General features: G+C 42.3%; 1 protein-coding gene and 1 long non-coding RNA gene across 2 annotated transcripts; one reads left to right on the forward strand and one right to left on the reverse strand.

Moving 5' to 3' along the window:
* Positions 1–229: 229 nt before the first annotated feature.
* Positions 230–28,772, reverse strand: LOC127581390 (uncharacterized). The gene is made up of 4 exons (XR_007957950.1): positions 28,180–28,772; positions 27,874–27,975; positions 18,793–18,861; positions 230–12,020 (listed from the first exon to the last, which is right to left on the reverse strand). It is a non-coding gene; the product is annotated as an uncharacterized LOC127581390 (long non-coding RNA).
* Positions 28,773–28,920: 148 nt separating this feature from the next.
* Positions 28,921–51,755, forward strand: LOC127581389 (claudin-4-like). Its single transcript, XM_052035770.1, has 2 exons — positions 28,921–29,481; positions 50,387–51,755. The coding sequence occupies exons 1-2, from the start codon at positions 28,991–28,993 to the stop codon at positions 51,018–51,020; spliced, it is 1,125 nt and encodes a 374-aa protein (XP_051891730.1). The 5' UTR covers positions 28,921–28,990; the 3' UTR covers positions 51,021–51,755.
* Positions 51,756–72,089: the final 20,334 nt, after the last annotated feature.

A 72,089-nucleotide genomic window follows, 5' to 3' on the forward strand; every position in this document is an offset into this window, starting at 1 on the left:
TCCCTGCTCTAGATTCCCTCCCTCCCTGTCCCCAGATTTCCTGCTGATAAAAATGTTTATTACAATAAGTACTGGTTGGAAAACCGCAGGCTCCACCATCAGGACCCAGCTTTTATAAACTGAGTGTAAGGTAAGTGATGGTCAGCATATCACATGGACTTTGACCAGAGATTTCCCCACCCAACTGTCCCTTCCCCACCCCACCTGTCCTTCCCCTGTCACTCCCACACCCAAATTTGGAAAGACTGAAGAAATCTTCAATGCATTTTGAAGACTCCCTTCCACATCTTAACAAATTCATCCACTGTTGATACTTCCCCGGATTCAGTGACAAAGGGCACTACCACAAGTGTCTTTACACTATCCTATATTCTTTCCTGCGATAGTAAATTACAGGACAACTGCATAGCAGTCATAATTACCTATTCTGATTGCTATGTGAATGCTTTCTCAATCTGTTCAAAGCCTATTGCTTCTAAATATGGCGATGCTAGGCATTGTTCAGGTTTGTTTCACAATCAAGCTAAATATTCTACATGCTTGCATGATTAAATTACACAATATCTCTTAAAGCATACCAGATTTTCTGAACTTGTTTTAGTGAAAGTCCTGATAATTTTATTCTCCATAAAGATCAAACTGCCCATACAGAAAGAAAAATGGCCATTTTAGTAATAGCTACTTTTATGACGTCCACTGATCCTAAAGTGCTTCATGGACTATTTTTGCTGTGTCACCACCATTGCCACCTTTGAAGGAGGAGTGCAGGTGAGACTTAAAATGATCGGTTACATGAAGGACTTGAAGGAGCAGCTTGTTTTTCTTTGCACCTGTGCATACATGTACTTGTGCATATGACAATACACTCGACTGACTTTTTCCCTGGATGAAGGAAGGTTAAGCAGAGGTTTGATAGGGCTGTTCAAAATCCTGAATGTTTCTGATTAATTACTGAGAGACAAGCAAGTCATTAACAGAGTACTGATTAAAGGTGTTAACAAAAGAACCAGAACAATGAGGAAAAATTAATTTCTGCTATGTAATAATTAGAATTCACTGCCTAAAATCTGCTTCAAGCTTCCAAATTTCAGTAAACCGCCTCTCCTTCTGCTTTCTGATTTCCCTTTCTCTTTTATTGATTGCAATGGTAACCACAACACAAAGAAGTACTTTGTTATATCTCCATTTTGTTTTCCGTAAAGTGCTTTCGAATCATAAACAGGGCTGTTAATAGAATGAGAATAATTTCTTTCTCCATATTGGATAAGTAATTGAAGAGGAAAACATTTTGCTGCATTTGGGAAAGAGCAGGGAGTGGGTGGAATTGAGTAACTTTTTCAGAGTGCAAGTGCAGCCACAATAGGCTGATTAACACTGGGGGAAAACGTCCTGTTTTTCTTTGCTTACTGCCTTGGGGTCTTTGAAATAGAGAGAGGGTGTGGACAGTTTTGAATGTACTTTTGATTGCAGTGCTCCCTCAAACAATACTTGTACCAAAGTCCCAATTGATATTAAATGCTCAGTCTTGAGTGAAGTTTGAGGCAATTCTGATTTGGAGACAAGAATGATACCTGTCAACCAAGGAACAACAGTCACATATCAAACTAGCAGTTACAGTCTGTATTTTAGCTCTGAGCTGGTGCACTCCTAAAGATGCTAATTTTGGACCACAGTTCTGTGTGTAACTGTCAGCCACCATTATCTTTCCAAAGAGCGCATTCTCATGCCATAACATGAGGGGATGGGGGGGAGGGAGAGGGAACGACTAATAAATAACAGCAAGCTGTTCCATTGTGAAGGCGTCATGTCAACTTCATGCCCATCTTGCCTCCACATCCATTTTTTAAACAACTTCACACTGGAATTATTGAAACATGGAGACACAAGAGACTGCAGATGCTGAAATCTGAAGCAAAAGAAAAAATCAAACTGCAGGAAGAACTCAGCAGGTCAAGCAGCATCTGTGGAGACAAAGGGATGGTTGATGTTTTGGGTCGATACCTTGCATCAGGACTGCCCATTTAATTGGAACAGGCTTCCCCGGCAACTCAGCAAGATGATCGCACAAATAACAGAGGTACACAAGCAGGGAGGTCTCAGGTTTGGATCCCTGTCTCTTCTGAGTTAGATCATCTCAGCTGGCGCAAGATTATGGGTTGTTCAACTGTGCCAATACTCAAAAGAGAAATCAAATCTCAGTTCCTGGTTTCAATCCTATGATTTTTGTAGAAATATCAGTAGGACATGGTACTACAAGGTGAGGGTTATCAAAACGCATCAAGGAATCAATGCCTGTAGGAGAAGAATAAAGACAGCAACACTTTTGCATATTTATAAGTGGTCCAGATGCACCCACCACTCTCTGTGTAAAATAATTACCTCAAACATCCCCCCCCACCGATACCTTCCTCCAATCACCTTAAAATTATGCCCCCTCGTGTGAGCCATTTTCGCCCTGAGAAAAAGTCTCTGACTGTCCACTCAGTCTAAGCCTCTTGTCATCTTGTACACCTCCATCAAGTCACCTCTCATCCTCCTTCTCTCCAAAGAGAAAAGCCCTAGCTCACTCAACCTATCCTCATAAGACATGCTCTCCAATCCAGGCAGCATCCTGGTAAGTCACCTCTGCACCCTCTCTAAAGCTTCTACATCCTTCCTATAATGGGGTGACCAGAACAGAACACAATACTCTAAGTGTGGTCTAACCAGAGTTTTATAGAGCTGCAACATTACCTTTCAGCTCTTAAATTCAATACCTCAAGGATCAAATACCAATTCCTGGTATGCACATAATGTACTTTGACAGGCAGTCTGGCAGTACCACAGATACAGCCATTCTCAATTAGCGCACAAGAAAATGAGTGCCTTGGTCAAAATCTAGATATTCAATGTTAAGGGTAGAGGCTCATAAAATGCCCAATAAAAGGATTAGGTACTTCTCAAGCTTGTATTAAGCATAACTCCTAGCAATATAGGAGGCTAAAGACAGAGATCAGAGTGGGAGTGGAATGGGGAAGTAAAGTGGCATATAATAGGGAATACAGGGTTGGATTTTTAATACAATAGATATGGCTTGAAACGTAATTGATCTCCTTAACATAGATGAGACCACTTCATGAACAGTGAAGGCACCTGCCATTTCAGCTGCAATAAGTGTTTGGGTCCTTGGCAATGTGAAAGGAGGAACTGAAGGAGCAGTCATTGCCACCCCTGGATCTGCAATGGAACAGTGATGGGGAAGATTTGAAGTTCTTCCTTTATACATGTTGATGCTTGCAAATGTAGAAGACCCACATGTTTAGTGTCAATGGTAAGATAGTGAACTGAAATTGTGTCAAAAGGCAAGGAGATAGCAAGATTGTGGGAAAGAACAGATTTGATTTTCACTGCTGACTTAATTTTAGCTGTGTTGCCAAGGGAAGAGAATGTGCATTGATTTAGGCAAGCAAAAACTTGTCCTACATTTATTGGGGCTTCTTGTGCATGACAGTGCATTTCAGTGCATGTTAAAATCTAGATGAACAAAACAAAAACATGCCATGAGAGATTTGGTCTTCTTTGTACAGTGGAGTACAGCTTTCTCTTCTTTCACTGTGGATGTTATGGCTGATTTTTTAATGCCGTTGTGTCCCTTGGGTTGCCAACTCAGCTTGGATACATTCCTGTAGATTTCATCACAAACTTCTGTCCTCAAAACCAACCACCATACTCCTAACATTGGCCCCCTGATTTGTCCATGTTGATGATGTAAAACTTTCCAGTGGGAATTTTAATTTGGTCAGTCTCATCACCTAACTAGATGATTCTTCATTATCAGTTAACAGCCTACTTTGACCCGAAACATTAACTGTTTCTCTTTCCACAGATGCTGCCTGACCTGCTGAATTTTTCCAGCATTTTCTGTTTTTATTCGGCACATTATTTCCTTGTGCAAGGGTAGGGATGGCAAGGATATTATTTCCACGTGCAGGGGTGGATTTGACAAATGTTATACTTTGTAAGAATTAGTTTCTCTTTGAATTTGCAGGATTTGCAGGGGTTACATTACAGTTACAGTCTAGCTACATTCCTATTGGGAAGAAGGTCAGGAATTAAAGTCAGGGTTTCCTGCATGATCAAGGAGAGGGTAGGAGATGCTGAAAAAGAACATATAACAGATGCCAGATTGGTAACACAAGTGGGAATTGAGCTGATTACAGAAAATTCACAGGGAGAGTTAAAAAAAGACAAATATGGAAATGAGAGAAATTGGTGTCAAACTTAGAATGAAAACCAAAAATATTCTTTAGGCATGTGAACAGAAAGAGAGGTGGGATGCATGAGAGGAAGTGTAGCAATAGCATTGATGGGAATACTTTGAAAGCTGAAAGACTCTAAAAGGAGACTTTTGGCCAATAGAGTCACACAACACAGAAACAGACCCTTCAGTCCAACTCGTCTAGGCTGGCCACCAAATAGCTATCTATCCTAATCCCTTACCACAATTTGGTCCATAGCCTACTATGCCTATGTTGCAAGGAAATATGAAAAAATCTTATCATGGGGCATATGGCATGGGTGGGGTACTAAATGAATGCTTTACTTCAGTCTTTGCCAAGAAAGAAGATACTGTTATTCAGTAAGAGAAGATGTAGTTAATATTCTGAATGGGCTAAAATGAACAAAGTGGAAGCACTTGAAAGGTTAGCTGTATTTAAAGTAGATAAATTACCTGGTCCAGATGGGATGCCTCCATGTTTGTTTGGGTCATAAAGGAGGAAATTACAGAGGATCTGGCCATAATCTTCCAAACATCAATAGATTCAGGGTTAATGCCCGAGGACTGGAAAATTGCAAATGTTACACTTTTGTTCAAGAAAGGGTGTAGGAATAAGCCCAATAACAACAGACCCATCAGTTTAACCTCAGTTGTGAGAAAAGTTCCAGAAAGAATAATCAGGGACAGAACCAACATCACTTGCACATGGGCATTGAATAGAGAAATCCAGCAAGGCAAAGTGTGTCTAACCAATTTTTAAAGTGTTTTTTTTGATGAAGCAACAGAGATGGTTGTTGAAGGGAATGTGGTTGTTGTGGTATAAATAGTCCTCCAAAAAGTGTTTGATAGTGTGCCATTTAATAGGCTTGTCATCAAGATTGGAGTTCACACAATAAACTTGGCTCTAGCAGCATAGATAGAAAAATGGGTAAGTAATAGGAAACAGCAGGTTGTTCTGTAAACTGAGGATTAGTCTGCGGTAGAGTTTCCCAGGGGTTGTTTCCAGGACCACTCCTTTTCTTAAGGTATGCCAATGGCTTGCACTTGGATGCACAGAGTGCAGTTTTCAGATTTGCAGATGATGCTAAAAGGTAGTGAACTGTGAGGAGGACAGTAATTAACTTTATAGAGTTATAGGCAGACTGATTGAAGAGTGGATTGAAGGCAGATGAAATTTGGTGCTGAGAAGGGTAGACTATTATGTTTATGGAGAAAGAGGCAATGCTATATAAACCAGCAAGCACTTCTATAAGGGTACAAGAACAGAGAACCTGGGTGCATAGCTTGTTGAACATGGCAGGGCAGACTGAGAAAGTGGTTAGAATAGCATATGTGATTCTAGGCTTTATAAATAGAAGCTTAGAGTACAAGAACAATGAGGGGGTTTTATAAAACACTTGTCTGGCCACACCTGGAATATTGTTTCCAATTCTGATCACTGGAATTTATGAAGGATCTGAAGGCTTTGAAGAAGGTGTACAATGGTTTAGCAAAATGATTCCAGGGATGAGGGACTTTAGTTATATGGACAGACTAGACAAGTAGGGTTGTTTTCCTGTGAGCATAGGAGATTGCAAGGTATGATAAAGGTAGTTAAAACCATAAAGGGGGATGGAAATTGTTCACATTGGCTGAAGGATTGAACTAGGGGTCAAAGAGTGAAGGTGACTGGAAAAACCTAAACAAGGGTTAGGAAAAGTATTCCCATTCAAAGGGAATCTAGGTAAGTATCAGAATTTACAGACCTGTGAGGAGGGGTGAGATAGTGGGACTAGCTGGATTGCTCTTACAGATCTGGTGTCGATTGGCCTCTTTCCATGCCGTAGGCATTCTGTAATCCGTCTGTAATATTTGCAAACATGAGCAGCCAAGAAGGGATAGTGCAGTGTGCAGTGTTTAACAGGGTGTTAACTATTTCTATTCTGTATGCAACCTGTTGACAGGCTAATGAACAGAACTGAATATACAAGCATCACATATGAAATGCTGGAGGAACTCAGCAGGTCAGGCAGCATCTATGGAGGGAAATGAACAGTCGACATTTTGGGCTGAGACGCTTCATCAGGACTGGAAAGGAAGAAGGCAGAAGCCAGAATAAAAGTGTGGGGGGGGGGGGTGGAGGAAAGAGGGGCACAAGCTGGTGGGTGATAGGTCAATACTGGTGAGAGGGGAAAGATAGGTAGGTGGGGGAAGGGGGAAGTGGGAATGATGTGAGAAGCTGGGAGGTGATAGGTGGAGGAGGATAGGAGAGGAAAGTGGACCATGGAATAAAGGGAAGAAGGTGGGGAACCAGACGGAGAAAGCAGGAAATTAAACTAATCCCTTCTGCCTGCACATGATCCATATCCTCCATTTCCAGCATACTGTATTCATGTGACTATCTAAAACCCACTTGAATGCCACTAGTGATACCTTCTTCCACTACCACCCTGGCAGTGTGTTCCAGGCACCTATCACTCTGTGTAAAGAAAACTTGCCCCTCACATCCCCTTTGAACTTTCCCCTCCTCACCTTAAAGCTATGTCCTTTAGTTTCTACCCTGGGGAAAAGATTCTGGCTATCCTATCTGTGCCACTCAATTTTATGAACTTTGATCTGGTCTCCCCTCAGCCTCCAAAGCTCCAGAGAAAACAAGACAAATTTGTCTGACTTCTCCTTATTATCTCATACCCTCTAATCCAGGCAGTATCCTGGTAAACTTCTTCTGCACCCTCTCCAAAGAAGAATACATTTCTTTTTCTGACTATTTCTTCTTCTCTCTCTTAACTTGCACTAATGTTATGTTTATTTAATTGTGTAAGTTATGAATGATTCATGTAAGTTTAAGTGTCTGTTAACTTATGTTTGTTGTGTTCGTAATGTACCGTGCTGCTGCTGCAAAAATACTAATTTTCATGGCATTTATACCCTGTGTAATGCACGCCTATGACATTAAACTTTAACTTGAAGACTCCACATCTTTCCTGTAATGGGGTGACCACAACTGCATGCAATACTCCAAGTGAGGCCTAACCAAAGTTTTATACAACTGCATCATGACTTCCTTACTCTAATACTCTACGTCCCTAGCAATGAAGGCAAGCTTGCCATACACCTTTAAGTTCTAAAATTTTTTTTTTAAATTTTTATTTACAGCGTGGCAACAGGCCCTTTCGGCCCAACGAGTCTGTGCCGCCCATTTTTTAAACCCACAAATTAACCTACTCGTACGTCTTTCAAATGTGGGAGGAAACCGGAGCACCCGGAGGAAACCCACGCAGACACGGGAGAACGTACAAACTCCTTACAGACAGCTTTCTTTACCACAATCTACTTGCGCCGCTACTTTCAGGGAGTCATGGACTTGGACCACAAGATCTGGCTGTACATCAATGCTGTTAAGAATTCTGCCATTAATTGTATATTTTCTCCTTACATTTGACCTCCCAAAGTGCAACACCTCACACTTATCCAGACTAAACTCTATCTGCCATTTCTCTGTCCATACCTGTAACTGATCTATATTCTGCTGTATCCTTTGATGACCTTCTTCACTGTCCACAACTCCACCAATTCTTGTGTTGTCTGAAAACTTACTACCCAACCCATCTACATTTTCATCTAAGTCATTATATATATAAAAAATTCATCTAAGTCATATATATCACGAACAACAGAGGCCCCAGCACCGATCCTTGTGGAACACCACTGGTCACTGACCTCCAGCCAGAGTAACACTCTTCCACCAGTACCCTCTCTTCTATGAGCAGGCTAATTCGGAATCCAAACTACCAATTTCACCATGGATCCTATACATCTTAATTTTCCTGATCAACGTACCATGACGAGCCTTGTTAAATACCTTCCTAAAGTCCACATAGACTGACCTACCCTCAATCACCTTGGTCACCTCCCTAAAAAACTCAGTCAAGTTTGCAAGACATGCCCTGCCCATGGATATTTATGCATGCAATTCCACAGGTATTTACTTCTCCCATCAGAAAGAGTTCTTTACCATCTCAATAAAGGTAACTTACATCATGCCTTTATAATGATAATAAAAAGTCACTGGAACAAAATCTAACACTGACTCATACAAAATATTAGGGCAGATGACCAAAAGTCTGGTCATAGAGATAGATTTTAAGGAGTAACTTAAAGATTTAGCAGGGAATTCCAGAGTTTAGTGGCAGCTAAAGGTATGGCCACGTATTAATCTCGTTAAATGTGATATGATCCAGAGAATTCCTCATCCTCTCCATCACCAATCCCCTAAAATCCTCCACACTTGAAGTACACAGTCCAGCTGATTTTCTCTGCAATGGTCAGAGAAAATGGAGTCCTTTGGCATAGATGGTCTGCAAGACTTGAATGGCATGGTGCCTTGAACAAAACTGGCCCATCTTTTCAGGTGCTGTGCTAATCAAATTTTACCTATTTGGACCAGAGGCATTGCCTAATGAGGTCCTGATCTTAGCTGAGGTGATGTTGGAGTCCTATAATAGAAACAGAAAATGCTGGAAAAACTCAGCAAGTCAGGAAGCATCTTGGAAAGATAAAGAGTTAATGTTTCAAGTTGAAGACCCTTCCTTGCCTCCATCTGTATCGATGATCAGGCTCAATGCCAACCTGAGCGCAGTAAGTGGGTTTCCTGAGTTTGGTGGTTTCCTCCCACATCTCAAAGATGCACTTGTAGATTAATTGACTACTGTAAATTCTGTTTAGTATAAATTCATGGCAAAATTAATCAAAGGGGAGTTGATGGCATATGAGAGACATAAATTGCAGGGATATAGAGAATAAGGAGAGGGGAATGGGATTAATGGTGCAGACCCAATGGACAAATGGCCTCCTTCTATGGTGCTATACATAAGGAGCTTGATGCATGCAAATTGCCTGTCCTTTTTTTTACCCCCATATCAGTGACTGTACTTCAAAATTGTGAAGTGCTTTGTGACATTCTGAGGTTATAGAAGGTTCTTTATTAGAACATTCTCTCATTCCTTCTCCAATCATCCTTCAACTGATCCATTTACTTCTGTTGGAAACCCCATGTGGGGAGAACAAGATATGGCCTGGATCGGCTGAATTGTTTCAAGTGCAAAATTTTAGTTCAGTGCTCCACGCAAATTAAAATCTGACACTGAGAATAGAGATGTGTGGGCAGGAAATTAAAGGATGGGTTGTGGTCACCCCATTACAGGATGGATGTGGAGTCTTCAAGTTAAAGTTTAATATCATGGGCATGCATTACACAGGGTATAAATGCCATGAAAGTTAGTATTTTTGCAGCAGCAGCACAGCACATTACGACCACAACACGTTAATAGAAACTTAAACTCACATAAATTATTCATAACTTACACAATTAAATGAACAAAATAAACATAACATTAGTGCAAGTTGAGAGAGAGAAAAAGAAATAGTCTGAAAAAGATAGGTTTAAGGGCTCATGTTTCAATAACAGACATGTTGTTAAGAATCCAGAACTAACCTGGAGACACGAGGGACTGCAGATGCTTGAAATCTAGAACAACACACAAAGGAGCTGGAGGAACTCAGTGGGTCAGGCAACATTTATGGACACTTCAGGTCAAGATCCTTCATCAGGACTGGAAAGAAAGAGGGAGATAGCCAGTATAAAAGGGTGGGGGGAGGGGTTGGAGCAAGAGCTGGTGGGTGATAGGTAGATCCGATGATGGGGGGGGGGGGTGATAGGCAGATGGGGGAGGGGAAAGTGGGAATGATGTAAGAAGCTGGGAGGTGATGGGTGGGAGTGACAAAAGGCTGAAGATGACATCTGAGAGGACAGTGGAGCATGGAATAAAGGGAAGGAGGTGGGGAGGGGAACCAGTGGGAGGAGTGTCAGTGATGGGTGGATGGAGAGGGGAAGGAGGGTGATGGGGGCCAGTTGGATCAGGAAGGGGAGAAAAAAAGGGGAAGGGACAGAGGGGAGTGGTTACTGGAAGTTAGAGAATTTGATGTTCATGCCGTCAGGTTAAGAGAGCTAACCTGTTCCCATTGTACTTCAGCTTAGAGTCCACAATTTAAGGAGACATTTGGTAGGGATTTTATTAATTATTATAGCAGCAAATCACTGGGTTAATTGCTGAGTTAATATATCAGTGAAAATCTCTGAAGTATAAAGGATGGAAATGAAATCCTATCGCCATCTGATCATAAAACCATTGTACTCTGGAATAGCTTTCTCAGGAAACTCTTAAACTGGACACTTCCACAGACTGGATCAGGGAAGTGTGAAAGGCAGGCATCATTTTCATGCATACAGTTCATGTCGTGGAATTATGGACCCTTGTTCTGTGAGTTCATTTTCAAACTGGTTCTCCCATCTTAAAAACAAAACAGGAGACCCAAATTTATGTTGAGTCACTGTGACCTCCTCTGTGTTCTAATCCCATTCTCCAGTTCTCAGGCAGTTGAGAATAAGTCTGTGATTTGAGTTTCCCTTGGTGTTTTATTGTTTGCTTCTCTCTTGTTTGGTAATGACTCACTCTTGGGTGTGCTGCTTCAGAGAAGCCAATAAATAACAATTTAGCAATGAGGTTGGAAACTGATGAAACCGAAAGACTGACAGAACTGGTCCGTCTGCATCAATGATCAGGCTCTCAGTGCCAAGCTGGATGCAACAAGCAACGAGGACATTTAGCACAAATGCAAATGTTGCAGAGTACTGGAAAGGATCAGAAGGTCAGTTAAAAACTCATGGAAAGATAAATCAATAACTTCATCAAAATGGAAAAAATAGAGATAAACAGGTTTTAAGGTGCAGAGAATGGAGTTACCTAAACATCACTTCTTGCCATACATGTCAATATTAAAGTATATTTAAAAATACTGGTCATGAACATACATCACTGAGAAAGATAAATAAGTAAATGAGTCCAACTTCTGTGTGCAGGAATGAAGCCAGAAAGATATGCACGGTAGGGGATGAGGGATTCACTACCTCCATAGGGTCTTTTGCACATTAATATCCCATATTTTGAATGCCTGTACTTGTGCCAATATCTATTTTCCCATTGTCTCAGTGACTGCCACTCTAAAATGGCTGTCAGTCAAACAATGCTGCAGCTTTAAAATTCAAAATCCTCATGGTCTAATCCTTCACAATTTTTGTAACCTCCTCCATCACCCCAAATCTCTATAACTTGACCACCCTTCATTTTTGGTTGATTGCTTCTCACGAGTTTGATTTAGCCACTACTGGTGATTATACCTTCAGCTGTATATTAAAAAAGCATTATAGTATGACAAGACACTGATGCTTTGTATTTATGTCAACATGAAACACTCAGCACAGAGCTGAGCTAACTCAATTTGTATCGCTTTACATAAGAGTTTACATATGCCTGATGATCTCTAGGGTTGGGAAGGTTGGGGTTAAAATGGAGGATCACCAAATGCCACCACATACAGAGATTCTTTCTGTCCCCAGTGTCATGTTGGGCCTCACCTTTCTTGGCAAGTTATGTTCCATTTAGTTGAACACTGCCATACTTCCTATCCTTCATAGAAAATTTGTGCACAAGAAAATCTTTGACCAGAAATCAATCAGCAGTAGTCTGCACAGAATGTCCTTGCGAGCTTCTGGAAAAGGAAATGGAAGATCCTCTCAGTGGTTTCCTGAGCAGACAGCCTCATCACCAGAACTTCAGAAGAGTTCCAAGACCTTGCTTAACTGGTGGTGAGAAGCATTCCCACAGTGGACACTGAGCACTGGGCCTTGTAGAATAACCTCCCATGATTATTGCTAGCGGAACGTCTGGGGGAAAAAACAATGATGCCATGTTAGTCTGAATTAAATATTATAAAGGAAATATAATGAGTTGCCAGGTTCAGAGAATGACAACAAAGGAATGTCCAGAATTGTATAATTGGTATAATTGTAGACTTAATGAATCAAGTATATTTTGGGGGGTTGGGGGGGAAGCAGGAATCCTTCCCACCTCTGGTGACTGTGTGTTTTCAACCAGTAGCTTTCAAGTTTAAAAGTCAAACCACCAAAGTATTAAAGAAACTCACTGATCCATTGGCTGAGGAAGGAAGGGAAGATTAGAGAGGTAACTTTGTCTCTTTGTGGAAATTCTGAAACTTACTTGTGCAATTAATCTAATCACTAGTTAACTCCAGCGAGACTGCAATGCAAATCTGGCACTGTTGGCCAATCTGTAGACACCCATTCAGCTAGATGAGAGACAACAAACATCTGAATCTTGAGCAAGAAACTACCCCACCCAACCACAGTGCCTTATTTGTGAAATTTTCATAGTTTGGCAGTGAGAACTCTACAGCCATGTAGATACCTGAGGTTTATGATTCAGGCACACAGGCAGTCCCACACAAATGAGCTTCACATCTGGAATCATCAATATGAAGCAACAATAATAAACCTGGCTCTTATGTACATATACATGAACTAGATCAGTAAAAGAACAAGTGACAATGGAATTCCTGAATTCATAAGAAGCTGCAACTTCTGGAATCTGGAGCAAAAAACAAATTGCTGGAGGAACTCAGCAGATCAAGTAACATCTGTGGATGCAAAGGGATAGTCAATGTTCTGGGTTGAGAGCATGCATCAAGACTGAAATGTTAACTATCCTTTTGCCTCCACGGTTGCTGCTTGACCTGCTGAGTTCCTCCAGCACGTCGTATTTTGAATGGAATTCCTGACTGGATGGATAAACAATGCAATTCCCTTTCTGTAGACTGGACTGGGCAGGTACAATTCACTGGTCAGGTGGATAAATCCCCAGGGTCTGCCTGACCAAGTGCATCTTAGGACTTTGTGGGAGGCTAGAGATGAATTGTGGAGGCCCTTGTGGAGGTATTTGCTTTGTTAACCACTGGTGAAGTTCCCCAAGACTGGAAGATGGCTAACATCGTTTCATTGTTTAAGAAGGGTAGCATGGCAAGCTAGGGAACTACAGGCTGCTCAGCCTGACATCGGTGGTGGGGAAGTTACTGGAGGGAATTCTGAGGGACTGGATCTACCAGCATTTGGATAGGCAAAGTCTGATTAGGAAGAGTCAGCATGGCTTTATTTTTGGAAAGTCGTACTTGACAAATCTTTTAGTTTTTTTTTTGAAGAGGTAACCAAAAGAGTAGATGAGGGGTAGGGCAGTGGATGTTGTCTATTTGGACTTCAGCAAGGTCTTTGACAAGGTCCCGTATTGTAGGCTGGTCTGGAAGGTTAGGTGCCATGGAATCCAGGGAGAGCTAGTTAGGTGGATTCAAAATTGGGTCAGAGGTAGGAAGCAGAGGGTGATGGCTGAATGTTCTTTCTCAGAATGGAGGCTGGTGACTAGTAGTGTGCCACAGGGGTTGGTGTTGGCACCCTTATGATGTATATGTATAAATGATTTGGATGCGAATGCATAAGGCTTGATCAGTAAGTTTGCAGATGACACAAAATTAGGAGGTGTTGATAGTGAAGGTTATCATGGATTACAGGGGAATCTTGACCAGTTAGGGAAGTGGGCTGCGGAGTAGCAAATGGATGTCAACACAGATAAGTGTTAGGTGATGCATTTTGAAAAGTCAAACCAGCATAGGACTTATACTATGAATGGTAGGGCACTAGGGAGTATAATCGAACAGAGGGAACTAGAAGTACAAGTGCATAGTTTGTTGAAAACGGCATCACAGGTAGACAGGGTGGTGAAAAAGGTGTTTCGCATGCTGGTCTTCTTCAGTCAGGGCACTGAGTATAGGAGTTGGGAAATTATGATGCAGTTGTACAAGTATTGGAGAGGTCACATTTGGAGTACTGTGTACAATTTTGGTCGCCCTGTTATAGAAAAGATGTGGTTAAACCAGAAAGAGTGCAAAAAAGATTTAGGAGGATGTTGCCAGGACTAGAGGGCCTGAGTTATAGGGAGAGGTTGGCCAGGCTAGGTCTCTATTCCTTGAAATGTAGGATAATGAAGGACTACTTGTAGAAATGTTTAAAATTATGAGAGGCATGGATAAGGTGGATGGTAACAGTCTTTTTGCCAAACTAAGGGCCATAGGCTTAGCCTGAGAGGGGAAAGATTTAAAAGGGACCTGAGGGGCAACTTTTTCCATGCAGAGAGTGGTGAGTATACAGAACGAGTGCCAGAGGAAGTGGTTGAGACAGGTACAATAGTTTCATTTAAGAAGCACTTGCATAGGTACATGTATGGGCAGGGCTTGGAGGGATGTGTGTTGAATGCAGGAAATTGGGACTAGCTGGGTGGACAATGTGGTCAGCGTGAACTCATTGGGCTGAAGGGCCTGTATCCATGCTGTATTGCTCTATGACCACTCTTAGGTCATGGTGACCCTGGACAGGATGTTTAGAACCCTGGCTCCTTGCTATATACTCAGATTTCCCAAGTGCACACTTCCTGATTCAATAGTCATGACAAACAAACTAAACAAAAATGACAATAATTGTTACAACACATTATTAAAGCATTTTTAAAAATGCTTCATAGAACATTACAGCACAGTACAGGCCTCTCGGCCCACAATGTCATGCTGACATTTTAACCTACTCTAAGATCAATCTAATCATTCCGTCCCACATACATCTCCATTTTTCTATCACCCATGTACCTATCTAAGAGTCTCTTAAATGTCCCCGAATGTATCTGCCTCTACCAGCACCCCTGGCAGCGTGTTACAAGCACCCACCACTCTGTATAAAACCTTACCTCTGATATCCCTCCTGTACTTTCCTCCAATCACCTTAAATTATGCCTCCTCGTGTTAGCCATTTCCACCCTGGGAAAAAATCTCTGGCTGTCCACTCAATCTATACCTCTAATCATTTCATACACCTCTATCAGGTCACCTCTCATCCTCCTTCACTCCAAAGAGAAAAGCCCTAGGTCGCTCAATATATCCTCACAAGACATTCTCTCCAATCCAGTAGCATCCTGGTAATTCTTCTCTGTATCCTTTCTAAAGGTTCCACATCCTTCCTATAGTGAGGTGACCAGAACTGAACACTATATTCTAAGTGTGGTCTAACTAGAGTTTTATAGAGCTGCAACATTACCTCGCAGCTCTTGAACTCAATCCCTAATGAAGGCCAACACGCCATACGCCTTCTTAACAACCCTATCAACTTGCGCAGCAACTTTGATGGATCTATGGACTTGGACCCCAAGATCCCTCTGTTCCCCCACACTGCTAAGAATCCTGCCATTAACCTTGTACTCTGCCTTCAAATTCGACTTCACACTTTTCCAGGTTGAACTCCATCTGCCACTTCTCAGCCCAGCTCTGCATCCTATCAATGCCCCATTGTAACCCTTGGCAACCTTCTACACTATCCACAACACCACTAACCTTTGTGTCATCTGCAAACTTACTAAACCACCCCTCCACTTCCTCATCCAAGTCATTTATAAAAATAACAAAGAGCAGGGATCCCAGAAGAGATCCTTGTGGAACACCACTGGTCACCGGCCTCCAGGCAGAATACGCTCCATCTACAACCACCCTCTGCCTTCTATGGGCAAGCCAATTCCAAATCCACACAGCCAAATTTCCCTGGATCCCAGGCCTCCCAACCTTCTGCGAGAGCCTATCATGGGGAACCTTACCTTACTTAAGTCCATATACACCACATCCATAGCTCTACCCTCAATCCCTAATCAGACTATGCTTCTCCAAATGCCCATATATCCTGTCCCTAAGAACCTTGTCCAATAATTTGCCCACCACTGAAGTGAGACTCCCTGGTCTATAATTCCCAGGGTTATCCCTACTCCCTTTCTTGAACAAAGGAAGAACACTTGCCATCTTCCAATCATCTGGTACTACTCCTGTGGCCAGTGAGGACGCAAAGATCATTGCCAAGGGCTCAGAAATCTCTTCCCTTGCTTCCCATAGTATCCGGGCATATACCCCATCCAGCCCCAGAGACTTATCTATCCTAACGTTTTTCCAAAAGTTCCAGCACATCCTCCTTCTTAACATCAACATGTTCTAGCTTATCAGCCTATTTTACACTGTCCTCACAAAAGTCAAGGTCTGTCTTACAAGTGAATACTGAAGCAAAGTATTCATTAAGGACCTCCCCTACCTCCTCCAACTCCAGGCACGTTTTCTTCTCTATCCCTAATTGGTCCTACGTTCACTCTAGTCATCCTCCTGCTCTTCACATACGAGTAGAACGCCTTAGGGTTTTCCTTAATCCTACTCACCAAGGCCTTCTCATGCCCCCTTCTACCTCTCCTAAGTCTATTCTTAAGCTCTTTCCTGGCTACCTTCTAACTCTCAAGAGCCCTATCTGATCCTTGCTTCCTAAACCTTAAGCAAGCTTCTTTCTTCCTCTTCACTTGATATTCCATATCTCTTGTCAACCATAGTTCCTTCATCCTACCATCCTTTTCCTGCCTCAGTGGGACAAACTGATCCAGAACCCCCTGCAAGTGATCACAACCATCCTCCACATTTCCATTGTGCATTTCCCTGAGTACATCTGCTCCCAATTTACACCCCCAAATTTGTGCCTAATAGCATCATAATCCCCCCCCCCAATTAAATACTTCCCCATACAGTCTGCTCCTATCCCTCTCCAAGGCAAGGGTAAAGGTCAGGGAGTTGTGGTCACCGTCTCTGAAATGCTCACCCACCGAGAGATCTGACACCTGACCAGGTTCGTTGCCTAGTACCAGATCCAGAATGGCCTCTCCTCTAGTCAGCCTGTCTACATATTGTGTCAGGAATCCTTCCTGGACACACTTAACAAATTCCACCCCAACCAAACCTTTTGCACTAAGGAGGTGCCAATCAATATTAGGGAAGTTGAAATCACCCATCACAAACAACTGTTATTTTCGCACCTTTCCAAAATCTGCCTCCTGATCTGTTCTTCAGTGTCTCTATTGCTATTGGGGGCGGGGTGGTGGGGTGGGGTCAAAAGAATACTATAGAGTGATTGCTCCCTTCCTGTTTCTGACTTCCACCCATACTGACTCAGTAGACATCCCGCCAAGACGTTGTCCCTTTCTGCAGCTGTGATACTATCCCTGATTAGTAAAGCCACTCCTCTACCTCTTACCTCCCTCCCTGTCCATTTTGAGACATCTAAACCCTGGTACATCCAGCAGCCATTCCTGCCCTGGTGACAGCCAAGTTGCTGTAATGGCCACAACATCGTAGTTCCATGTACTCACTCATGCTTTAAGTTCATCACCCTTGTTCCTGATACTTCTTGCATTAAAATAGACACACTTCAGCCCATCCAACTGACTGCAGTTTTGCCCTGTTAACTGCCTATCCTTCCTCACAGTCTTTCTACACGCTGCAATCAACCTGTACACCAACTGCTGCATCCTTTGACCAATCACTCGGGTTCCCATCCTGTTGCCAAACTAGTTTAAACCTTTAACAGCTCTAGCAAACCTACCCATGAAGATATTGGTCCCCCTCCAGTTCAGGTGTAACCCATCCCTTTTGTACAGGTCATACCTTCCCCAGAAGAGATCCCAATAATCCACAAATCTGAAACCCTGTCCCATCTTCTCAACCACACATCCATCTGCCTCATCAACCTATTTTTACCCTCACTAGTGCATGGCACAGGCAGCAATCCAGAGATTACCCTTGAGATCCTGCTTTTCAGCTTCCTACCTAGTTCCCCATATTCACTTTTCAGCACCTCATCCTTTTTCCTACCTACATCGTTGGTACCAATGTGGACCACGACTTCTGGCTGCTCACCCTCCCCCTTTAGAATGCTGTGGGCCTGATCTAAGGCATCCCTGACCCTCACACCTGGGAGACAACATACCATCCGGGAGTCTCTTTCATGTCCGCAGAATTTCTTGTCTGCTCCCCTAACTATAGTGTCCCCTGTCACTATTGCTCTCCTCTTCTTTCCCCACCTTCCCTTCTGAGCCACAGAGCCAGATTCAGTGCCAGCAACTTGGCCACTGCAGGTTTCCCCTGGTAGGTCATCCCCCCCAACAGTATTCAAAGCTGTATACCTGTCATTGAGAGGAACAGCCACAGAGGTACTCTGCACTATCTGCTTATTCCTGTCCCCTCTCCTGACAGTCACCCAGCTACCTGCCTCCTACAACTTAGGTGTGGTTACCTCTCTGTAGCTTTTATCCATCATGTCCTCATTCTCCCATGAGCCAAAGGTCATCCAGCTGCAGGTCCAGTTCCCTAACAAGGTCCGCAAGGAGCAGCAGCTGGATGCACCTCCCATAGATGTAGCTATCAGGGAGACTTGAGATCTCCCAGATCTGGCAGGAAGAAAACACCACTGACCTTGGATCCATTGTCACTACTTTAGCAAGGCACTAATAGACAAAGAAAGAAAGAAACTTACCAGAAAATTACCTTAGCCTCTTCTCACCAAAACCTCAGCTCCCCCCACTCTAACACTGGTCCACTCCAACAACAGCTGCTCTGCTTGACCCTACCTTCTTTTTATCGATTGTTGCTACTTGGGCTACTTTCCCACTCAATTATCACCTAACAATTCGCAGCTGTGACTCTTACATTGTCTGGAAATACCTGGAAAAGAACTGGGTCCCGACACTCACCTCCTTATATGGCTCCCACTTCTCGCACTGAGAGTGCTGCTTCTCGCTCTAAGTCACGGCCCTCACTGCCTGGAAAAGGTACACATGGTACAGGTTCAAAGTTTCATATTTAGAAATTGGAAACCAAGCCAAGAGGGATGACCAAAATCCTGGATGACCAAAAACAGAAAAAGTTCACGAAAAATACAGAGCAGCAAGGGAGTATGATGTTTGTGGTTTTTTAGCATCTTGTAGAATTGGGGGCAGAGCTCCACCACACTGCCTGGCCCACATTGGTATGTTATTTTTAAAAAGGTACTTTTTTTGGTCAGAGCATTCAGCAAGCTCGATAATTTTCAAAAATAGTACTGGTTATGTGGAGCATGTTTTCCTTAACATTGACAGCACAGGCTCTGGCTACAATGGTTTTGCAGCAGCGTTCTCAAATAGGTGCCCATATTTGCATTTGCAAAGCCTCTAATGCCTATTTCAGGCACTGGCCCCGCTCACATCTTTTTCTGCTTTTAACAATACAATGGACAATAATGAATAATGACCTGAAGGCTATACTGAATAGTATTTTGCACCTGATAAAAAGGTGTGCTCTATTTGAAATCGCAGGTCAATCATTTTGCAGATCATTGTTTCTTTCTATTTTTAGAGCTCTTTTCATTCCTGTATTTACCTTTATAAGCAGTTCATCTGTAACATCTTCCACTTGTGAGAGAGGAGGATTGACATGAAATGTTTACTTTCTTTCCTACATGGATTGTGCTTGATCTGATTTGCTGAGTTTTCATCAATTATACTTATTATTTTGGACTGCTGAACGTGTTCCATTGATACCATGCCATTGAAGTACTTGCAGTTCCTATGTTAACATGATCAACAAACTCACAAAAATAACAACCATTGTTACACCTTGTTGCTAAAGCACTTTTTAAAATGGTTCACAAGTACATATTTAGAAATTGGAAACCAAGCCAAGAGGATGACCAAAAACTTGGTTTAGGTCATTAATTTTTGATGAAGTTTTTAAAAGCGGTGATGCCAAAGAATTCAGGAATGGAATTCCAGATAAAATAAGATATCTTTATTAGTCACATCTATATCAAAACACACAGTGAAATGCATCTTTTGTGTAGAATGTTCTGGGGCAGCCCGCAAGTGTCGCCACACTTCTGGCGCCAACATAGCATGCCCACAGCTCCTAACCCGTACGTCTTTGGAATGTGGGAGGAAACTGGAGCACTCGGAGGAAACCCATGCAGACACGAGGAGAACATACAACCTCCTTACAGACAGTGGCCGGAATTGAACACTAACCACTACACTACCGTGCCTCAGGCCGAGGGTCAGTGATAAAGTGAATGAAGTAAAGGTGAGAAATGCAAAATATTATGAAGGTAAACATGTCCAATCCTTGCAGAAGTTGAAGTACCTGGATCTACTGGAAATTCTTTTGCACTTAATCCAGCACCGTGTTCACCCATAACAATTCACAGTGCTGCAGTAGAAATGTAATGTTAGTTTACGATACATATGTAAAAGCACAAACAAACCCGCTGGCCAAACTACTAGGTCAGGCAGACTGTGACAACTAAGCAATGAACTTGAGGCAACCCAAAACACTAAATCATGATGGAACTCGACAAAACTAGACAGTGTTTTGCATTAAGTGTTATGTGTCAAGGCTGCTTTGACAGAAACAGCATAAAAAGGGGTAGGAGTGGGGTGTGAGGATCCAAGATCACAAGACAAAGGAGCAGAAGTAGGCCATTCAGCCCATCGAGTCTGCGCCATGAGCTAACCTAAGACTATTCCTATCTAGCCCCAAATTCCAGCCTTATCTTCATATCCCTTGATACCTTGACTAATTAGATACCTATCTATCTCCTCCTTAAACGCCCCCAATGATTGGGCCTCCACAGCTGTACGTGGCAAAGAATTCCACAATTTCACTACCCTCTGGCTAAAGAAATTTCTCCTCATCTCTGTTTTAAAACAGAACCCTCTAATTCTAAGACTGTGTCCTCTAGTCCTGGACTCACCCACCAAGGGAAACAGCTTAACCTCATCTACTCTGTCCAGTCCTTTCAACATTCTAAATGTTTCTATGAGGTCCCCTGTCATTCTTCTGTACTCCAGTGAGTACAGTCCAAGAGCCGACAAATGCTCATCATAAGTAAGCCCTTTCATTCCAGGAATCATCCTCGTAAATCTCTTCTGAATCCTCTCCAACATCAGTACATCCTTCCTAAGATATGGGGCCCAAAACTGCACACAGTATTCCTAATGAGGCCTCATCAGTGCTCCATACAGCCTCATCAACACTTCCCTACTTTTGTACACTATACCTCTTGAAATGAATGCCAACATAGCATTCGCTTTCTTTACCGCCGATCCGACCTGGTGGTTAACCTTTAAGGTATCCTGCACGAGTACCCCCAAGTCCCTTTGTACTTCTGTACTTTGAATTTTCTCCCCATCTAGATAACAATCTGCCCGTTTATTTCTTTTTCCAAAGTGTACAACTGCACATTTCTCAACATTGAATCTCATCTGCCATTTCTTTGCCCATTCTCCTAAACAATCTAAGTCTCTCTGCAACCTTCCTATTTCTTCAGTACTCCCTACTCCTCCACCTATCTTGGTGTCATCTGCAAACTTAGCCACAAAACCGTTTACTCCATCATCCAAATCATTAGTGTACAAAGTAAAAAGAAGCAGCCCCAACACCGACCCCTGCGGAACACCGCTAGTAACTGGTAGCCAACCAGAACAGGATCCCTTTATTCCCACCCTTTGCTTTCTGCCTACCAGCCAATGCTCCACCCATTCCAATATCCTACCTGTAATTCCATGAGCTCTCATCTTATTAATCAGCCTCTTGTGCGGCGCCTTGTCGAAGGCCTTTTGAAAGTCCAAATACACAACATCCACAGCCTCTCCCTTATCCACCCTACCTGAGATTTCCTCAAAAAACTCCAATAGCTTGGTCACGCAGGATCTTCCCTTCATGAAACCATGCTGGCTAGGGCCTATTTTGCCTTGCACCTCTAGGTATTCCATAACCTCACCCTTGAGGATCGATTCCAATAACTTTCCCATCACCGATGTTAGACTAATAGGTCTGTAATTTTCTTTATGCTGCATCCCACCCTTCTTATACAGTGGAACTACATTTGCGAGCTTCCAGTCCTCCGGAACCATGCCAGAGTCAAGCAGCTGGGGAGTAGGACGGGAGACACAAGGGACTGCAGATGCTGGAAATCTGAAGCAACACACAAAAAGCTGGAGGAACTCAGCGGGTCAGGCATAATCTATGGAGGGAAACGGACAGTCAACGTTTCGGGTCAAGACACTTCATCTGGAAAAAAAAGAGGGCAGATAGCCAGTATAAAGGAGGTGGAGGGAAGGGGTGAAGCAACAGCTAGCAGTTAGCCCTCACCTGGATCCACCTATCACCAGCATGTGGGAAAATGTGAAGCTGTTCAGTGGGAATGGAGTATAAAAGTTAGGAAGTCTTACTGCAACTATACAAGGCAAGACCACATGCATCAGGACAGGATTTTGACCCAAAGCATCGACAATTCCTTTCCTCCCATAGATGCTGCTCAACCTGCCAAGTTCCTCCAGCAGATTGTTTGTTGCTCCAGATTCCAGCATCTGCAGTCTCTTTTGTCTCCTGTAGAGTATTGCAGACAGCTTTGATCTGCTGTTTAAGGAAAGATGTTATTTCATTGGAAATGCGCCTCAGACAAAGGTTGATCTCATTGGAGTTATGAAGGAGGCAATGGACAATGATGAACCCAACTTGATTCATACAAGCAGCCACAGAGTGGCTCCAACAGCAGAATCACATTTTGAGGAGCCTAATGACATTCCCTTTTAGAGTCCTGGCAGTTCTGGAGCTTTCACTATAGCAGCGCTCAGCTTCTGAGAGGAGTCAGAGGCAAAGGGAGGACAGTCCTTAATCCCTAAGATCCACCTGTTGGGGCTATGCAATGTTTGAAGGACAGGAGGCAATGTAGATTGCCTAAGAATGACAGAGTCAGGCGTGCACCCTTGGAATTGAATTGACCATAATTTGAACGTTCAGGGAGCAATATTCTTTGAGGTTCATGAAGAGCCTTGGTTTTCGTAGGGGACGCTGAAATGCCCTGAGCATACAAACTTCTGTGCTTGGAGCGTTGGGAAGCTTGCAATTCTGGCAAATACACATGGCCACTGCCCCATGGGCCCTGCCAAAGCAAAAGTGGAGGAAGCCCCTTTTTCAGTAACTTCCTTTATGCTGCAGTGAAAAGCCAGCTGCCGCCATCTATAATGGTCTGGAGACTAGGATATACAAGGCAAAAGTTACCTTAACTTCCTTGGGCCGAGCAATCCTGGAATGGATGCAAAACTGGATCTTTGGCTAGAGAAGATGTCTGTCCCCTTCAATCCTGTAAACCCTGCCTTCAGAGGTAACGGTCCATGGAAACGCCAAGATAGGGGAGTAGTCCCCTGTACATTTTGGGGATGGGGTTATATACAAGCTCTTCTTCCCCTCCTATCACTGAGTCTCTAGCCACACTGGCCTGCTTCCTTCCTACACCTCTAGCTCATGAAGCTCACCCAGCAGAGTCACCATGCTTGTGGTCAGGAAGTTTTCATGGAATCATAGAAATTTAGAGGACAGAATGATGCCATGTGGCACATTGTTTCCATGCCAGCCAAGAATGGAGCTACTTATGTAATTCCCATTCCCCATCTTTTGGTGTATAACTCTGTAGGTTACAGTTCTTCAAGCGATCATCCAGGTAATTTTTAAATGTAATGAGGGTTTCTAGCTAGGCCATGCTTTCATGCAATGAGTTCCAGATACCCAATACTCTTTGGATGAAAGAATGTTCCTCAACTCCCTTCTTATCAACCTACAACTTAATGAAAATATATCTTCCCAAGCTTCCCCAAGGGGAAGTAGGACAATCCACTTCAACCAGCTTAGGCCTCTCATAATATTATATATCTCAATTAAATCCTTCCCCACTCTCTTTAGTTTTAAAGAAAACAACTGCAGTTTCTCCTCATAACAGTGGAAATTATGAAGCACTCATCAAAAGTCTCAGAAGTCTTAGGAGCAGAGGTTAGAATCAGCATTCCGTTTTCAGTTTGTTCTGCATTAGGAGTTTGTACACTATATGTTAGGGGCCCTTTGAATAACATTGCTTCACAGAATGCAGAACTACGAAAGGGTGTTCTGGTGTGATTAACTATCGACCGGTCTCATTTGGAACAGTGTGTCTTCTACTGAACATCAAGTGTTGCAAAAGGCTTGCCGTCATTTTGCATATCCTAGGCAGCAGATAAGTCACTTGCGCAACCAATCTTTACAAAGCCAGGTACTCGTCCAACTTCCTGCCCGGCACAATTCAGGCAGAAAAGCTGCAGTATTATGTTCCATTCTGCCATTCATTGGCATTAAAATTCTGTTTGGCTCTTGGAACAAAAGATTATTCTCTTTGGGACATGGAGAGGTGGAACTCAGTTATAAAAATAATCAACAATATGGAAACTAAAACAGTAAATTTAACCAACAACTTACAACCATTTTTAACACAGACATAGAGCAGATGTCACAACTTGTAGTGAGAAATAAAAGAGAGAACAAAGAAGTTCTGCACTGCTGCAACCATGAATGAGACACCGCTTTACACAGCAGAACAGAGTAACAAAAACTTGAGACTAAGGAGTGGTGCAACATCATTTGACCATCTGTAGAGGAAGAGTTTGGTGAAAACTGCTCAGAGTATTATCATGGCTATCTTAGATAACACATGCTTCCATTCTCACACACAGTTGGATTAGCAAGATGGAGACACAAGGGGTTACAGATGCTGAATCTGAAGCAAAACGCGAGCTGCTGAAGGAACTTAGCAGGTCGGGCAGCGTCAATTGAGATGTGGACAGTCGACATTTTGAGTCTCAGCCTGAAATGTCCACTGTCCATTTGCCTCCACAGATGCTGCCTGTCCCGCTGAGTTAACCCCAGCAGCTTGTTTTTTTTTGTAGTTCAATTAGCAAGTTGTGAGGAGGACACAAAGATCCTGCAAAAGAATATGGATAGATTAAGAGAGTGGACAAAAAGTTGACAGATGGAATTTAATGTAGGAAATTGTGAGGGTATCCACTTTGGATAGAAGAATGAAAAAATCAAAGTATTTTTTAAATGGAACTAGAAAATATTATCATAAATAGGGATGTGGGATCCAAGTATAGAAAACACAAAAAGTTAACATGCACTTAGAGGCTATTGGGACGTTAACCTCCATTATGAGGGCTATAGAGCATAAAAGTAGGGAAGTTTAGGTGAAACTTCACAAGGTGCTGGTGAGACTCCTCCTGTTTTGCTTTCCATATTTAAGGAAGGATGTGCTTGCATTGGAGGGAGTGCAGAAAAGGTTGGTTCCTGGGAAGAAGGATTGATGTACGCGAAAGGTTGAGCAGTTTGGCCATATCCTCACTGGAGCTTAGAACAATGCAAAATGATCTCACTGAAAGGCAAAATTTTGAGGGGAATTAACAGAGTGGATGCTGAGATGATGTCTCCTTCATTGCCATTAGATTTAAGTTCTGAAACTCCCTCCACAAAAGCATTGTGTAATTATTGTTTACCAGGTCTGGGGTGATTTGAGAAGGCAGGTCACCATCACTTTTCTCAAGGGCAATTAGTGATGAGCAATAAATGCTGGCCTTGCCAGTGAATTTCAGATAAATTAATTTTAAAAAATGAAGTCTTTCTTCCCAAGAATCAGATTTACTATCGCTGTCTTATGATGTGAAATGTGTTGTTTTGCGGCAGCAGTACAGTGCAAAGACATAAAATTATTATAAATTACAAAATAAATAAATAGTGCAACAAAAAGGGAATAACGAGGTAGTGTTTATGGGTTCGTAGACCATTCAGAAATCTGATGGCGGAGGGGAAGAAGCTTTATCTGAATCATTGAGTGTGGGTCTTCAGGCTCCTGTACCACCTCCCTGATGGTAGTAATGAGAAGAGGGCATGTCCCAGATGGTGAGAGTCCTTAATGGTGGATGCCACCTTCTTGAGGCAGCATCTCTTGAAGATGTCCTTATGGTGGGGAGTGTTGTGCCCATAATGGAGCTGGCTGAGTCTACAACCCTCTGCAGCCTCTTGTAATCCTGTGCATTGGAGCCTCCATACCAGACGGTGATGCAACCAGTCAGAATGCTCTCCACTGTACATCTACAGAAATTTGCAAGTGTCTTTGATGAAATACCAAATCTCTTCAAACTCCTAATGAAGTAGAGCTCCCGGCATGCCTTCTTTGTGATTGCATCAATGTATTGGGCTAGGGATAGATCCTCTGAGAGGTTGATGCCCAGGAACTTGAAGCTGCTCACCCAAACATAAAGTGGAAGGTAGTTTACACACAATGGACGTGAACTGACTAGAGAGCAGGGTCAGTATAACAGAATAGATAAGAATAGAAAGTACAATGATTATGACAATGCTGTATGCGAATACTTGAAAAAGAAATGATTCTTTATCACAAGACACAAATCAAGGGAGCAGAAGTAGGCCATTCGGCCCATCAAGTCTGCTCCAAAGAAAAGGGAAAAAAGAAAAATAAATGATTCTAACAATTAGGATCCTTAGGTTGCAATGGTGACCATATCCTTAAAATTATTTGATTCTGCAGTGCTTCAAAATGTCTTTGTATATGGAATTATGTTATAGCAAAGTTTATTTTCTTGCTCTGTTCTGTGCCTCCTGGCACTTTCTGATAGAATCAGTGGTGAGATCTTCTATGAAAAATGCGGGAACTGATTTGTATAATGGCATAACCTCCAAGTGGACTCGAATGTTTGATTGACCTTGTACTCACATACTGCCGTACCCTATCTATGGGAAAAGGTTTCATCTAGAAAGGTAAAGCTGTAGATATGGATTTTACCAATGGCATGCATGTATAATCAGTACAAGTGGATTCAAGAGCAATTGGAAGGGATAACCACAATCAGCAAAGATGGATCTAGCCAGAATGTCATCGATCTAAGACTCACTCCAGAACATGAACCAAACTGAGACACGAGAGACTATAGATATTGGAATCTGTTTCATACATTAAACTGCTGGAAGAACTCAGTGGGTCGAACAGCATCTGTGGAAGCAAAGGGATGGTTGATGTTTCAGGTCAAGACCCTTCATCTGCACCTGTCTGATGCATCAGTATGAATCTGATGCAGGGTCCCGACATGAAACGTTGACCATTCCTTTGCTTCCACAGATGCTGCTCGACCTGCTGAGTTCTTCCAGCAGTTTATCATATGAACCAGATTGATATCTGCTTCTTTACCAGAGGTGCTGGAGTAAATTTTCACTTTTGGTGCTAAATGGAAAATATAAAGCAGGAATCTGCCACTCATTTTCCACTGTAAAATTTTCACATCTTTTGAAATCAACTGAAGAAAAAAGTGCTTTGGGGAGGGTGGGGAGGGGAAGGGAAATGAACTATTGATCTGTTACCACCAGCTGCGAATGCAATCACAAAGGAGGCGTGTCAGTACCTCTACTTTCTTAAAAGTTTACAGAGATTTGGCATGTGACCAAGTGCTCTAACAAACTTCTGCAGATGCACTGCTGAAAGTATCCAGTCTGGTTGCAGCTCAGCTTGGACACAAGAGGTTGCAGAGTAGTGGACACAGCCTGGTTCATCATGGGCACAGTCCTCCCCACCACTGACAGTATCCAGAGGAGGCATTGCCTCAAGAAGACAGCATCTATTATCAAGGAGCCCACCATTCAGGCTATGCCCTCTTCTTGTTGTTACCATCAGGAGGGAGGTACAGAAGATGGAATTCCATAGCACCAGGTTCAGGAACATCTACTTTCCTACAGAGATTAGGTTCTTGAACCGATGTGCACAACCTAACTCTACCTCAGGAACCGTAAACTATGCAACACCTCTTGCACAACCACGAATTTATCTGATTGCGTCTTTGTTTTTTCGCAATGTCTTGTTTTCTCTCCCTCTCTCTTCACTGTCTTATATAATTGAGGTATAATTTATATTGTGTGTCGTCTGTGCCTACCTGCCTGTGATGCCGCTGCATGTTTTTCCTTGTACCTCACTGAATTTGTACGCATGACAATAAACTCGACTCGTCTTCTGTCTGATCAATCATGTTAGTAATCTGCAGGTCGATAGAAATAAATATATTGTGTTATTCAAAGAACAGCAAGGCTCCACAACAAAAGAAGTTAACTCATTTTCTTTTTAAAATGTTACTTAGATGGCACAAATTGGCGGTATGTTTATGATATTACGACAATTCAAAACTAATTTATGGAGTTAAAAATACTATTAAAAATGAAGAAAAAAAACCTCCACTTTTTACCAGAAGCCGTGGCTTTCTTATGCCCGAACTATTTGCTGGACCATAAGAACAAAGATGATCAAGCTGACCTTCCTCCGCACCACAAATTGCACCATGTAAGAATTCTGTAGTTATTGATTAATCGCAGTAATCAATCACCAACAATTAGAGCACGTCAGAGTTTTCAGAATCAGAGGTCCAAGGGTTATCTACGTTATTTTTCCACGGGTAGTAACTTATTGCTACTACCTGTGGAAAAAAAAACACTCATCCTTCATTTGTATTTTCTTTCTTGATTTTATTTCCCTTTCCAGACTTCAACACGTCTTTGCATTAGACTTTGTCGTTCCCCCCTCCCCCCTTTTGAATAGATGACTCATTGGAGCCCTCAGGGGTATCGGTTTTGGGCGCGACTCTGAATCAACACATGTCACAGAAAACTGGATTATTCTGGGAGATACTGTAAACAACAAACCAGATGCATGGCAAACCTGATACCACTAACGGCTAAGAAGATGCTTAAACTGCTTAAACACTTCTGCACGTAAACCTCGTGTATATATTTTTTTATTTTAAACGAGTTAGGTAAAGTATTTTCTGCCTTACCCCCCAATAAACCATACTGGTGTCCTGTGAAACTAGTTACGGTTTCAACGATAAGTGGGTGAAACCCCTTTACGAAGTTATGACCTAATTGGGAGGGGCATTCGAGGGCTGGGACACAATAACCCGCCCACGTGTGTTGAATAAGTACCGTTGTGTTTGCCACACAGCTCTCAGTACGGTTGAAGACAGCAGTGCACGCTAACTGTTTGCAAGAACCGAACCGAGAATGGCATCAATGGGACTCCAGATTCTGGGCATAGCCCTATGTGTGATCGGGTGGCTGGGAGCCATCATAACCTGCGTCCTTCCCATGTGGAGAGTGACCGCTTTCATTGGGAACAACATCGTGGTGGCGCAGATAATTTGGGAAGGTCTTTGGATGAACTGCATTGTTCAGAGCACCGGGCAGATGCAGTGTAAAGTGTACGACTCACTTTTGGCGCTCTCTCAAGACCTCCAGGCTTCCAGAGCTTTGACCGTCATTGCCATTGTGGTAGGAATTCTGGGCATCCTCACCTCCATCGTAGGAGGAAAATGCACCAACTGCATAGAAAACGAGGCAACAAAGGCCAAGGTCACAATTGTATCAGGAATTGTCTTCATCTTGGCTGGGGTGCTGACCCTGATCCCAGTGTCCTGGTCAGCGAACACCATCATCAAGGATTTCTACAACCCGCTGGTCACCGACGCCCAGAGGAGAGAACTTGGCGCCTCCTTGTACATCGGATGGGGCACGTCGGGTCTGCTGATCCTCGGAGGAGCTCTGCTCTGCTGCTCCTGCCCCCCGAAAGAAGACAATGCCTACACCGCAAAGTATTCTGCAGCCAAGTCTTCCGCCAGCAGGAACTACGTGTAAAGAAATGGATCAACGTCTCAAGGCAGTGTTTAGGAAAGCGAGTTCTCTCAGCTTTTCGGGCGACTTTATTTAGACTGTGAAGATCTCTTAAGTGTGGACTTGTTACACAGACGCTTTCTTAACTATAATGGTTAAAACTTCCTTTTCCGTTAAATGGAATCTAATTAAAAGCGCGTTAGCGGAATGTTAAGATTCTTCTCTTAATAGAAGAAAACTGTTTTCACTATAGGTTATTGTAACAAAGGGTTAGGTAATTTTAAATTTTTTTTTGATTCGATACGACTTGTAAATACTTCTGCCCCAAGAAGGGGAATGGGACATTTTTTGCATGTTGACTGGATCCGTTCAATTTAGCGGTAACATTCAGCTGGATGATCCCGTCCGTCATTAAGTCTTGTAATTTCATTTTTAAAATTGTTTACATTTTGTAACTTTAATTTTTTTGTTCATTTGTTTCCGCGCGATATCGGGTTATAGCATGATTTGAAGTGTACTTTGGATTGCAATGTATTCAACACAGTGCACTTTCTGCTTCTAATCTATCAATAAATGTTAAGTTTGTTTCCTTGAGTTGTGCATCGTATGGTGACTTTTGTAAAACAAAAAGACTATGCTCTTAATTTGAATTTCACTTAAGTGTCGAATTACTCGCCGCTCCCGGAGAGGTAGGTTTTGAATTGCCATGGCATCGCTAGGCTCTCTGGCTCATTGTTACGGAGTCGAATATTTGCTTAACAATTTCCCGCAGCCATTCAAAGGTAACGCTGAGTAATCACGTGAGCAATTACTGGCTCGTAATTAAAGACAACGGAGAACTTTCTGTTTAGGAGTGGGTTGCTGAGAATAGGAATGGTAAACCCTTGTACAAGAAGGTTCAGAAATTTTGTTAGCCCTCCTTTATAACTGCTACTTAGGAATGACTTGTTTCTACCTGTGCAGCGAAAATGGGTAATCCGTTAATGGAGCAATACAGTGCTGGAGGAACTCAGCAGGTCAGGCAGTAACCATGGAGAGAAAGAGAAGTTGACATTTTGGGCGGAGCCGTGGAGCTCTCACTCTCCTCTTACCAATAGCCACAGAACAACTTAATCACATTTTCCAACATAGACAAAAAAAATTAAAAAATAAATTTATCAAAGTTTGATATCCTCATGAGGAGATTGAGGCAGATGACCAAGAGTTTGGGAGGAGAATTCTGGAAGTGAAGGTGGAGAGCCTTCAATGGGGCACAGTTTGCATGCAGGTTGGAAGTATGGGTGGGGGGTAAGGAACTGGCAATGAGGGTGATATTGCAGTCAAGCTGTTACCTATTTTAAGTAATAAAGGGACACTGATAAACATTTGAGGGGATTCTGAGTTTTGGTGACCAAGTTTACCAACAAGAAGCCTGCCAGGAGGGTCTTGGAACATGGGTTTCAAAGTAATGATTTTTGGCCTCACAAGCTGAGGCTGGACAGATTGAAAATAGCATAAGTCATGGTCAAAACATTTTGTATTGAGTTCCTTTGATGGTGTCTGCGTAATGCAAAGGGTACATATCATTTTAAGGTTGAGCTCCATATTCTGTTTGCTTCTCTTCAGTGAAGCAGCAGAGGATGAGCTTTGCACTAAAGATGAGGAAGATCAAGGTTCTCTACCACCTTGGACATGACAAGAGACTGCAGATGCTGGAACTTGGAGCAAGAAACAAATTACTGGAGGAATGTTGACTGTCCATTTCCCTCTATGGATGCTGCCTGACTCACTGAGTTCCTCCAGTAGTTTTTTTTTGTCCTCTGTCAACTTGCCCCTCCCTTCCTCCAAACTCCTTGTCTGGCTGTTCCTATCAAGATCCATGAGGAACTTAGAAAAAATTAATTGCTTTCCAATTTTGGGAGCCACCTATCTGATGGCAGATGTTGGTGATGAAATACACCGCTGCCTCTCATGCTTCAGTATAGCCTGAAAAATGTTCCAAGGCCTCAAACCTGTCACTGCAGATGGGATTCCCTATTCTATATCCTTGGTTAACCTAGACTCCACAGGGCACTGGAGAGACACCATCTGTGCAGTCTCTGAACAATTGTAAAATTCAGTGGTAAGTTGGGCAAAACAATGTCAGTATCTCTTCCCAGGCCAACATCCCCAGCAACAAGCTTCTGACCATACTCAACCAATTCCATTGGGCCAGCCTGTATAATCCACATGTCTGAGACCAACTCAAAAACAAGCACAACTGAGTTGCATCACAGTAAGTGATCTCCAGTGGGATAGAGGAAATGCTTCAAGTACATTCTCAAAATCTCCTTCAAAAATGTAACATCCCAACAACTCTTTGGCATCCCTGGCCCATGATCACTCAAGATACAGGAGTATCTATGAAGGTACTGAGTGCCATGTGTTTACATGACAAGTGTGCCTGGGAGCTGAGTGCAAGTTCTGTTGTCTCATGACTCCAGTGCACAGTTGGATTTGACTATGGGTGCTGTGTGTCTGTGTGGAGTTTGCATGCTCTCCCTGTGGTCTTGTGGGTTTTCTGCAGGCGTTTCAGTTTTCTCCCACATCCCAAGGATATGTTCATTGGTAGATTAATTGGCCTCTATAAATTCCTCCTTGTGTAGGTGAATCAGGGTGGAGTTAATGGACATGTGGGAGAGAATAGGCTACAGGGTAATAAGTGAAGATGAAACACATGGGTTTGCTCTGAGAGCCAACTTGGACTCGATAGGCTGTATGAACTCCTACCGTGTCACAAAAAGTATGAGAGCCCAATATCCCCACCAGCACCACCTGTAGCAGAATCTCCAGATCCTGCATTGGACTCTCAGCCCATAAAACTGCAGTGGAAGCAAATCATCTTTGATCCTGATGGACTGCTTAAGAAGGGTTTCTCGAACAGGGGACCTGAGGCCAGGACAGGTTGGAAATGGAAGTGGGCAGCATTAGTGAAAATACAGAGATATAAACAGAAACTAATATTGGGCTCAAGTATGACAGTAGACTTATGTACAGCATGTTTCACTTTCAGATAGCTGCCAGAGAGAGGCATGGAGTTGGTGGCTGGGGAAGTGAGTTTGTGAAAGAGACTGAAGACAAGTGATTTCCCAACAGTTATATGGAGGAAATTCCTGATGATCCAAAACTGGATGTCAAATAAGCACTCTCACAATTTAGAGAGAGTGTAGTGGTCAAGAAAAGGCTAGTCACAAAGTTAGATTCATCAATGTGCACACTGTTCCCAGATGCTTCTGCTGAGTGACAACATGTAGGGAGAATCAGGATAGAAAATCCTGAGGGTAATTGGCAATTGCTTTATTATTGTCACATGTACCAAAATACAGTGAAAAGCTTTATTTTGCATGACAAACATAAGTACATTGAGGTAGTACAAAAGGAAAACAATAACAGATTAAAGAATATAGTGTTACAGTTACAGATAAAGCACAGTGCAGGTAGACAAATAAGGTGCAAGAGCCATGATGAGGTAGATTGAGAGATCAAGAGCTCATCTTTTTTGTACAAGAGCCTGTTCAGGAGTCTTATAACAGTGGGGTAGAAGCTGTCCTTGAGCCTGGTGGAATGTATTTTCAAGCTTTTGTATCTTCTGCCCTATGGAAGGGGGAAGAATAGAGAATGACTGGGGTGGGAGGGGTCTTTGATTATTTTGGCTGTTTTCCCGAGGTAGCTGGAAGTGTGGACACAATCAACAGGGCTGGTTTTCATGGTAGACTGGGCAGTGTTCACAATTCTCTGAAATTTCTTGCATTTTAGGCTCAGCAGCTGCCATACCAAGCTGTGATGTATCCAGATAGGATGCTTTCTATCGTGCATCTGTAAAAATTGGTAGGGTCATTGGGAACATGCCGCACTTCTTTATCCGTCTAAGGAAGTAGAAGCGCTGGAGTGCTTTCTTGGCCATAGTATCTACGTGATTGGACCAGACAAATCGTTGGTGATATTTACACCTAGGATCTTGAAGTTCTCAACCACCTCCATCTCAGCACCATTGATACAGACAGGGGCGTGTACTCCACCCCGCTTTCTGAAGTCAATGACCAGCTCTTTTATTTCACTGACATTGAGGGAAAGGTTGTTGTCTTGATGCCGTGCTACTAGGTTCTCTATCTCCTTCCTGTACTCATCATTTGAGATTCGGCCCACTACGGTGCTGTCATCTGTGAACTCGTAGATGGACAGAGCAGAATCTGGTCATGCAGTTGTGAGTGTATAGGGCGTAAAGTAAGAGGCTGAGGATGCAGCCTTGTGGGGCAGTGGTGTTGAGGATAAGCGTGGCGGAGGTGTTGCTACCTATTCTTACTGATTGTGAGCTCTTGGTAGGGAAGTCAAAGTTACAGTTACAGAGGGGTTGCTGAGTCCCAGGTCTAGGAGTTTGGAGATGAGTTTGTTTGCAATTATGGTACTGAAGGCAGAGCTGTAGTCAATAAATAGGAGTCTCACGTAGGTGTCTTGTTTATCGAGATGTTCCAGAGTTGAGTGTAGGACCAGGGTGATGGAGTCTGCCATGGACTTGTTTAGACAGTAGCCAAGTTGCAGTGAGTTGAGGTTGTCTGGGAGGCTGAAGTTGATGTGTGCCAATGAGCAGCCTTTCAAAGCACTTCATGATGGTGGCTGTCAGAGTTATTGGAGATGATTCTGAGGGACAGGATCAATATGCATTTGGAAAGGCAAGGACTGATTAGGGATGGCTTTGTGCTTGGGAAATTATGTCACACGAATTTGAATGAGGTTTTTGAAGTGGTGATCAAAAAGGTAGATGAGAGCACCCCGGTAGATATTGTCTACATGGATTTTACCAAGGCCTTTGAAAAGGTACCACATGTAGGCTGGTATGGAAGGTTTGTCCAGAAGACTAGATCACATAGGATCTAGGGCAAGCTAGACAATTGGATACAACATTGGCTTGATGGTAGGAAACAGAGAGTGGTGACAGAAGGTTGTTTGACCGGAAACCTGTGACCAACGGTGTGCCACAGGGATTGGTGCTGGGTCATTGGTTGTTTGTCATTTTTATTAATGATTTGGATGAGAATGTAGGTGGTATGGTTTGGAAGTTTGAGGATGATAATAAAATTGGTGGTGTAGTGAACAATGGAGGAGGTTATCTAAGATTACAACAGGATCTTGATCAGTTGGGCCAGTGGGCTGAGGTATGGCCAATGGAGATTAATTCAGATAAATGCGAGGTGTTTCATTTTGGTAAGACAAACCAGGGCAGGACTTATAAAAATAGAGTAAATGGTAGGGCTCTAGAGAGTATTGTAGAACAGAGAGACCTTGGGGTACAGGTACATAGTTCTATGAAAGTGGGGACACATGTAGCCAGGGTGGTGAAGAAGGTGGTTGGCACACTTACTTTCATCATTCAAGTACAGGGACGTTATGTTACAGCTGTACAAGACATTAGTAAAGGTACATTTGGATTACTGTGTACAGTTCTGGTCACCTTGCAATAGGAAGGATGTCATTAAACTGGAAAGGGTGCTAAATAGATGAGGATGTTACTGGGACTGGATTGAGTTATAAGGAGAGGCTCGATAGGTAAGGACATTTTTCCCTGGAGCATAGGAGGCTGTGGGATGACCTTAGAGAGGTTTATAAATGACCTTATAGAGGTTTAAAACTCTATAGAAGCATAGGTAAGGTAAAAGCTGCAGTCTTTTCCCCAGGGCAGTCCAAAACTAGAGGGTATAGGTTTGAAGTCAGAGAACAAAGATTTAAAAGGGACCCAAGGGACAACTTTTTCACACAGAGGGTGGTGCGTATGTGGAATGAGCTGCCAGAGGAAGTGGTAGAGGCAGGTATAACTACGACATTTGGACAGATACATGGATAGGAAAGGTTTAGAGGGATAAGGGTCAAATGCAGGAAAATGGGGCTAGTTCTTTTAGGTAATTTGGTCAGCATGGACAAGTTGGGCTGAAGTTTCTGTGCTGCTAGCTTCATGACTCAAAGAGAGAATTAGAAGACCGTCTGCAAAAGGTGAAAGAAGCCTTATTAGTTTTTCACTTCATAATAATCCTGGAATAATAAGCACTTCTTAGAGCTGAAAACAAGGCCCTATAGTGTTTTATGTGATCCAGCCAGACCTGGTAATGAATGATTAGATGAGTTTTTCGCCATATTCAGTCACACCTGTTCCAGGGACAAATGAGAGCAGAGATGAGCACCGTTCCAGGAGCATGGCGAAGATGAGAGAATGGTGTTTCACAGAAGCAAGACATCAAACATGGAAGTGATGGTATGAGTGAGAATATCAGGAGTTATAATCGATGGGCCAAAGGTGAAACATCTGAGATCTTTGAAGTTCAGTTGTAAGTGAATTTGGAATCACTTTTCTGAGGGGTGGATACAGAGTAAATGGGCTCGGTAAAGGGTGATATGGTGGAAAGTGCTACAGAAAAGTAAACACAGATAGTGATTGAGACATTGGGAGTTGCAAGGCCACTTGTAATGGCAAAATGAAAGGAATGGCTGTGACTATAGATGGGCAACTTTACAGATGAACACACAGATTTCCTTGTCACAGACACTGGATAGATTCCATCCTCTAATTCTGTAGAATCAAAGGCTTCTTCTTATGTTAGATGAAGATGTCTCACATAAGTAAGGATTAAGGCTGCTGTATCCTCAATCAGGGGTCAGAGGGGGTAAATGGTATCCATATGGGGCCACCAGGAATGGGAACTTTAAAAACTAAAGGATAAGCAAATGTCCAAAAGAGTTGATAACAAATTCTACGTGATATATCAATCCAGTACTACATTTTGGATGCTAAACTAGTTCTCATTTGCCCTCTCTGGTCAGTCTAAAAACTCCTATAGCATTATTTCAATGAAATCAATGCCATTATCCCAGGAGAGTTCCCACCAGATGGTTATCCCTCCTTCAATATCACTAGGTACGTGGTGAAACTGCAATAAAGAACTACATGCATGTCAAAGAGCAAAATCAGTATACAATATGCAGAGTTAAGCAACGTCACAATCAGCAGCTCAGATCAAAACTGTGCAGTCCTACCACATCTAGTCATGAATGGCGGTGGACAATTAAACAGCTAATAGAGGAGGAGGAGGCTCCATGAGCAGCCCCATCCTCAACAATGGCAGGAGCCAGCATGACTGCTAATGAAAAGGCTGAAGCATTTGCAACCATATCAGTCAGAAGTGACAAATGAATGATCCAAACTGTTTTCCTACTGATATCTCCACCATCACAGAAATCAGCCTCCAGCCAGCTGCATTCACTCCATATGATATCAAGAAAATGCTGAGAGCACTGGATGCATCAAAGGTTATGGGATGAGACACCATCCCAACTGTAGTACTTAGGTCCAGCACCTCAGAACTTTTCCAGTACAGTCACAACACTGGCATTTACCCAATGAATATCCTGTTCACAAATAAGAGGAAAAGTCCAATCTCACTAATTACTGCTCGATCAGTCTACTTTGAATCATCAGCAAAGTGACAAAAGCTGTCATTGACATGAGGTGACGATTGCACAATGTTACTTAATTACTCACTGCAACAGATCAGATTCTTTATCAGATCAGGAGGCCACTTGGCCCATCAGGTCAACATTGGCTCCCAGCGGAGAAATCCCACTAATTTCAATTTTGCTCCTCATTTCCGTGTATCCGTGGAGCAGTTTCTATGCTGAGGGTATTCGGTTAAACAGGTGGCACATGCCTGCACTTGGAAGGAGACTGCAACACCCAGCAAAAATACACACCATCACAGAGAAATGTGTAAACTCAACAATGACTGCACTGGTGGTCAGGATTGAACACAGGTCTCTGGAGTTGTGAGATAGAAATGTTAACTGTTGCGCTACAATGTTCAGTTTCATTCACAACTCCTCAGCAAGTAAAGCAGTCCATATTTGCTTGCAACAAGACCTATAAAATGTTCAGGCATGAGCTGATCAGTTGCCAGGAACATCATAGAACAGCACAGGAACAGGCCCATGATACCTGTGCCAACCATGGTGCCAATTTAAATGAATCCAATCTGGCTGCACATGGTCCATATCTCTCCAGTCCCTGCCTGTTCATGTGTCTGTCTAAATGCCTCTTAAACATTGCTATTGTATCTACTTCCACCATCACCAGTGGTGGCCCGTTCTGGGTATCTACCACTCTTTGTGTAAAAAACTTGCCTTGCAAATCTCCTGTAAACTTGCCCCCTCTCATCTTAAAGCTATGCCCTCTAGTATTTGACACTTCCACCCTAGGAAAAAGATTTTGACTGACTATCCTATCTATGTCTTTCGTAAATTTATATACTTCAATCAGGTCGCCTCTCAGCCTCCGAAGCTCCAGAGAAAACAATCGAAATTTGTCCACGCTCTCCTTATAGCTAATACTCTCTCATTCGGGCAACATCCCAGTGAACCTCTTCTGCACCCTTTCCAAGCCGCCACATCCTTCCTGTAATGTAGCGACCAGAACTGCACACAGTACTCCAAATGTGGCCTAATCAAAGTTTTATACAGCTGCAACATGACTTGCCAACTTTTATACTTAATGCCACAATCAATGAAGGCAAGTATGCCATATGCCTTCTTTACCACCCTATCTACTTTTGTTGCCATCTTCAGGGAGCTATGATACAAGATCCCTCTGTACATTCATACCACAAAAGTACCAGGCAATCCATTTCAAAAAAGAAAGAGTCCAACTACTTACCCTTGATTATCAATGATATCATCATCACTGAGTCCCCCACCATCTATTTTGTGAGGGTTCACCACTGAGCAGGAATTCACCATAAATTTGGTATTACAAGAGCAGGTCAGAGGCTGAGTGTCCTGTGGCAAGTGGCTCAGTTTCTGACACCCAAAACTTTCTACAGTTTATAAAGTACACATCAGGAGTGGATTACTCTCCACTTGCTAGGTTGATTGCAGCTCCAATAACTCTCAACAAGCTGAAACTAAACATAATTCATCTCAAGTCTGTATGGAGGATCTTGTTCTGCACAGTGGTTATGTTTTCCCCTTTTCAAAAGCGACCACATAAATAGTACTGCACTAATTGTAAAGCACATGATATACTGAGTTCATGAAAGGCACAATATAAATGCAAGCCTTTTCTTGGCTGACAGGAAGTTTGCCATATTTGGATCAGAATTCCAGAGGGTTTTGCACACTATTGATTGATAGCATACCTATCTGAAAACATGTTGCATTACAAATATTTTTAGTTAATTTTTAGTTAACAGGCATATTAGACTCACGATTTAGCTTCACAGAAGTTAGTGCAGCAGTTAGCTCAAGAGCTTCAAGGAACTCCCTCACAAGTAGAATTGCCGTGGCAAATTTTAAGCAATGGTTAAGCCAGAAAGAATGAAATCCTTTGCAACTGTCATGACAGATGCATTAGAGCTTACACAACAGTTGAACAAGAAAGAGTAAGCCTTGCAAGAGATAAAATCACAGCATAATGATTGTAACAGAGGCCAGGCTAACATTAACTAAATAAGATAATGAATGTAAATACCATGAGCAAGCTTTAATCATTGGGTTAGACAGCTATTGATTAGAAAAGTCAGAAAGGAAAAGACTATAATGACATGTAGGTAGAAAATCTGCTAGATAAACTACAGAATCAGAAGGAACAGCTCCAATTATAACAAAATATCTGGATGAAAAGAATACATATGTCAGGTCAAAAATACTGGGCCTAGGCCCAACACCTTAACCAAGAGTTAAGCAATATTGAAGATAGGAAACTCAGATGAGGTCGAGGAGTTCAAGAGCACAGGGAAAGAAGGTTACCCTTGTGAGAAAGCATGGGCTGTAGAACAGTAAAGAGTGCAAGAATTCACAGGGCAGCATGGGCCAATTAGTAACAGAATCCAAGTCTATAAAAACACGTCAAAGGCCTGACAATGAACAGGACATACAACCACTGGCTCTATTTCCTTTTCCCATTCTTTCTGCCAATTTCTTTTATATTACACTTGCTGGTATTCAATTTTATCTGCCATGTGATTGTCCATCCTTGTAGCCTGTAGTTTCCTCCTCACTCTTTAAAGGCTTCCACTTTCTTGAGGAACACTTCAGAGAAGAAAGCCAGAGATGAAGACGATGAAGGTAATTATCTCCTTGCAGGAAGCAACATGTTGTTAATTTTAATCCTGAAATATCTATTTCCATAGATCTTTGGAAGGCCACAATCATTACATAAAGGTTGTCCCTGACTCTATGGTCTAGAAACAAAATAATCATAAAATTATAGAAATAGAATAATAGGAATGACTCTGCACAGAAGAATATCTGAACCAGTCATGGTCTGGTACACTTCTAACAAATCTTTCAACCTTTTTTCCAATAAATTCCCAACTTTTCCCATCTAACTTTATAGCTAAAATTTTTCTCTGAACCATGGTGACCAGAACTGGAAGCAATACTGCAGTTGTGGCCTATCTAGCACAGGTAGTCCCTGGATTCTGTTCCGGAGAACTGTCCATAAGCTGATTTCTCCATAAGTCAGAACTGTCCATTTTCTATAGTAACTCATATCATATCACTCCATGTACATTTGGAATAATTCTTTCATTTCATTGAATATTCACCCTGATACTATCCATAATTAAACTAATGCAATATATACTGAATCAAGTCATTAATGAATTTATTATTATTACTATCTGGAAAAAGCTTTAAAAATGTATGGGAGAATTTACATAAAGTCAGATTTCTGTAAGTCAGGTCATCCATAACCTCGAGAGCCCCTGTATTTTGGACAGGTTCAACACAGCTTCTCTACTTTTGTATTGTGTATATCTATTTACGAATCCCAAAATGTTTTATGGTTTACTAACTCAATGTGTCCTGTCATTTTCAAGGATTGATAGATATTTTGTACCCTTTACAGCTGAGCCACTTAATCTATATTTTCTCTCATTCTATTTGCCAAAGTGTACCATGCCACACTGCTTGTTATTAAATTTAATCTGCCACATTACTTCCCATTCTGACACCCTAAGTCTTCTTGCAGCATGTGATTATTCTTCACACTGTTTGTAACAGTTCTAAGTTTAGTGTCATCACTAATAAATCAATATATATTAAAAAGAGCAATATATAAAAAAAATCTAGAAATTATTCTTAAGGGAGTCCCTTGGCAAAGTCAAAGTCAAAGTCAAGTTTATTGTCATTTGCACAAGTACATGTATGCACAGGCGCAATGAAAAACTTACTGGCCACAGCATCACAGGCACATAGCACTAGAGGCACAATATTCACAAGAAAAACATAAATTAAACACAAATTATACAAAATTATACAAGAAAGAACACAACTAGAACAAACAAAAAACAAAGTTCATTGTAGTGCAAAGTGGTCTTAGTGCTGCTGTACTGAGGTAGTGATTAGGGTTGTGCAGGTTGGTTCAAGAACCGAATGGTTGAAGTAGCTGTTCTTGAACCTGGTGGTGTGGGACTTCAAGCTTCTGTACCTCCTGCCTGATGGTAGCTGCGAGAAGATGGTATGGCCTGGATGGTGGGGATCTTTGATGATAGATGTTGCCTTCTTGAGACACTGCCTCATGTAGGCACTTTTGATGGTGGGGAAGGAAGTGCCTGTGATGTACTGGGGTGAGTCCACTACTCTCTGCAGCTTTTTATGTTCCTGCACATTCGAATTGCTATACCAGACCATGGTGCAACCAGTCAAGATACTTTCAACATACATTGAATTGAGGATAACTCACTTCATTTATTTGTTTGGGTTCTGAGTTGAAAGATAAACTGACATGGGAACCACAGATCTTTCCACAGATGGGATAAGTAGGAGGATAGTTTGTAAGGAGGCACACTCCTTCTACCATTTACATGGGGCTTCCTTGTGCTCCCGATGCCAGCCCAAATGATTCTTCTCTGCTTCAAGCAGACATGGGCAACTGACTCCCAGAGTCAGTACAGATGTTGCATTTTCTCAAGGAGGCTTTGAGCACATCCTTGAATCCTCTGTCTACCTGGTAATATCCTCTCATGACAGAGCTAAGAATAGAATGTCTGTTTTGGGAGTCTGACGTTAGGCATGTGAGCGACGAGGGTTGCCCAGCATAGCTAACTGAATATAATTAGAGCCGCAGTGCTGGGCATGTTGGCCCTGGAGAAGACACTGACATTGTTATGCTTATATTGCCATTGGATTTGGAGGGTTTTGTGCAGACAGTAGTGGTGGAATCTCCCCAGCTCCTTGAGGAAGTCCAGGTCTCAGAAGTGCTTAGGATGGCAAGGATCACTGCTGTCCAGTAGATCATGAGCTTTGTCACAAGTCATGGCCTTGGTCTTCAAACATGCTTTCCTTCAGATGACCAAAGATTATGCTGGTGCACTGAAAGTGATGAGTTTCATCAGTGATATCTGCCTTTACTGAGAGCTGGCTCCTGAGATATGGGAAGTGGTGCATGCTTTCCAAAACTGTGAACCTTTATGCTTCAGTGAATGAGCTGATGATGACTTGAAGTTTGGCCTTTGAACGTGTGCAAACACAAACATTGTCTGCAGACAGCAGCTCGACTACTGAGGTTAGGATGACCTTGGTTCTGGAGTAGAAATGGTTAAGGTTGAACAGTTTCCCACTAGTCCTCTCAATTAACTCCACTCCAGCAGGAGGTGAGTTTCAGCATTGGTACAAGAAAGATTGAAATATGTTCGGGCAAAGATGTAACCTTGCTTGACAAGAGACTACACTGAGATTAGATTTGTTGTGGATGCATTAGTTAGGAATATGGTTTGCTTGCCATCTTGAAGCAGATGTAAGATGGTGATGAGTTTCTGAGCACTGCCAAGTTTGAGAAGAGTGTTCCATAGTCTCTACTGATTGACAGAGCCAAAGGCTTTAGCAAGGTTGAAAAAGACTATGCACGTGGCTGGTGCTGCTCCCTGCATTTCTTTTGGAGTTTTCCACTGTATCTCTAGATGTATGAAAGCCACACTGCAATTTGGAGAGTAGTTGTTTGACTACTGGGAGGAGCTGGTTGATCAGGACTGCTCCTCTGTAGTTATATTTGTCTCCTCTCTTGAAGATTGTCTCGATTATAACATCTCTGATGTCCCCTGGCATATTCTCCTCTTCTCTGATATGGACAATGAAGTTGTGAATTTTTGATTAAATTTCCTTACTGCTGACTTTTAGAGTTTCAGTGAGGATACCATCTGTTCCCAAGGCCTTGTTGTTTTTATGTGCCTACAGTCTTTTATACTTCTTATTGGTCAGGTTGATGGCCTGAATAGATTACTGTGGGAATGGGGTCAAGACACTAATGTGAAGGACAGATTTTCCAGCAGGTGCTAACTGCCTCTATCACCTCTTGATCTTGACCCCATTAGTTAATGTATGTTACCTCCATAGAGTAAAACCTGATTCCTTCAAACTCCCCCCACAATAGGTGATCAAATTTCTGTGGGAGGTTTTTTCAGAGAAATAAGCAAAGGCACAGATAAAAAGGATTCAACATCCCTGTCTCATCAATACCTGCAAACCTACACCTTGGAAGGGACAGCAGGAAAACTGTGAATTTAACTTTTCGGGGTTGAATGAATTGCAAAGGCCTCACAGAGTTGGAATCCAACATGAACCTGGTGGCAGGAGCTTTAGATGCTCGACTAACAAAACTGCTTCCTAAATCTGCTTCCTGCTGGTGTTTGCTTCATTGTTAATGGTGGCAGAGGACAGGGAACCTTGGAGTTTGTATGTGTAGGTAAATATATACCAGTGCGCATAAGAGGAGAAGAAATATTTGAAGTGAGATATCAACAAGGCATTACTGCTCATGCTGCATTGTTAGAGGTAGTGTCATTTGGATGAGATGTTAAACTGAGGCTTCTTCTGGCCGCTCAGGTCAAAGTCAAAGTCAAAGTTGAGTTTATTGTCATATGCACAAGTGCAATGAAAAACATGTTTGCAGCAGCAGCACAGGCACATAGCATCATATAAGCAGCATTCACAAAAAAATTATGCACAATTTTTACAAGAAAGGACATAATTAGAACGAAGGGTTTATTTTAGCACAAAGTGATCAATGTGGTCTTAGTATTGCTAAATTGTACTAATTAGGGTTGTGCCAGTTGGTTCAAGAACCAAATGGTTGAAGGGAAATAGCTGTTCTTGAACCTGTGGTGTTGGACTTAAGGCTTCTGTACCTCCTGTGAGAAGATGGCATGGCCTGGATGGTGGGGCCAATGATAAGAACCCATGAACATTCAGAGAAGAACAGGGAATTCTCATGATGATCAGCACTACATTTGTCTCTCAACCAATATTACTAAAGCTAATGATCAAATTTCTGCTCATTTAACTTTGTTGTGTGTAAGTTGGCTGTTATATTTCTAATATTACAAAATTAAATGCATATCATTGACTTAAAAAGCATTGAAATGTCCTAATGTTGCAAAAGATGTTAAATACTGGAATCCTGGTCTTTTTATATCTGGAACAACCCAGATCTTTGTCAAGATTGAAATGGTGGATGCCTTTTGTGATCAAGAAATTATTTTTGACTGGTTGTCAGATTTAGATGACCTTTTCTCCTTAGGTCAAGATCAAAAATGGCTTGCTTCTACCAAGGAGTATAATTTTCCTGTGAGTGATTTCTTTCAAATTAGAATAGCCAATGGCAACCAGCTACCACATGGACATGGATAATAAATCTGATTCTGAGTCTCCCTACCTCTGACCTCTTTTCCCTAAGTGCCTCCCTCAGTCTCCCCATTTCCTTAGTCCCTCCCTCCACCTTTGCTCACCTCCTTCCTGGTTAGTGCATTCCATCTTTGTTCCCCTCTTGATTCCCACTCTGACCCTGCTGCTACTCATTCTCCAGCTGCTGGAGAGCGTGGCCACCCACCAATAGCGGTGGCTTGCCTTTTTCAAGGCTCTCTCCCCAATTGCCAATACTGTCCCCTGTCCACACCCACCCCTGGTCCCAGCAGCCCAGCTACCTGAAACTCTATGCACTTTAGGATGAGCCAGAGGTGATCAGGACTGCTAATCACTGATCTTTATCCCTGGCTAATGATGAAGCAACGTTAAACTGCAGATATAATCTGGCCTTGTTCATTGCATCTGGATGGCAACAATATCAATTTTCATTTATACAGTTCTGCTAACATAACAAAAACTTAACAGTGCACTTCACAGCAGTGTTAGCAAAGTATTGATGCTTACTACAAGGAACTATTAGGGCAAAATCTTGGTCAATGTAGGTTTCAATGATGTACTTAAAGAAGGAATGAGAGACAACAGCAGAGCAGGCCCAGGGAAGGAATTCGAACGCGTCCCTTGGCGGCTGAAGGCATGAATGCCAATGGCAGAGAATTTACACTTAGGGATAAGCAAGAGGACTGAATTGGAGGAGCACAGATTTCTTGGAGGGCTGCAGGGCCCTTAAGGATAATAGAGATGGAGAGGGGAAGGACGTGGAGGAATTTAAAAATAAACATGAGAATTTCTCAATCAATGTTTTGATAAATGTGAGCCAATGCAGGAGAACGAGCACAGGGGTGATGGGTGAATTGATGATGCAAGTTAGAACATAGGCATCAGAGTTTTGGATGATTTCAAATGCATAGAGATTAGAACAGGGAATGAGCCAGTCAGTGTTTCGAAACAGTTAAATCCAGAGGTAACAAAGGCACGCAAGAGGATCTCAGCATCAGATGAACTGAGGCAGAGATGGGTGATGTTACAGAGGTGGAAATAAATGATCTTCTTAGTGGTGGATACAAGGTCTGTAAGTCAGTCCAGGGTCATATGACATCAGGATTGCAAACAGTCTGGTTCAGGTTCAGTGTATCGTTCAAGAAAGGGATGGAGTCAGTGGCAGGATGCAGAGCTTGTCATAAAAACAGTAAATACTGGAAACACTTAGTGGCCAGCAGCATTCACTGAGAGAGAACTGGAGCTAATGCCCCAGGTTGTAGACCCTTTGTCAGTTCTGAGTCAATGGCCTATCCTTGCCAGTGTTGATTTGGCACTTGCTCTGTCAAATTGCACAGGAAGACAAGTCTTAGTGGAATCAAACTAGGTGTCAGGTACAGCAAGAGGCAGATCATGTACAAATAGCAGAACTACTGAAGGAAAGTGACAGTGACACAGGGAACAATTAGACAGTGTTGGATAGATATAAGAAACAGTTGGAGAACTGAGAGAGAGAGAGAGAGAGAGGGAGACATGAGTGAGAAGCAGACAGAAGGTTTGGAATAGTATAAGGATGAATTAGCCAGGGATCCAGGTAGTCTGAGAGGAAAAAGGAATAGGACCCAATAGGTGGGTGCTCACTTGGTAGCTGTAATGGGAATCGCCAAAGAAAAGGGTGATGGAAAGTACTGGCTTGGGAAGTTGACAAGTGGGAATGTTGTATGCCCAGCACTGCACCAGGATGGCACCTACTGAGACCAAACCATGGCAGCCTCAGAACCTTACCACCATCCATAAGCCCTTCACTACAGGAAAAAGGCAGAGTATCTTTTGTATTTTATGATGTCTTGTTAACAGCTGAGAATAAGTTATTTTCTGAACTGGTTTAAAGTGGATTGATCGGTGAATTTTATAATGTAGCATGAGATGTGGTAACTGACGAGGTCATTTCAATTTGCTTGGGGGGGAAGAGAGGGAGAGAGAGAGTGCTAGAGCGAGTGACAGCAAGAGAACACTATTAGGTGTTTGTTAAATCTGCATTGGCTGGAAACAAGGAAAGGTCTTAAGAGAACACCTACCACTCAAGAGCATCAGAGCATCACAGCATCAAGTCAAGGAAGTGGGGTCTGTATAAGGAGTGATGGAAACGATGAGGTGGAATTCCTATAAAGCGGTCAGACTGGAGAAGAATACTAAGTTTACCAACCTTGAGGGCTAGGCAGACTGCACAGAGAGAAGGGGGAAAAATGTGACTATGTTGTCCTAGATGGTGACGGAAATGGAAAGAGACAAAAGGGACTGCAGATGCTGGAATCTGAAGCAACACACAAAACACTGGAGGAACTCAGCAGGTCAGGCAGCATTCAAGGAGGGAAGTGGACAGTTGACATTTCAGGTTGAAACCCTTCATCTGGACGGGACTGGTCTAGATGAAGGGTCTCAACCTGAAATGTCAACAGTCCACTTCCCTCCATAGATGTTGCCTTACCTGCTGAGTTCCTCTAGTGTTTGGTGTTGCCCAACAAAATCAAAGGGACTTGTGTGAGACCAGACAACTCCTACTGGTAACCAGCTCAAACAAAATTGTAATGGGATCTATCACAAAGATATCTGTGACAGGAGGAAAGCAGTCAGGAGGCATTAGTTTACCCTACTCAGCTAATCATGCCTAGCCTGAGGATTGGTTTCTTTGAGCCTAGAGTTTTAGTCACCTAGGAGGATCACTTTGCTGCCTCTGGTCCACAGGCCATGGGTTTTTTCCGAGGTTGTAATAGAGGCTCACCTTTGCTTCATCCATTGTATCTAGGGTTATGGTGTATGCACCATTTCCATATTAGAATGAGCTGGAGGGTCATGAGACATCCACATTCTACTAGTGGACTTGCTGATATGCCAGACTAACTCATTCTTGCTGGTGAATCCCACTCTATAAAGATGGGGTTGCTCTCCAACAAACTTTCCACTGTAGTAGAGCTAATCTATGAGACAAATGGGAAACTAACCAAACCACATCATATCTACTCTATCATCATTCCAACCCCAGTCTCATTGAGCTGCAGTGTGCAGACACTGTTTATGTTTATGTAGGTTTGGAGGCTGAGCTTCACATCATCACTAACTCATTCACTAAGGAATACAGAAAATGGGCCGAACAAAACAAAGGTCCTCTACCAACCTGTTCCTGCTGTACAACAACACCCCACAATAAGACAGGTCCATGACCACTTCCCAAATCTCAGCACGTGCTTCTCAGTGAAGGCAGACATTGATGAAATTCACCACCGCTTTCAGTGCACCAGCACAATATTCAGTTGCCTGAAGAAGAGTGTCTGAAGATCAAGCCTCAATCCCAGCACAAAACTCATGGTTTACTGTGCACAGTGATTCCTTCTCTACTCTATGCATTTGAGACAGTGACCATTCATACCAGGCATTTCAAAACATTCAAGAGGTACCACCAACCCTGTCTCTGCAAAATACTCCAAATCCATTGGCAGCCTAAGTGTATGAATGCCAGTGTCCTCCCTCTGATCAATATTCCCAGCAGCAAGGCTATTATTGCATTCAGTTGTAAGGGCCAGACCGTGTCAAATGCATGTCTGGCACCAGAGTCAAAAAACAGGCACTCTGTACAGGTAGACAAAGGAAATAATTCATGCATGTTTTCACAGCTTCCTTGAAAAAAATGGGGATCTTTTACCCATGACAACTCAAAATGGCAGAGCATTTGGGAAGTCATTGAGAACAAAGGCATCGGAAACACAGGAAACAAATGTAAATGGAAGAAAGAATGTACTACTTCCCAAACTGTTACCAACCCCGCCCCATTAAACACCACCTTCCTCATCTGGGAGTATGTGGATCCCAAACATCTCAATCAACGGAACTGAAGTTACCATTGACCCCAAGGGATTGCCAAATAAGAAGCAGCATGTGTCTTTAAAGATTCCATACAAGGACTTGACTTTCTGAACATTGTGGGGAGGGTAGATGGGAAAAAGGGAATATCTCTGATAGGGTGACATTAGGGTTGTGATAGGGATAGACTGTTGACAAAGTTTATCAGGATGACAATTAATGGAGAAGGGGGGAAACGAGAGAGGGGAAGAGAGAGACGGAAGAAGAGATAGTGGGGGAAAGAGGAGGAGGAAGAGAGAGAGCGAGAGAGAGAGCAAGCGGGGAAGAGAGAGGGGGGCAAGAGACAGGGGGATGTGAGAGAGAGGTGGCGAGATAGGGGAGAGGAGGAGAGGGGGGGAGAGAGAGAGGGGGGGAGAGAGAGAGGGGGGGAGAGAGAGAGGGGGAGAGAGAGAGGGGGGGAGAGAGAGAGGGGGGGAGAGAGAGGGGGGAGAGAGAGGGGGGGAGAGAGAGGGGGGGAGAGAGAGAGAGGGAGGGTGTGTGAGAGAGAGAGAGGGAGGGAGGGAGTGAGAGAGGGAGAGAGGGAGAGAGAGAGTGAGGCAGAGAGAGAGAGAGTGAGGCAGAGAGAGAGAGAGTGAGGCAGAGAACAAACAAAGGACAAAGTTGTAAACTGGGGAACTGAGGACATTTAAGGAGATGAAGAGAGAAAGAAAACAAAAGACAGGAATGTAAAAGCTGGAAAATGGAGAGCTATACAAAATGCCCAGCAGGTGAGGGAAAAACTGAATCAATATTACAGATGAATGACCTTCACCAGAACTGGCCAGTTCTGATACAGACAGACAAAGTTGTTGAATTTGATATTGGGTCCAGAGAACTGCAACTGCATCAGATGCAAGATGAGGTACTGGTTCTCAAGTTTACATTGAACCTTTTAGTAAAAGTGCAGGAAGCACACAGAAAAGAGAATGGAAGTGGGACTATGATGGAGAATTAAAGTGGCAGGCAACAGAAGCTCAGAGTTGCCCCTGCAGATTGAATGCAGATGCTCTGTGAAGGCATCACTCAATATGTATTTAGTTTTTCCAATGTAGAGGAAACCATAGCATGAGCACCAGGTGTAGCACACTAGACTGGAAGACATGCAAGTGATTTCTTGCTTCACAAAGGACTGCCTTGTTTCCTGGAAGGCGCAAAAGGAAAGGGCAGGAGTTGCATGGAAAGGTGCCACAAGAAGGGCCGTGAGCGGTAAAGCCCTAAGAGCCATTCAGAGAATTGCAAAGGGAACAGTTCCTTTGGAAAGCTAAAAGTGGAGGGGAAGATACATCTGGTGATGGACGTGTCAAAGGTGGTGGAAACTGCAAAGGACGATCTGTTGAATGCAGAGTCTGGTGAGGTGGAAGGTGATGATGAGGGGAACTCCATGTCTGCCCTGTCCAGGAGGAAGGTGGGTGAGATCAGAGATTCAGGAAATGGATGAAACATGGTTGAGAGTTTTGTCAACTATGGAAGAAGGGAAAACTATTGTTCAGGAAGGAAAACATCTCAGAAGCAACTGCGTGGAAAGTCTCGTCTTTGGAACAAGTGCAACAGAATTGGAGGAAGTGGGAGAATGGAATGGAGTCCTCACATGGGGTAGGGTAGAACTTCTGTCATAGAACTTCTGTTACTCCTGCACTCTTTTTTTAAACCTTGTTTCTCAGTGTCCGCAGATGCCCATGAACGCTGTGTACGAATCATTTCATTACCATCCCGTAGAGAAGTGCTAAACATCAGCTTTTAATCAACTCCACCCGAAGGAATCAGAGAAGAAAACAGGTTGCAGTAAAGGCATCTGGTGATTTGAGCTGAGTTTAAAAAGAGTTGGAATGTGAATGTTACTGGGTGGAGGTGAAATTCCTTTGTCCTAAGTAGGATATTATTTACAATAGGTAATGTAATTTACCAATAAAAAAATCTTTACAGGGAGAAAATATATTTAGCTGCAAACAGTGGTGTCCGAAGGACACAAATGTTTTACTAAACATTCCACATGGCACTTGAGTTATCAAAAGCACCTGAAAAAGATAATGGAATCTGGTTCAACGGGTAATCCCTGTTTTCAGTTATGTGGACAGCAGCGAATGCCCGCCCACTGACGAAGGGATACAAAGGACAGGGCATTTACTGATTGTCTTCAGGTTGTTCCGGATCGTCTAAGCAGTTACTGGCGATTTCTTTCCCGCTCCCGAAAGTCGCAGATTGCTTGTGCTAAAGTTCGAGAATGGCATCAATGGGACTGCAGATTCTGGGCATAGCCCTGTGTGTGTTCGGGTGGCTGGGCGCCCTTCTCACCTGCGTCCTTCCCATGTGGAGAGTGACCGCTTTCATTGGGAACAACATCGTGGTGGCGCAGATAATTTGGGAAGGTCTTTGGATGAACTGCATTGTTCAGAGCACCGGGCAGATGCAGTGTAAAGTGTACGACTCACTTTTGGCGCTCTCTCAAGACCTCCAGGCTTCCAGAGCTTTAACAGTTATCTCCCTTGTGGTGGGAGTCATCGGTATCCTTGTCTCCATCATGGGAGGAAAATGCACCAACTGCATAGAAAACGAGGCAACAAAGGCCAAGGTCACAATTATAGCGGGAATTGTCTTCATCTTGTCTGGGGTGCTGACCCTGATCCCAGTGTCCTGGTCAGCGAACACCATCATCAAGGATTTCTACAACCCGCTGGTCACCGACGCCCAGAGGAGAGAACTTGGCGCCTCCTTGTACATCGGATGGGGCACATCGGGTCTGCTGATCCTCGGAGGAGCTCTGCTCTGCTGCTCCTGCCCCCCGAAAGAAGACAATGCCTACACCGCAAAGTATTCAGCACCTAGGTCTGTTGCTACGAGCAAGAACTATGTGTAACTTGGAAAGAAATAGATACGAACCAGATTCTTGAGATAAAATCACATTAAATTTGTGCATTTTATACACTTTCCTCGTTGAGGAACTAAGCCAATTTGCTCTAAAGTGTTTAAGTAATTAGCTGTATTATTTTAACCTAGCAACTACTGTAAAACTATGCGTTTGGATTGTCGATTAACGTGATCAGTAAGGGGGTGAATTTGAATCTGCATCTGCACGCAACGTAACTTCAGGTGCAGCGAATTTAAATCTGACGAGAATCTGATAATAAAGGAATTCGTTAAAGGAAGGTTTTGATGGAGATGCGATTTTGTAAAAGAACCAATGCTTAGTAGTGATGATGTATAATAAAAATGCATTACCAGTTAGTAAGAAAACCTCCCTTGTGAAGTCGTATTTGATAAGTAATTAGTACCTGTCGACAGGGGAGTATGGAGTAAATGGAAATAACCCGCCGCCATTTCACATAGTGGGAAGGTGGAACTTGTAAAATGGGTCTCTTTGCTACACCAGCAGTTCAGCCCTTTGGAAGTGTGTTAATACTATTTTATATTTACTTTGCAACCATGTGATTTGAAGTTATAACTTTTAAAATCTTTTATTATTTTCTTATTGCTACATGTTAAGGATTGTATTAACCTTTTCCCATGACTTTTGAGCATTTTCTTGAAGGCTTTAGGGAACTTAGTAAAATTGTTAATCACAAGGGGTGAAATAAAATCCATATTACATTCAGATTTTCTTGTCCATTTTATTTCTGGTGGGTGAAATGTGGACGTTAGGCCAAAGAGCTCAGTAGTAAAGGAGAGGGGGATTTGGATATACAGATAGCCTGTTCCTACCTTTGGTGATGTGTATAAGCACCCAGAAAAACAGCCTTCATTTCGGAAGGCAGAGAATTAAAAGACAGTGAAATTTGTATTGCACTTTGATTAAAAAACACTTGGTGTTTAACCAAAGTGAAATACAATAGTTCTGACCTCCAACCAAATATAAATGCACTGGAAAGTAGTGTAACATTAATAAAATAACTGAAACTTGGGAAGGACTGAAGTAGCTTGGCCTAGCTTCCGAAATGGAAGACTTTCAAAGGTGGTGAAAGGATTTAGTGAGCTAGAAAGGTTTCCACTTGCAGGAGACCACAACTGGTGGCCACTACTAAATCCCCTTTATTAGTTCAGAAAATGTATTTAGTCAGTTAGAATGCACAACTCATTGCAAGTAGTTGTGCAGAGTAATGAGTAAAGTAAGAAAGACGAGTTTAAGGAGAGATTTGGTGCTTGAAGCCTTTGGCTGCTAAAGCTCTGATGATGGAAGGATTAAAACTGGGGATGATGAAAATGCCAGGAATAGAGCAGATATCTTGGAGGATTGGAGATATGGAGTCATCATGGAGGGATTTGAATTTTGATAATCAAGAAATTAAGATATCTTTATTAGTCACATGTACATCGAAACACGCAGTAAAATGCATCTTTTGCGTAGTGTTCTGGGGGCAGCCTGCAAGTGTCGCCACGCTTCCGGCACCAACATAGCATGCCCACAGCTTCCTAACCCGTACATCTTTGGAATGTGGGAGGAACCGGAGTACCCAGAAGAAACCCACGCAGACACGGGGAGAATGTACAAACTCCTTACAGACAGTGGCCGGAATTGAACCTGGGTTGCTGGCGCTGTAAAGTGTTACACTAACCGCTACACTACCATTCCTGCTGTTATTATTTACTTAATAAGAGTCCAATATAGCTCAGCAGTGGTGATGGGGTGAGAGGAATGGTATGAGAAACAGGATGGGGGTAGTAGTTTTGGCTAACCTTGAATGTATAGGAAAGGCTTTCAGCAGCAAATGAACTGAGATGAGCTCTGTAATAAAAGTGGAAACAGATGGTCTCTAAGGCATGGATATGTGATCCAAAGCTAATCTGAGCCCCATTATGACACCATGGTTATGTAAGAGGAGTAGGGATAGCCCAGGAAATTATAGACCGGTAAGTCTTACCTCAGTGGTTGGTAAGCTGATGGAGAAGATCCTGAGAGGAAGGATTTATGAACATTTGGAGAGGTATAATATGATTAGGAATAGTCAGCATAGCTTTGTTAAGGGCAGGTCCTGCCTTACGAGCCTGATTGAATTTTATGAGGATGTGACTAAGCACATCGATGAAGGGAGAGCAGTAGATGTAGTGTATATGGATTTCATTAAGGCATTTGATAAGGTACCCCATGCGAGGCTTATGGAGAAGGCGAAGAGACATGGGATCCAAGGGGACATTTCAGTGTGGATCCAGAACTGGCTGGCCCACAGAAGTGGTTGTTGAGGGGTCGTATTCTGAGTGGAGGTCGGTGACCAGTGGTCTACCTCAGGGATCTGTACTGGGACCCTTACTATTTGTGATTTTTATAAATGACCTGGATGAGGAAGTGGAGGTGTGTGTTAGTAAGTTTGCGGATGACATGAAGGTTGGGGGTGTTGTGGATAGTTTGGAGGGCTGTCAGAGGTTACTGAGGGATATAGATAGGATGCAGAGTTGGGCTGAGAAGTGGCAGATGCAGTTCAACCCAGATAAGTGTGAAGTGGTTCATTTTGGTAGGTCAAATATGTTGGCGGAATATAGTCTTAATGGTAGGACTCTTGGCAGTGTGGAGGATCAGAGGGATCTTGGGGTCCGGGTCCATAGGATGCTCAAAGTGGCAGCGCAGGTTGACTCTGTGGTTAAGAAGGCATATGGTGTATTGTCCTTCATCAATTGGGGAATTGAATTTAGGAGCCGTGAGGTATTGTTGCAGCTATATAGGTCCCTGGTCAGACCCCACTTGGAGTACTGTGCTCAGTTCTGGTTGCCTCATTACAGGAAAGATGTGGAAGCCATAGAGAGGGTGCAGAGGAGATTTACAAGGATGCTGCCTGGGATGCGGAGCATGCCTTATGAAAGCAGGTTGAGGGAACTCGGCCTTTCCTCCTTGGAGAGACGGAGGATGAGGGGGGACCTGATAGAGGTGTATAAGATGATGAGAGGTATTGATAGGGTAGATTGACCAGGCTTTTCTCTAGGGCTGAATTGGTGGCCACAAGAGGACATAGGTTTAAGGTGCTGGGGAGTAGATATAGAGGAGATATCAGGGGTAAGTTTTTTACTCAGAGAGTGGTGAGTGCGTGGAATGGGCTGCCGGAAATGGTGGTGGAGGCTGATACGATAGGGTCTTTCAAGAGACTGTTAGATCGGTATATGGAGCTGAGTAAAATAGAGGGCTATGGGTGAGCCTAGTAATTTCTAGGGTAGGGACATGTTCTGCACAGCTTTGTGGGCTGAAGGGCCTGAATTGTGCTGTAATTGTTCTATGTTCTAAGTTCATTTTCATACGTGCCAGAGTCGGAGACAGAATTGGTGGCAAGGAAATTGAGTTCTTGACCAAAAGTACTAGTTTCAGTCTTCCCTATATTTAATTGGAGGAAATTAGTACTCATCCAGATTTAGATTGCAGACAAGTACTCTGACAAACATAGAACACTACAGCACAGTACAGGCCCTTCGGCCCACAATGTTGCACTGACATTTTATCCTGCTCTGAGATTTATCTAACCCTTCCCTCCCACATAGCCCCCTATTTTTCTACAATTCATGCGTCTATGTAAGAGTCTCTTAAATGTCCCTAATGTATCTGCCCCCACAATCTCTGCAGTTTGAAAATGGTGTTGAGCGGTAGTCATGAATTAGAGCAGGGTAATATTCATTGTATATATTGTAAATGATTTTTGTTTTGAGGCAATGCCACCACACGGTAGATTCCAGATAAAGAAATAACAATGAGCCAGAGATAGATCCTTGAATACAAGAGGTAACTGTGGAAGCAGGAAGAAAAGCCATTGTTGGTGAGTATCAGTTGAAAATGTATGGTACTAACCTTCCAATTTACACCTTATCTGGACCCATTTGTTTCCTTGCATTGTTCTACTACAATTCCTCCCTTTTGCACCATAATCCTTTGTCATTTAACCTGTCTTCCACTTACAGACGTTTGCTTTTTGTTCCTTCTTTTCTTTCCCTGCGTCTAAAACAATTTTTGATGAAAGGCAATTTTTCCTCCTCAAATGCCACTTAACCCACTGAGAATCTGTTTTTGTTTTTAGATTAGAGGTGTGTTTATGTAGAAAGTATTGGGATATGTAGATCCTGGAAATGAGTGGAGAATAGAAAGGAACAGTATGAGATGGCTCAAGTGTTAAAGAAAGCAGTCCCTCGATTGATGATGTCGATGGAAAAAAATCTACATGGGGCATTGACAAACTGTTTCCCAAGATGGACGGTACACACGATGGGAAGGGAGGAGGTGATAGACGACAAAGGGGACATGCCCTCTTCTTGTTACTACCGTCAGGAAGGAGGCACAGGTGCGTGAAGACCTACACTCAATGATTCAGAAACAACTTCTTCCCCTCTACCATTAGATTTCTGAATGGTCCATCCTCTTTATTCCTTTTTGCACTATTTATTTATTTTTGTAATTTAAAGTAATTTTGTCTTTGCACTGTACTGTTGCTGCAAAACAAATTTTATGTCCTCTAAATTGGTGATAATAAATCTGATCTAATTGAAATACTGGAAAATGGAACAAAAAAAAATACAGGAAAAACTCAGCAGGTCAAACAGCAGTGGTGGAGGCAAAAGGTGCAAGTCAAAGTTTTGGGTGGAGATCACATCAGAAAATGGTGATGGAGGCTCTTCCATGTGACTGAAGATCCTAGAGTTGAGCAGAATAGGTTGTGGAGCAAGAAAAAACCATTGGCTGAGTAGGAGGCTAGTAAAAGTTCCAAAGTGGTGAAGAAGTGTACTTCAGCTCATAAATGCAAAACTCAAGATATTAATTTGACTCTCTCTGAAGCTGGAAAAACTAGTAGTACCAGTAACGCATTGCTGTGGTGGGAGATGAACTGTAAGGTGTTTTCCAAATGTAAAAGTTACTGAAAAATCTAAGCAACCAAGCAACAAGCCAGCAAAAACAGCACCCAAGTTTTATAGTGTAGTGCAATGAGCAAGCACTTCTGTAATGTTCAGAAGTCCAGGAATTTGGAAACAAAACTTGAGAAAAGATCCAGTACTCATTGAGAAAAACAAAACAACTGGCAGTCATGCTTTGGGAGGGAGGGGAATGGATGGCAGCAGTACAAATGAGTGGGCAACCTGTGGTTATTGGCTAAATGCACACACTGAGCCAGCGGAATAAAACAATGGAGTACAGGAGACTGGAAAAAGAAGGGCAAAAGGTAAACACAAATTGTTAAGATGTCAGGTGCATGTAAATGCTCCCTACAGAGCTGACCAGCTAAAGGCACTTTCCTGTTAAAGAGCAAAGATGGTCATTTTAGATTTGAGATTTTGAGAAAAGGTGGCCACTCCCTCAGATGTTGATCAATGATAACAGGTGAGTACCCAGGATTTGATGTTGTTTTCCTCTGCACAGGCAGTCTCTTGGGCAGCACCATCTTGGATGTTCAACTTTAGACTGAGAGTGGAAGGCAGGCAGGAAGGCATCTAGTGTAAGAAACATTTAAATGTTTCAGGAGATGTTTGAATCCATTCCTTCTGTGTTTCTAATTCTTTGAGCAAAGATGAGGGCAGATTCGTACATAGAAATTTAATGCAAAATTACTGCCCAAGAATAGTTAAATAAACTACAAAGCTGCTTGCTTTGCATATCTATTAATAATCTGTTTCATAACTAACAGCCTTAAAAATAAAGGTGTTTTCAGTAAACAAAAAGTTGAAGGGAATTTATAAAATCTTATGTGATCATCTAATTGAACTTCTCATCTTCCACTCCATGGGTAACGTAACTCCATTGAGTTAGTAAAATATCTTTAAGTGTAAATAGTCCCCTGTATATGGCCATGCTTTAGTTGCATAAATAATAAAATATTTACGACAGTCAAACAGTGGTGAAAATTGAAAGCTTTGGATGTGAGGAGATCAAAGTCAAAGAAAAATAGGGAGAAAGTTGAACCTTTTTAGCTGAAACAAGACTTCAGGAAGAAATCATGAAAAACTTTGAAATGGCAAAAGTTTAATGATTAGTGAATGCTAGCAATGTAGGGCATAAATCAGAATTAATATAAGAACAAAGGGTGAATGGAAAGAGAACATTTTTTTTCATACTGTTCTTAGAATAGATCTTAAGTGGCTGGTGAGGTGAAGGTTAAAATTTTACCTAGAAGAATTGAATAAGTATTTGAAAAGGAAATGGGGAAAAATACAAGGAAAATGTTTTAAGTTTGCGTGGATCATGGACAAATTGTTGTCCAAGTTGGTGACAGATGAATTAAATTAGAGGCTGTTTGCAGGGCAAAGTGACAGGAGTACCTCCATGTGACTGAAGATTCAGGAAGTGAGAAGATGTGAAGCCAGAAAACATCTTTGCTGAAGGCCAATGAGAGATCTAGAAGAAACAGAAAAATACTTTAGCCCAGAAGCATGAATCCAGCTAGAAATCTTTAAGTTGAAATACTAGTACTCTAGTACCCACATAGTGTTAAGTGCATAATGCTGATTTGTTGTAGAGCTCTTGGTCATGGAATCTGAAGACTCTGGTGTATACCCCTTTATACAATAAATGGCTGTGCACTGATAATGCTGGGGACCTGGCACTCCCACACAGTGAAACTGTGATTTCATCATTGTGGAGCTCAGTATGGAATGTGCAGAGATTGCCTATAAGTGCTGCTGTTGGGTGGGCCAGGGTGAACGGTGTGGCTGCTCAGTACTGAGTTGTCAAAGTTGAGTTTATTGTCATATGCACGAGTACATGTGTGCACAGGTGCAATGAAAAACTCACTTGCAGCAGCATCGATGGCACATTGCATCAATACAAGCAGCATTCACAAGAAAAACAAATTAAACATAAATTGTGCACAATTTTTACAAGAAAGAACACAATTAGAACAAAAAAAAGTCAATTTTAATACAAAGTGATCAAAGTGGTCATAGCGTTGCTAAACTGTAGTGATTAGGGTTGTGCTGATTGGTTCAAGGATCAAATGATTGAACGGGAGTAGCTGTTCTTGAACCTGGTGGTACGGGACATCAGGCTTCTGTACCTCCTGCCCTATAGTAGCTGTGAAAAGATAGCATGGTTTGGATGGCAGGGATCTTTGATGATGGATGTTGCCTCCTTGAGGCAGTGGCTCCTGTAGGTACTAGTGACGGTGGGGAGGGACGTGCCCATGATATATTGGGTAGAGTCCACTACTCTCTGCAGCTTTTTATGTTCCTGTGCATTTGAATTACCAAAACAGATCATGATGCAACCAGTCAGGATACTTTCAAAAGTACATCTGCAGAAGTTTGTTAGAGTGTTCAGTGACAAGCCGAACCTCCTTGTGGGGCTCAAGGGTGTACCTTGGCCAATGCAATCCATGCGGGCTATTGCTGGGGTATGCAGCTGCTGTTCCATTTGTTAACAGATCACCTGTATCCTATGGTCTCACTGATCACCTCCTGTTTGATGTGATAGACCCTGCTTCCCCTCTCCCCCTGTGTCAACCCCTTTATTTGGCTGAACATCTCTCCACAAACCTGAGGTTTTTCTATGGTATCAATCTCAACAGTGGTTTGTGGTCACTACTCATTATCTGACACCCTCAGTACCAAGCCATATCATGATCAGATCACTTGAACCATCACAATGCTGTGGGAGCACCAGCAAAGGCTGAGCCTTCAACCAGGTTTCCAGCACAGCAGTGGGGAGGGCAGGAGTTTGCTCCAGTTTCCTGCCTAACAATGCTGTCAGTAATGCATTTCTTTAAATATAATGCTATCATGATCCCTTTTAGCACAGATTTCATTTGTGTTCTCATTCCTGGGAACACATCCTGTGCTCTAAGTGATGTACTGGTGTAGTCACTGGCACAAAAATGGTGCAGAGGAGCTGTCAACTGTTTTTTCCAAGTTTAAAAGTTCTTTAGAAAAAAAAAGGAACTGAGGAGTAAATCAGAGGCACAACTCGGTTTTATGATAATGGGTCTGAGGCAGTTGTGTGGGATCTTCAGATTCTGCCAAAGGTGAGGCAAGAGGTGCTTGATGAGTGGACAGTTGGGTATTTGGGATGTTGCACACTCTTGCTGTTTGTGAATAAGTCCATGTCTGCTGAGTACCTTCCTGGATGGGCCTTCTCCATTTTAAAAGGGTCACAGCCTAGGGACATCAGTGCATCGATGAGAATGCTGTATTTTTTCAGGAAGACTGAGAATGTTCTTAAAGAATTACTCCCACATGTGGTGAAGGAGCTTGGAGTAAAGTGCTAGTTTCAGCTGCTTGCCCACCAGAGCTGGGGGTGAGCAAGGTAAGTGCCTTGATGCTGGTATGTTGGCCCAGGAAAGGATGCTGATGGAATTGGAGTATTTTGTAGAGACAGCATGTTAGCACTTCTCCAGTATTTTGAGGTGCCTGTTGTAGATTGTCCACAAATATAAAGCATACAGGGAAGCCAGGGACATATGGATTAGGAACAGGATCAGGCCAATTAGCCCCTCAAACTTGCCCCACCATTTAACGTTCATGGCTTATCTGACTGCAGTCTGTGCTAACCTTTCACCCCTTGCTTATCAATCTACCTCAGGCTTAAGAATATTTAAAGATTACTTCCATTACCCTCTGAGAAGGAGAATTCCAAAGACTAAAAGCCCTCCGGGAGGTAAAATTTTACCTCATCTCTATCCTAAATGGGCAATCCTTCATTTTTTTTAAATGATTGATCGCTGGTTCTAGATTCTCCCACAGGAGGAACATTCCTCTATATCCACTCTAGCAAAGCCCCTCTCACTCTTCTAAACTATAGCAGGTGCAAGTCCAGTCTGTCCAAACTTTCCTCATAAGACCGCCTGCCCATTCCATGTATTAGTGTAGTAAACTTTACATGAACTGCTTCCAATGCATTACCACCCTTAGATTATATGATCTTACCAATGCCCTCTCTCAGTGAAGCATAACCTTTGTACTTTTGCATCCAATTCCCCTTGCAATAAACATTAATGTTGTGCGAACTAGCCATTTTGCAAATCACGCAGAAGGATACAAGATTCCTCTAGTAGCCCTGCAATCTCTCACCTTACAGATAATATACTTTTCCCACTAGAGGAAACATCTCGACATCTCTCATGGTTCCTCAGCATCTTGTATGTTTTGGTATGATCACCTCTCATTCTTTTTAACTCCAAAAGGAATACAAATCCAATTTCTTCAGCTACTCATGATAGAACAACCTTCTCATCCCAGGAAGTAGCCTACTGCATCTCTTTTGGACTGTTCCAATGCTGGTATATCCTTTCTTAAATAAGGGGTCCAAAACCATGCACAGTTCTGCATGTGAGACCTCACCAGTACCCTGTACAATTGTAACAGTACTTCCCTATTTTTAAATTCCAATCCTCTTGCAATAAAGGCCAATATGTAATTTGCCTCTCCAACCACTGCTGCACCTCCCTGCTAGTTTTTTTGTAATTTGTGCACAAGAACACCTAGATCCCTCTGTTCTTCACTAAATTGCAGTCTTTTTCCATTTCGATAATAGTCTGCCTTTAGATTCCTCTTACTGAAGTGCAGAACCTCACACTTTCCCACATGAAATTCCATTTGGCAACTCACTCAACCTATTCTGTTGCAGGGTCCTAATATTGTTACTGGAACACATCCTCCTATCTATTCTTTACCCAAGTGCAGCTTTATCTTGTGCACCAGTATTGAATGTGGCATCTCATTAAATTCCTTCTGAAAATCAAAATGGAATACATCTACAGGTTTGCCGGTTACGTCTTCAAAGAGCTGCAAATTTGTCAAACATGATTTACCTTTCATAAAACCATCTCGATGACATTAAGCTTCCTTATTTCTTCTTTGATTATAGACTTCAACATCTTGCCAACCATAGATGTTAAGCTCACAGGACAATAGTTACCCACTTTTTGTCTTCCTCTCTTCTTGAACAATGGACTCATATTTTTTATTTTTTCAATCTGCTGGTACATTCCAGGAACTCTTGAGTTTTGAAAAAGAACTTCAACCAATGGCTCCATTATCTCTGCAGCTGCTTCCTTTAAAGTCCTCAGGTACAGTGCATTACGACCTGGCAACCTGTCCGTCTTTAATTCCATTAATTTTTCCAATAGCTTGTCCCTCGTGATAGTGAAAGTTCATTCACCCTGTTTGAAACTAGCCCATCAGATATCTTTGGGAAACTGTAGGTACTGGAATCTGGTGAATCCTCAGTTCTGGTGAAGTGTCCTTGACCTGAAACATTAATTGTTTTTTTCTTTCCACAGATGCTGCCTAACTGGTTGAGTTCTTCCAGCATTTCTCTTTGTTTCACATTATCTTTCAGATATTTGCATTTTGCTACATCGTCAATACTAATGCAAAGTATTGATTTAACTTATCTACCTTTTCCTTGTTTCATGTTATTAGTTCCCTGGTCTTGCTCTCTAGGGGTCCCACACTTACCCTCTTGTAGAGAAGCACTGTCTTCCAGATGTTTCGTATAACACCCACTCTCGTTTGCTACATTGTGAAAACCAACTGTAACTTGGAGTTTGGCCTCCATGTGTGTGTATATCTGATCACTGGCTGCGTTTGTAGCTCAATGACCAAGGTTAGCATGACCTTGGTTCTGGAATGGAGGAGATGAAAGGTGAGCAGTTTCCTTTTTCTCCTGCAGAATAACTTCACTCCATTGGGGAGCTTACAGCAGGTGAGGTGCAATAGTACTAGAAAAATTGAGAAGAGAGTTAGTACAATAACACAACCTTGCTCAACCACAGTGTGCATTGAGATTGGGTCCATGGTGGACCCACTAGTTAGGAACATGGCTGGATATTGGTGTGTAGCAGGTGTAGAATTGTAACCACATTCAAAGAAAGTCTGATGAAAAACTTATAATGTTAACTCTGATTCTCTCTCCCAAGGGTTCTGCCTTACCTGGTTATACTTCCAGCGTCCTCTGTTTTTAGTTCAAAGTAGTTAATTGACATAGTGGTTATTTGGGACAGTCTAAAGGCTTGAGATATATTATAGAAATGCAATTTCTGTGCTTTTAACTGGAAGTAAAAGTGGAGAGATTATTAATGGAGTGCAGCTTAGTTAGGGTAGAGACCATGAAACTTAGGAATGAGAACATAGGATTGTAGAAATTACAACACACACACATCCATTTCACCAATAATGTCTGTACTCACACTATTTCGTCAATTAGAGCAACTTTCTCCAATTTTTTTTTCAGTTACTTATCCAATTCCCATTTAAACCATGTTATAGTTTCTTGCAGGTTATAATATTATAATTCACCATGTGAAAATAAATACTCCCAACTTGCCATTGGTTCTTCAATTATTTCTTGGTTTTATCCCAATGCTGGTTCAGTTCCAATGAGCAGTTATTTTGCTTTTTTCTTTAAAAAAAAGAAAGACATGATCTTAATAGCCCCATCATGGCAGTTTTTCCAGAATTATGCCCTTTACATTTAACGTGTTAAACATGGGAAGATCACCAAAAAGCTTCAAAGATCCTTTGAGCTGAGGACCTGCTTTACCATAGCATAATTTCCTTTTAGCACAAATTCTTGTATTCCATTTCTTCTCAAGTATCAGTGCGGGAATTGATGGGAACATTGGGGAGAATAAAAATAGGTTAAGGGAGGATTAGTGTAAATGCGGTTGCATGATGGTCGGCCTAGACTTGGTGGGCCAAAGGGCCTGATTTGGTGTTATACCTCTCTATGACCCTATGTCTGTGAAGAGGACTTTGCCAGAGTCAACTGAGCTGGGAATGTCTTTCCTATGTGTGAATTGATGCTTAATTCAACACCAGATGGTTTGTCCAGATTTATTCTTTCTCCGATTTGAGGTATGGTGTATTTGAGTGGTGTGCTATTTTCAGTGGCCTCTGACTCAGGAAAGCCTGTCAAATTTTCTTCCTCTGGCGATTTTAGGGTCCTGTGACAAATGGTCATCAAGACTAATAGTAGTTTTAGTTTTAGAAAAACAAAATTGATTATCAGATGAATTTAAACTCCACAACTGCCCCAGGGTAATGTTAGCTCACATCTCTAGATTAATGTTCAGGCCTCTGGATTACTGGTCCAATAAATTAACTGGTGCGTCACTGCAATACACACTGTTCACACACAAAGTAACTGTGTGAAGAAGAACAGGCAGTCAACCTCAGTGTACAGAGCAACATTTCTTTTTCTTATCAGTGCTGTTTGAGGCAGCTTGCTCTGCTGGTGTGCTTCCTAAATTACAACAGTGACTACACAATAAGTACTTGATTAGCTATAAAGCCTTTTGGAATGTTCTGGCAAAAAAGATATTATATAAATGCAAATCCTTATTTCATAACTTGCCATATTTGCTTTTATACTTTAGGAGGAGATTTGGACATTATGCACATATTTATAATGGATTTCCTTAGAATTTGACTAGAAATTATGACATGCAGTGCTATTCACATCCTACCTGTGATATTCAGACCCTGGCTCTTGATTGATATATGGCTGTTTGGAATGCAGCTTGTGGCTCTTTAAAACCTCTATTTTCTCTATTACAATTAATTTTTTAAAAAAATTATTTACAGCGTGGTAACAGGCCCTTACGGCCCAACGAGTCCACACCGTCCATTTTAAACCCAAATTAACCTACCCGTACGTCTTTGGAATGTGGGAGGAAACTGGAGCACCCGGAGGAAACCCACGCAGACATGGGAGAATGTACAAACTCCTTACAGACAGCGATGGGAATCCAAACCCGATCGAGGGCGCTGTAATAGCGTCGTGCTAACCGCTACGCTACAGTGCCACCCAGACTATACTGGAGTATATTGGAGTATAATAAATATATTATGTTCCCCATTACAGACTGCCAAACATTTAAGAAAAATGTTAGGGAGCACTTAGGGACATAGGCAGACAGTGTGTTGTTAACAAGGAACCATTGATATAAGCAAGAACCAGCTGCAATGCACTTCCATTGAATGCTTTGATACTTACAAGCAGTGATTGGCTTTGAAACCACAAGGTGCAGCTGTGTTTAAAAAAACAAATGCTCCTTATTAGTACAGCATGGAGTCACTTGACACAATCACCATATTTATATAGACAATGACTGGTTTCTCAAAATGTACATTTACATGACCACAAGGTATTCTTCTATCATGAAACTTTTAGAGAATTTGGCTATATCTAGAATTACATATTTAATATGATTATAATGTGTGTGTTTGATGGGCTACTATGTAGGGCATAACTAGTCACGTGTCTCTTTTGGTTACTGGTGATTGTGAATGTGGATCCAGAGTCACAAGATTGAAAGTACCACTGTCTTATACCATCCAAGAAACCAAATCACAAAGCATCACTCACCTGTTGATGTCACTCCTGCTACTCCTGGTTTCACATTAGTGTAGGCACATTTATAAAAAAACTCAGCTTATTGTACGTGACATTTATTTTAATATTCATTAAGTCCAAAACCTGGTTCCTGTGTGGATACCACTTCCCTTTTTGGCCCTTACCAATATGGTACATGCTGCAATCCTGGCTAATAATGGCATTACTTTCTCTGTTATATTTGGAGGCAATTTAGATGCCAAAGAACAACCAGTTGGTGGAAATACTTCTGTCACAAGTTGTGGCAGAAAGTGCTTTTTTTTAATTAAACTGACTCTCATCACCCAACCAGCTGCAAATATTGCAGAGGTTATTTGTTTCATACTGTTTCTACTATGGTTTGTTAAAGTTATTCTGATTAGGTAACACTTAAAAGCCTTCTTTTGATTTTAATATGAGGAGTTATGTTGTTGGCTGATTACAGAGGGTGGGTAGTTTAAAAACTCCTTTGTTGCATACGTTTTATTTTAAAAAGCGGTGGAATTACCTGTAGGGTGACATTCTTGAATCCAGTGGAGCATATCACCATTTACTGGTTGTTGGGTGGGGTTCACACAGCAATACTCAGTTTTAAATGACACCAACATAGCACATCAATTAAGTTACTGAAAACACATCTAATCATTTATAGATTTAATTACAAATAAAGTTTTGCTGTTTTTGAACATAGAACAGTACAGCACAGAACAGGCCCTTCGGCCCACAATGTTGTGCCGACATAGCTATTCCCTCCTACCTACAGAATGCCCATATCCCTCTATTTTCCTCTCATTCATGTGCCCATCCGAGCCCCTCTTAAAAGCCCCAGGTGAATTTGCCTCCACCACCTTATCAGGCAATGCATTCCAGGCATCCACCACTCTCTCAGTAAAAAAAAACGTACCCCTCACGTCTGTTCTGAACCTACCCCCTCTCATCTTAAATGCATGCCCTCTGGTATTGGATCACTGCAATTTTTAATCTGGAACTGCAAGAACAAGTAGTTCAATTAATTTCATTGCCTGCTCCCTGTGATACGAGACAATATTTTTACAGGAATACATACTTCTGAGAATTAAACTTCTTTTTCTGCACACACAGTGCTCAGACCTTTGTTGCTTTACAATTATCCTGAAATACCAAGTTAAATGACAATTAAATGCCAGATTCCATTGACTGGAACCACAAAAACATTACCCAGAAATTAAGTTTTGAAAGTTTCTATTGATTTTCAACTTCTGCAAATTAAAGGGTAATTGGATTCATTGTAAAGAGATTTAGAGAGAAGATAGTTACTGAAGAAGTAAATAATTGTCAATGTTGTTGAGGAGATGGAAGTAAATAATTGAATGAGAAAAATTTAAATATACAATAAGATTCAAATCATGACTAAATTAAATTTTGCAAAAAAGTACTTGAAATAAGACGTGGGGAAAAAGATCTGGTAAAAGTACTATCAACCGAAATCAACTGTGAGCCAGGATCTGGTAAAAGTACTATCAACCGAAATCAACTGTGAGCCAGGATAGAACTGGAGGTTACTTTCACATAATAATGTAAGAAAGAGGAGCAAGAGTAGTCATTCAGTCCTTTGAGCATGCACCATTATTCGAGAACATGCTGATCTTCTACCTCATTACCAACTCCATATCCCTTCATGTCCAGAAATCTATCAACTTCCATTTTGACATCATGTCCAGAAATCTATCAACTTCCATTATGGAGCTTCCACATCTTGACTCTCCTGACTTTTTGCTCTTGAAATACATAACCATTGGTTGTCCAGTTCTGAAGACAGAAGAGACTGCAGATGCTGGGTCCGGAGCAAAAAAAAACAACTGCTGGAGGAACTCAACGGGTCAGGCACAAGATCACAAGACAAGGGAGCAGAAGTAGGCCATTTGGCCCATCGAGTCTGCTCCAAAGAAAAGGGAAAAAAGAAAAAGAAATGAGAAATTGGTGGGGGGGGGCAAAAAATATCTATCCTAACCCAATTTCCGGCCTTATCCCTTGATACCCCGACTAATTAGATATCTATCTATCTCTTCCTTATATGCCTCCAATGATCTGGCCTCCACTGCTGTACGTGGCAAGGAATTCCACAAATTCACCACCCTCTGGCTGGAGAAATTTCTCCTCATCTCTGTTTTAAACCTGTACCCTCTAATTCTAAGATTGTGCCCTCTGGTCCTGGACTCACCCACTAAGGAAAACAGCTTGGCCACATCTACTCTGTCCAGTCCTTTCAACATTTTAAATGCCTCTATGAGGTCCCCTGTCATTCTTCTGTACTCCAGTGAGTACAGTCCAAGAGCCGACAAATGCTCATCATATGTAAGCCCTTTCATTCCGGGAATCATCCTTGTAAATCTCCTCTGAACCCTCTCCAACATCAGCACATCCTTCCTAAGATATGGGGCCCAAAATTGTGCACAGTATTCCAAATGAGGCCTCACTAGTGCCCCGTACAGCCTCATCAACACTTCCTTACTTTTATACACTATACCTCTCAAAATGAATGCCAACATAGCATTCGCTTTCCTTACTGCCGATCCGACCTGGTGGTTAACCTTTAAGTACCCTCAAGTCCCTTTGTACTTCTGTACTTTGAATTTTCTCTCCTTCTAGATAATAATCTGCCTGTTTATTTCTGATTCCAAAGTGTACAACTGCACATTTCTCAACATTGAATCTCATCTGCCATTTCCTTGCCCATTCTCCTAAACTATCTAGGTCTCTCTGCAACCTTCCTGTCTCCTCAATACTCTCTACTCCTCCACCTATCTTGGTGTCATCCGCAAACTTAGCCACAAAACCATTTACTCCATCATCCAAATCGTTAATGTACAAGCTAAAAGAAGCGGCCCCAACACCGACTCCTGCGGAACACCACTAGTAACCGGTAGCCAACCAGAACAAGATCCTTTTATTCCCACCCTTTGCTTCCTGCCAACCTGCTAATGCTCCACCCATTCTGTTATCCTATCTGTAATTCCATGACCTCTCATCTTATTAATCAGTCTCTTATACGGCACCTTGTCGAAGGCCTTTTGAAAATCTAAATACACAACATCTACCGCCTCTCCCTTATCCACCCTACCTGTGATTTCTTCAAAAAACTCCAATAGGTTGGTCAGGCAGGATCTTCCCTTCACGAAACCATGTTGGCTAGGACCTATCTTGCCTTGCACCTCTAGGTATTCCATAACCTCATCCTTGAGGATCGATTCCAATAACTTTCCCACAACCGATGTCAGACCAAAAAGGTCTGTAATTTCCTTTATGCTGCCTCCCACCTTTCTTATACAGCGGAACTACATTTGCGATCCTCCAGTCCTCCGGAACCATGCCGGAGTCTATCGATTCCCGGAAAATTATCACCAATGCCTCCGCTATCTCTAAAGCCACCTCCTTCAGAACCCGGGGATGCACCTCATCCGGTCCGGGAGACTTATCGGTCTTTAGCCCATTTAGTTTTCCTAGCACCTTCTCTCTAGTAATCTTAACTGAACTCAGTTCCATTCCATGAGACCCCTGACTAACCAGTATTTTGCTGATGTCCTCTACAGTGAACACTGATGCAAAATACTCATTTAGTTCTTCTGCCATCTCTTTATCATCCATTATAATCTCTCCCGCACCATTATCGATTAGTCCTATATCAACCCTTGTCTCTCTTTTACTCCTTATATGTTTAAAAAAAACTTAGTATCCTTTCAAATGTTATCTGCCAACTTCCTTTTATAATTCATTTTTTCTTTCCTAATGACCTTCTTAGTTTCCTTCTGCAGGTTTTTAAAAGTTTCCCAGTCTTCTGTTTTCCCACTAATTTTTGCTTCCTTGTATGCCCTCCCTTTTGCTTTTATTTTAGCCTTCACCTCTCTCGTTATCCATATTTGTGCCTTTTTTCCATTCAAAACCTTTTTTCTTGGAATATATCTATCCTGCATTTTCCTTATTACTTGTAGAAATTCCTTCCATTTCTGCTCTGCCGTCCCTCCAGCTAGCTTACTCTTCCAATCAATTTGGGCCAACTCCTCTCTCATGCCACTGTAATTTCCTTTGTTCCACTGAAACATCAATACACCAGTTATCAGCATCTCCTTCTCACATTTGAAACTGAACTCAATCATATTGTGATCACTAGTTCCCAATGGTTCCTTTACCTTTAGTTCCCTAATCACCTCCGGTTCATTAAACAGCACCCAATCCAAAACAGCCGATCCCCTGGTGGGCTCATCAACAAGTTGCTCCAAAAAACCGTCCCGTAGACATTCCACAAACTCACTCTCCTGAGATCTACTGCCTTGCTGGATTTCCCAGTCCACCTTCATGTTAAAATCCCTCATAATTATCTTAACATTGTCACCCTGGCACACTTTTTCTATTTCAAACTGCAACTTATGGTCCACTTCCTGACTGCTACTATTGTCCTTTTACCCTTGCTATTTCCTAGCTCCACCCATAAGGATTCCGCCTCTTCTGACCCAATGTCCTTCCTTTCTATTGATTTTATATCATTACTAACGATCATGGCCACACCTCCCCCTCTGCCTACCCACCTATCCTTCCTATACACTGTGTACCCCTGGACATTCAGTTCCCAATCACATCCGTCATAAAGCCATGACTCGATGATTGCCACAATGTCGTATTTATTAACCTGTAGTTGTGCCACTAGGTCATCTACTTTATTCTGTGGAGGGAAATGGACAGTCTACGTTTTGGGTTGAGACCCTTCATCTGGATTGAAATGGAGGGGATAAGCAGTATAAAGGGGTGAGGGGCAAGATCTGGCAAGTGATAGGTGAAAAGGGTTGAGATAGTGATAGAGACTGGGAGGTGATGGGTGGAGGCAAAAAAGGGCTGCAGATGATGGAATCTGATAAAGGTGAAGAAGAACCAAATAAGGGAATTATGGTGGGCAGATGGGAACAGTGGGGGGGAGGGGACCTAGTAGGAGGAGTATGTGGGATAGACTGGGAGATGGGGGCTGCGTGGCTTGGAAAGAAGGGTGTGTGTGGGAGAGCCTGGGTAGATCAGGAGAGGGAAAGGGACTAGAGGGGGTCTATTGGATTACAACGTTTATCATTTCCAACTGCTTTCTTCCATCAATTACAAGGCCAGGAGGAGGTATCATAGAAAATTCAATGACCTTATGTGTGATCAATGTTTGTGAATCTACTTTCAAACACAATGATTCACCAAGTGCACCACTAACCTCAGATATCTCTATTACTCACCTACTAAAACCCTCCACAAATTAGGTTTCATTGAACAATAATAGGCTACCTCACCCTCACTTACTCAACACTGCTGCAAGCATCACCTCACATTTTTCACACTCTGCAGCAACACCCCCACCAACAAGCTGTCAAAGATGGACATTTATCTGTTGGCTGCTGCAGCAGAGTATTGTGGACGGGATTGTCACAGGCAGGGCTTGTTGTGCAAGTCTTAGATTTCAGCCCAACTCGTCCATGCAGACTAAAATTAGGGAAACTTGGATGACAAGGAACATTTGATCAAGAAAATAAAGGAAGCATATAATAGGTACAGGCAATTATACCCGTTATATGCTTCCCTCAGTGGCCTCTGATGGGAGGATCACTGTAGCTCAGGGTGAATTTGAATTTATTTTTGAAGCTAGAGGACAGCTAGTTTTAGTCAATGACAGTAAAGTTCTGGCTATTGTGTTCTTCATGGCCTGGGATCAAACCAGCATGCTGGTTGGAATGGGAAAATCATAAGGGAAATAGCTCGAGTTCAACATATCCTGACTGTTTCATAACAAGGTCTAAAATGTGCAGTCATTTTTTTTTGCACTCCTCTTCAATATTTTTTGGTAAATAGTTCAAATAAAAGGGCTGAGTGACTAATGTTGCTTCTAACTCAGAAGCATGGAAACTTCATGTTGCCTGTTGATTAATGATTGTTGTGTACAGCCAATGCTAACCATGTTGCTGAGAGAACGTAAGCCTCATCAGGGGAACACATCACAAAGGTGTGCTGGTAGGTTAATTGACTGCTATCCTTTAGTGTATGTAAGTGGCAAAATGCAATCAAAGGGGCACGTAAAAGAGAATAAATTGCAGGACTAAAGGGAAATAAAGAGAGGGATTAATGGGATTATTCTGCTGTGAACCAGCATTGATCTGATGGGCCAAATGGCCTTCTAATGGGTCATAGAAAGGAGATAATTAGCATTCTCCTCCTGCTCCTGGCTGTGCACTACTAAAGCACCCATATGTAACCTTTCACTAGCTTCTGTGTCATTGTGGAAAAATAGCTGTACCTCTGGCAGCTTCAAAGTACAGACTAGTTGAACCCAATGAGCTGAGGTAGAGTCACACCCTATCTTGATTTGGAAACACATCTCCATTCCTTCATTATCACTGGGTCTAAATTTAGGAACTCCCTCCCCAACAGCAGTGTGTTAATACTTTCATCAGAAAATCACCATCTTCTGAAGGGCTATTAAGAATGGGTTATAAATGCTGGCCTCACTAACAATACTTTCATCTCAAAAAATGAATTAATATTAAAAATATCTCCATCAGAGCAGACAGGGGCAGGTTAGGGGGCATGGGAGGGCAGGTAGGCTCAAATTCATTTACTTTAATGCAAGGACATGACAGAGGGGAATACAAAAGAAAGGGGAGAATTCACTACTGATTAGGGAGAACATCACAGCAATATGTAAAGGTGATATCCTGGGGGTTGTCCAATGAGACCATATAGGTAGAACTTAGAAATAAGAAAGGTGTTAACTTCTCTGGGGTTATACTATAGGCCTCCCAATAGTCAGTGGGAATTAGAGGAACAGATAGGTAAGCAAGTTGCAGAAAGGTGCAAGAGCCATAGGGTTGTAGTGTGGAGGATTTTAACTTACCCATATTGACTAGGAATGCCTTAGTGCAAGGAGTTAGATGGGGTAGAATTTGTTAAGTGCATCCAGGAGTGATTTTTTTGAGACAGTATGAGACAGGACTGTACGTGACCTTGGGAAATGAAACTGCACAGATGGTGGAAGTGTGGGTGGGGGAAAATTTTGCAACCAGGCACTATAATTCTGTAGTTATGGAAAGGGATAAGGTTGATCTGAAGTTAAGGTCCTAAACTGGGGGAAGACCAATTACAAAAACATAAGAGAGGACCTGGTGAAAGTAGATTGGGGGAGGGAGGGTGGGGGCTGGAAAACAGAAGCTTATGGGTAAAACATCTGTCAAGTGGGAGACTTTTATAAGAGAGTTAATAAGTCAGCAACAGCATGTTTCAGTAGGGATGCAAGGCAAAGAGGGCAAGATTAGGGAACCTTGGGATGACAAGGAATATTGAACGTTTAATAAGGTAAATAAAGGAAGCATATGACAGATATAGGCAACTGGAATTGAGTGAGTCTCTTGAGAAAGATGGAGGAGAAAGTTTAAGAAAGGAACTAGGAGGGCAAAAAGGGGCCAGGAAATATCCTTGGCAGGTAAGATTAAGGAGAATCTCAAGACATTTTATTAGGAACAAAGGGGTAGCCAGGGAAGAATGGGTTCCCTTGGGGACCAAAGGGATGATCTGTGTGTGGAGCCAGGATATGTGGGCAACATTCTGAATAAATACTTCTTGTCTGTAATCCCAAGGAGAAGGACATGGAAGATGGTGAGTTCAGGAAGG

Source organism: Pristis pectinata, chromosome 21 (assembly GCF_009764475.1).
Source record: "Pristis pectinata isolate sPriPec2 chromosome 21, sPriPec2.1.pri, whole genome shotgun sequence".
Classification (NCBI taxonomy): Eukaryota; Metazoa; Chordata; class Chondrichthyes; order Rhinopristiformes; family Pristidae; genus Pristis; species Pristis pectinata.

Bases quoted from the DNA above. Each gene is read 5' to 3' on its own strand.
- LOC127581389 (XM_052035770.1), top strand. From the start codon at position 28,991: ATGGCATCAATGGGACTCCAGATTCTGGGCATAGCCCTATGTGTGATC. The intron at 29,482-50,386 runs GTACATCGGATG...CTAAAGTTCGAG, and splicing joins AGAGAACTTGGCGCCTCCTT to AATGGCATCAATGGGACTGC.